The sequence below is a fragment of the Thalia democratica genome, chromosome 4 (genome assembly GCF_965202585.1).
Source record: "Thalia democratica chromosome 4, ktThaDemo2.hap1.1, whole genome shotgun sequence".
Classification (NCBI taxonomy): Eukaryota; Metazoa; Chordata; class Thaliacea; order Salpida; family Salpidae; genus Thalia; species Thalia democratica.
In genome coordinates this window covers 50,976,959-51,049,047 of record NC_139168.1, presented here as the reverse complement: position 1 = coordinate 51,049,047, position 72,089 = coordinate 50,976,959, and the positions used below count along the sequence as shown (strand labels likewise).

Here is a 72,089-nt window from a genome sequence, read left to right as displayed (position 1 = left end):
TTTTTGATATTTCTGAAAATAGTTTATTGGTAAAGCATTAAGCTGAATCGTACAAAATCTGTCACAAAGAATTTTTAAATTATTAACTTATATCTTTTTCGAAAAAAGTTCACTTTTGGTCATAAAACTTGAGTTTTTATTTTGTTATTTACTAATACTTTTCTAAAAACTGCAAGTAACAAGTTTTATGTATTTATCCCAAAAAATGTAGTGGGAAATAGATTTTTAATGACACTTTTTTTCAGTTTTTTCCTCTTATAAGGAACCTATCGTACTCTCTGACTCTAACTAGCTAAATCTCAAAAAATAGTTTAAATTTTTAAAAGCAACATATAGCTTAGTTCAGGGCTGCTACCAGGTCAGGACTCGGGAAAAACTAAAAAAATGACAAAATTTAGGAAAAAATGGGGGTTTTACAAAAAAAGTTGGGAAACTTGATAAAAATTTTAAAAATTGTCAGATTTTTTCAGTTCAAATATACAAAGTTCCTTATTTTTTAAAGCTTTTAAATGGTAAAATATTAATTAAAAGTGCTTTTAAATCACACTAAAATTGCAAAATTTTCCAAAAAATTACTTGATTTCCAATGCCTTCATCTGGTAAGAATTGATAAAATATCCTTTATAAAACTGCAAAATATTTCTAGTTTCAATAACATATTAAACAACTACCTTACTTGAACAAGCAGTTTTTGTATGCTTTTTAGTATTTATGATTTTAGCATTTATGTTAAGAAATTCTAAAATATTGTTTCTATTTTCAGACAAGTTGTGTTTAAAAGTATATTAAAAGTACTAGTATTTTGCTGATAGAGCTGTATATTCCAATTACATCAATCATACACAGATGGTTCAAGTAATGTAATGGAAGTTAGATGATTGAATTCAGCAAAAAAAAAACTGTTGTTTTAACCTGTAAAAAAATAAGATTGAAAGCTTTGTATAGTTTCAAGTGTTTGGTTATGTAATTTAGAATCAGTTTTAATTAAGAGTTTGATGAAGAAAAGTCAGGAGAATTTTGGTAAAAAGTTAGGAAAAGTCAGGAAACTTTTTCAGCTTGATCTGTGGCAACCCTGTTAGTTACAACTCTACATTTTAAGATCAAATTGTAAAAAAGTGATTATCCCTTAACTCGCCCCTATGCCTTTAAATAACTTTTTTTTTTCAAATATATTATCAATAATATTAAATATAAATATATTATCAAAAATATTTACACATAAATTAAACTAAAATGAGCTATACAATTGTACATTATTTATTATTCACTATATTCTATCTTTAAAAAAGTTGGCGGTAAGCATTGAAAGCAATTAGTTAAACTTTTTTTTTTGTTTTTCTATGATCTTATTTAAGAATAAATACTATAACTGTGATTTGTAGAAGAAGTTCAATATATTTTTTATTTTTTATATTTGTCCAAGATTTATTTATATTAACGATTTAATTGAGTGAATCATTATTTATAATTTTTTGTATATCAATATTGAAAAATAATATTACAGTTTAAGGCAACTTAATTATACTTGTTCTTAATACACAATACTTCTTTTAAGTAATTGAGTTTATAAAGATTATTTAATTTTTATTATTATTGTAAGTTTATTGTCATACGAAGGACCCAGGCATCAAAACCTAGGCCACTTATACAAAAAGACATACAAAAAAAAGACAAAAATAAACCAAAATTGTACATTAAAAATGAAAAAAAACAGAGTTTAACTAATTAAAGTTTAAAATTAACATAAAAACACAAAAATTATAACACAAAATTTATAATTCCGGTGCTTCCGAAAAGAGAACAACAATATCCTACTCCAACTTCACCCGAACAAATGGTTTCACTCCAAAACTGGTATCACTTTCATTCGAACAACTGGCTTCACATTATTTGAACAACTGGTTCAGCCTTCATTTGAGTAACTGGTTTAACTTTTGTCCATACAACTTGTTTCACTTTTATTCGTATAACTAGAACCGCTTTTATCTGAACAACGTGTTTCACTTTTGTTAGGAGAGCCTATTTCATATTTACTTTCAAATCTTTAATACTCAGATAACTCAGCGTTTGTTGGACTTTCGTAGTAGCTGATAAATGTTGAGAACACTGACTATAAACAAAACTTAAAAACCCAAGGCCCCAAGCGCTTTAACAGGCCAATTAACTATGTATGTAAAAATTTTTTAGAATGTTTATATCTGTAGATTTAAAACTTTTTAAAACTTGAAAAGAAATAGTTGATGCAATTTGATAAACGTAATTGATATAATGGTTCCATTTTAGGTTTTCAGCAATAGAAATTTCCAGATCTTTAAACACTTTAGTTGAAGGTAACCTTATGTTGTTTATTCTAAATTCAGAAGTGATACTAGATGCATTTTTTTGAATGTTTAGAACCTGACATTTACTAGGATTTAAAACTAATTTTCTTTCTTTTAGCCAATGATAAATTTTATCCAAAGATTTTTGTAGAATTGTGTTAGGCTGGCTAAAAATTTTTGTATCGTCTGCAAAGAGATTTATGTTGCTATCATCATCTACTTCTAAAGCTATATCATTGATATAAATTATAAATAAAAGTGGGCCAATAACCCCTCCTTGAGGCACTCCACTGAAAACAGGTAAAGACTCTGAAAAAGTGTTACCAATAACTACTTTTTGAGTTCTGTTTTCAAGAAACTTTTTGAACCAGCTAACTAAACTTTTATGAATTTTGTATTGAGTTAAAGTCTTTATTAGTTTAAAATGGGATACAGAGTCAAAAGCCTTATGAATGTCTATGTAAATAACTTTAGTTAACTTATTGCTTAGAAATGAAACCAACCATGAGTGTAAGCAATTCAACAGTTGATAACTAGGTGATCGATTAGGTAGAAAACCAAACTGTTTATGTGAAATTAGCTTATTTAAAAAAGATGATCAAGTATTTTTAGAGAAATTATATGTTCGAAAATTCTACAAAATCTGCTTGTCAAAGAAATGGGTCTGTAGTTTAAAAGGTTGTACTTACTACCTTTTTTCTGCACTGGTATGACATATGAGACTTTCCACTGGTTTGGTACAGAGGATGTAGCTAGTGAACAATTAAAAATTAGTGAAATTGAAGAATTAGGGAATAAATAGTACGTTTAATAAAATATGAAGGAATGTTTTCAGGCGTTCTGATTATTTTATCTTGTAAATGATTAACAGACTTAATTATTTCATCATTGCTTATGAAGAAGTTTTTCATTTCCAAACACTTTTTACTAACAAGTTTAAAATTTTTGTCATCACAATCTTTAATAAATACCTTTTGAAAGGACTTGTTAAAAAAAGAGGCTTTATCAAGTTCTGATATTATTGGAAAATTATTTTTATTAATTAATACAGGTAAAGAAGGTGTTAACTTGAGCTTTGATTTTGCATAGCTGTAGAATATTTTTGAGTTTGTGTTTTGGCAAAAACGTTTTTCATGTTCTATATTGAACACTTTCACTGCTTTTTCATATTTTTTTGATACAGTTTTGTATTTTTGTATCATCTGCTTATCTAACTTACATTGTTTGTAGAGTTTTAGTTTTTCTCTTAACAGCTTTTTTATATCAGAAGGATATGTTTTCATTTTTCTGTCTTGTTTAATTAAAGGCACAAGTTGTTTGATTGAAAAGTTTATTGTTTTGATAAATTTATCATAAAACATTTGTAGATTTTTTGAGTTGTTAAAAAGAATTTTCCAATTTATTTCTGATAAAAATTTATTAATATTCTCAAAATTTGCTCTACGAAAATCTGAATAGAGTGATTTAGGATATGGTTTTTTACTTTTGTGAACACTTATCCCAAACAAAATAACATTGTGATCATTTATATTTGTTAAAGGTGAATCAACCAAATGAAACTTAACTCTATCTAATGCCATATAATTACAAAGCAGTAAATCGAGGATATTACCGTTCTTATGGGTAGGTGAGTCAATAAGTTGTGTAAGGAGATTATCTGAACAATATTTAATAAAACATTTGTGACAGTCATTGTAGGTTGTGCTTGGGATATTCCAGTCTATATTTGGCAAATTAAAGTCACCTAAAATGTAAAAAGGAGACTGTTTTGGAATAAGGTTTCTGATTAAGTCGATCATGTTTGAAACAACAGCTAGAGATTTAGAGGAACTTGGAGGGATGTAGTCACATAAAAATCTCAATTTGAGTCCTTTAAGAATCAAATCAAAACATAAAAATTCAAAACCATCAGATGAAACAAAATTAGTTTTTACTTCAATTAATTTTAAAAAGTTTTTAAATATAACAGCAACGCCTCCTCCCCTGCCTATTCTGTCATTACGGATTATATTATACCCTAGAGGACAAAAATTTGAATCAATAACATTTGAATTTAACCATGTTTCAGTTAAAAAAAATAAATCTAAATTTTGTGTACACATATAACATTCAATGAAGCTTATTTTGTTTAAAATAGATTTTATATTCGTATATGAAACATTTAAAAATAAATCTCTACTAGAGGTTAAACTATTAGAAAAAACAGTGCCTGAGGCCTTAGTATTTATTAAAGATTAAACTAGATGATTTTAGGTGCATGTCAGTGTTGAAGCTTGACTTATTAGGCCCAGAGATCCTGGGCGTTAAACCGAAAGGGCAGCTGAGTACTTTCAACTATTTTGTTTTGTTTTATAACGTATCTTATGTTCAAATTTTTACTTTCAGCTTCTGCTTGTTTATGTTTTAGTTTAAATCTCAATTTTCTAAAATGTTCCATCTCTGATTCTTCTGTTCTATCAATATTAATGTAGATACTAAATTGTTTTCCCAGATGCTGTATTTTAAGGTTTCTTAGACTCAATAGTCGTTTTCTGCTAGATTGTGTCACTAGTTTCAAAATTATTAGTCTCGTTTTATTGCAGTTGTATTTACCAATACGGTATAATGTATTTAATTCAGTTTCAGCTATCTTGTTGGAACCTAGAGAACTTTGTATTTTATTGAGGTCATTTTTTGCATTTTCTACCGTATAAACTGATGTATTGCTAATTTTTTCGGGAATATTTAATACTATGACATTTAAAGCTTTTTTTTCTATCAATTTCCTTTCAGTTTCAGCATTTATTTGATGTGTTACTAGTGACAATTTACTGTCAATGTTACTGATAAAGTCTGGTTGTTTTTGAAAGGAGTTTGTTGATGCTTCTGCATACATTGAAAGTTTCATTTCAAAATTATCAAACTTTTTGCAGAACTCTGTTTTAAGTTTCATAAAACTTTCATTTAGTGAACTGATTTGGTGATCAAGAGACTTTTCTGTAGTTTGTTTCTTGTAAACCTCCTCATGAGTTTTTTGTGTATTCTGGATACTGATTTCAAGTTCCTTGATTTTAGTTTCATACTGACTTTTCAAGTTATGGATTTCTTTTTCCATTGATTGAAATTTTGCATCATTTTTTCTTCCTAGTTGTAGCAAACTTTCCTTTGTTGCTTTACTAACTTTGCAGTTTTCAATGATACTTTTTATTTCCAATTCAGACATATTAATTTACTTAAATATCTTTCTTATTGAATATATTATGGATAACAAAAACTAGAGTTATTTTAGCTCTTTATTTTTTAGAACTAGTACTAGTTTTAGAACTTTTACTTAACAATTTACTTTAAACTAAAATAAAATATTTTTTACCAGGTTTAAAGCGTTTTTAAACATAGTTATAAAGTAACTGAAAAATAATTTCAGGTTTTAAAAAGTGAACCGGACGTTGCCAAAGTTGAGAGTATTTTCAATAGCGGGCAGATTGAGGAAGTTGCAGAACAGGCCAAGAGGGAATACAAACTTGCTCGTAATATGAGACAGTGGAAACCTTGGGAGGGAAAAGTAACTCAATCACCAGAAGGACAATGGACATGGCCCTAAACTATATAAAGATATGATTACTTAAGAAATAAATAACTATTTTTTCTAGTCATTCAGTAGCACTTCTTAAACAATAAAAAAATCTTGTTAATTATTAATTTTTACTTATGAAGGCTATAAACATTTAGTTTATCATTTAAGGTTTGTAAAGACCAGAATTATCTATTAGTGCTTTAAACACAAAAAAAAAGTTTTATATTATTTAGAAAATTTTTACTTTTAATTTTACATTGAGAAATAGTTAAAAAACAATAAATTTTGTTTTATTAACAATGAAGAAATTTCAATTTGTAACTGTCTCAAGCTATAACTAATAGTAATAAAATTATGAATATATGTATTTTAAAAGATTGTTAACTTTATTTTAGTTTTTAACAAAGTTTAATTGGCTATAATTGTGTTATTAAATAAATAAAAAAATAAATAAATAGCTTACTTAGATATGAATAACAGTTTTGGTTCTCATAAAAAAGTAATCTAAAAGGTATAAAAAAAATAAGTCCAGTAACCTGTCACTTATGTACGCAATTTGAACACTGCGCCAAAGTGCGTTCCTGAAAAATTTTGCTTTTTAGTTTTCTACATAAAGCCTAATACAGAATTGTCATAATGCTAATAGTTGTTATGCCAATTGAGCACTGAAACGTATAAACTTTTTTCTATTTTAAGTTGTTAATTACACGTTCAAGTAAATAAAGCAATGCATTTTCATATGTATAGCCTAATACATGTTCATTTTAATTAATACCGCTTTTTTACACACTTAATACATTTATCTTTCAATCACGGGGTATGTAAATGTCAATTGCAAAGTTCTTTATTTCTATTGATATCGCTTTTTTACGCACTTTACATTTTACAATAATGTTTCAATCATGGGTTATGTACATCTAAATTGCACTGTTCATTATTTTCGTTTATATAGATTTTAATATATTTTATGTTTTTGTCACGCGCAGGGTTGCCACAAGGTCAGGAAATCAGGAAAACTCGGGAAAAAATAAAAAAATGATAAAAGTCAGGAAAAAATATATTAGGGGGGTGTTTTTGATAAAAAAGTCTGTAAAAGCCAAGAAATTTTACAAAATGTAAATAAAAAGTCAGATTATGTCAGTTTAAGTTTACAAAATTCCTTATTTTCCAAAGCTTTTAAGCTTATAAGTAGTTCATTATAATAGAAATCCTTTAAAGTCAGACTAAAATTGCAAAGTTTTCCTAGAAGTTTACAAAGTTATTTAATTTACAATGCCTCATCTGGTAGAAATTAATAAAATATCCTTTAAAAAACTGCAAAATTTTTCTAGAGTACTGAACAACTACCCTACTTAAACAAGCATTTTTTTAAGCGTTTTAGTATTGATGATCTGTAGTAAGGACAGTTCTATAGTGAAACCGTGATATATACACAAAAGTTTATCTGGCATAATTTTAGAATCAAAGTGTTTTTTGTTTAGGTGAATAATTGAGGCAACAAAATTTGAGGTAAAATAAACAAGTGCAAAAAGAAAAGGAATGAAGCCCACAAATTCTGGCTATATTTAGAGAAAAGATTCTCTTCAATAAGTGTACGGGCAGCAGATGAGAACGATTTAGATAAAATAAGGCAAATGGTTTTAACTGCCATGAAAATGAAGCGTGATGCAGACCAGATGAAGGAAACCATATCTTCATTAGATGAATAAATTGAAGTGCTAATAAAGAAACGGGAAAAATAAGTTTTAGTACATATAATAAAAGAAACAGCGTTATTAAGTTCTTTAATATTCTAAGGTTTTAATTGTAAAAGTTCGTTATTAATTTAAGGTTTTAATTGTTACAGTTCCTTATATGGCGTTTCGTTTATTTAGATACAGTTATGTTAGGAAATGCTATAAATTTTTGTCATTTTCAGACAAGCTGTGTTTATAAGTTAATAATACAAGTATTTTGCTGGTAGAGCTGTTTATTGCAAACACATCAATCATACACAGATGATTTAAGTGATGTAATGGAAGTTTGATGATTAAATTCAGCAAAAAAACTGTAGTTTTAACCTGAATTAAAATTAAATTAAAAGCTTTATATATTTTTAAGTGTTAAGTTATACATTTTAGAATAAGTTTAAATTAAGAGTTTGATTTAGAAAAGTCAGGAAAAGTAAAAAGTCAGGAAATTTTTCTCAGCTTGATCTGTGTCAACCATGCATGCGGTATGCAAATTTAAATTGCACTAATCGTTATTTTCGGTAAATAGATATACTGTAAAATGTTTGTTTTAAATATTTGGTTCAAGTACAATTTGTAAGTTCTTAACTTTTTTCTGATATGTTTAATTTTAATTTTCTTAAATTTAATAATGTGTAATTATTTTTAAATATAAGACTGTTGCATTAGTAATTTTAGGTTTTTTTTTAAAGTTCCAAGTAATACAAAAAGCATTTTGAACTTGGCGTTTATCGGCTAAAAAGTACTCTGAGCGGTGGGTAACAGTATAAAACAAAAAAAAAGATACGGTTAGAATATGTGTAAACTGGAAATGATTGAATACTTATAAATAATATTATCTTTTATAACTTAGTTATTAAGGTTCAAACGCCTTCAGGAATTTGCTGCTTAAGTAGGCATTTAATGAGTACACCTTTTTTAGTCCAAAAACGCTGCATCCAAAATACACTTTTTTATTTGAAATTAAAAAAACAAAATTTTAAAGTATTCAATTTTAAAATAAATTAAAGCTAAAAGAACCAGAAAAAGTAATTAACTTACTAATTGTATGTCAAATACTTAAAACAAACATATTAAAGTTTATTGTTTAGCGAAAATAATGAACAGTGTAATTAACATGCCCAATGATTGAAACATAAATGTAAAAAGCGTTTAAAAATCTAAGTTAAATTTAGTTAAACGAATTAGCCTGAATTTTCCTGGTTAGCCTAAGAGACCTGAGATTGCGTTAACCATGATAGATATATATAAACAAAATACAAGGTTTCCAAAAAAAACTGGAATTTGTAGAAAAATCTGAATAAAAACTAGAATTTTGCTAGGTTTTAGTTTTCTAACAATTCTTAATTTTATCATTTTTAGACGTGAAAAAGTGTATAGGTTTTTAATTAACAGTTGATAAGTTATTAGTTAAACTGTTTCTTTAATTAAATTAAGTAAGCAGTATCCGGGGTCAGAACAAAATCCAATTCACTACTATTTCAGACAATTGTACTTTTAAATATCAAATCAAAAAGGCTATAATATAGCTCATAAATAATCTGTCAAGTGAAATACAAACCGAACTACCATACCATTTACAAAGCTTTCATCTATTTATTAGACATTTTCAATAAAATAAACGGCTGTTTAAAAAACAAACAAATTTTAAATATAAACACAAATTATTTAGAAAATTTAAGGCGAAAACTACTTAATATACAAGATTTGGATAAATTCAGCTTTACTCATAAACACAAACAAAAACAAATTTTCTATATTAAAAAACAAAAAGTATTTCACTTAATCCTTGTAATAATAACACTAAGCTTATAAAAATTAAAAAAAGTACAAATTTATATACAATTAAGTTTATATAAAAGTGAATAACTACAAAAAATGCATCATCTTAGAAAAAGTACTTTCTATTTTACCCCTATTAATCACTGTATTGTGTTTAGCTATGTTAAAATTTGATTTGAGTCTATTTATCCAAAAATGTTCTCTATAATCTAATTTCTTAAAACTAGGTTGTTCAAAAAAGCAACTTCGTGTGCGTCATTAAAAATAAGTCTCTTCAAGTTGTTATTATGCCTAAAATGATAGTGTCTAAACAATGCATATTCATCTGATATATATTCAGGATTAAAGTTTGATTTTGATCTGTTCCACTTGAATCTGTGTGCTGTCCTTCTTTTACTGTAGCTATTTTAAATTTGGCCTACATAACTGCTATCACATCTTGTGCATACTGCTACATAAATACCATAACTCTTACAGTTCAGATTTGGTTTCAGTTGTACTGTTTTACCCTGAATGGTTAAAAGTTATTTATCTAACACCAATTTTTTATGATGGCCATGGTTTCCGCAAAGTGCGCCTTTTTTTCACTTTTTGCTGAAAATAGTCTTTGTTTGTTTTTGTTTAGAGATTTGACTATAGTTATTTAGAAGTTTTCTTAGATTTGCTGGTTTTCTAAATGAAATTTTACCTATAGGGAAGAGTTTTGATTCCTCTTTAGTGAATTTTAAGATCTTCTTAAACTGAGAAGACCAATAGTTCTTTTCTTTTTTTTGTAGGTTCTCATTTTTATTTTGCCCACAAATTTTCATAAATTGGTCTTCTATTAATTTTAGGTTGAAATTAGATGTAACACATTTGGTTTGGAGTTTTTTCAAACTCTCAAAATAGTCTTCCTTTCATTTATTCTTTTCATTCTTTTCTCTTCCCCTGTAATAATTCCTTAATTTAACTATTTGCCATTTAAAAAGTAGAATTGATTGCTATAGCTTTTGTAAAATTTCTAGTGTAGAAAAAACTCTTTTCGTTTGCCGTAGTAAATATGTGTTTAACATCTAAAAGAGGTGATGCATTTATTTCACTCTCATTTGACGTTATTGTTGATGTTAAATTTAGATCGTGTTCTTTAAAAGTATTTTTGAGGTTTTCAATTATTTCTATTAGTACTGTATTATTCTCTGATATTATTATTATATCATATGTAAAACGTCTTACCATAAGTGCTTTATATAATTTAGTAGCTTTCATCATTATGTAGTGCAACGAGATATTTGCTATAACAATAGAATTGTTATCACCGGTTATTATTCCTTTCTTTTGTTTAAAATACTTTTCTTGGGACTATAAAATTATTGCGCAAAGCTATTTCTGATAGAATAACTAAATACTTAACCATTGGCGTCTCAAAATCCGAGCACAGTTCCAAAGCCTCAACAAGAGCTTTGGTCTTTAGATCTATTGACAAAGATGGATATAAGTTTACAACACCAACCGTGCTCAAAATGCAATTTTTATCATCAACTAATTTTTTCCAAGAATCTAAATCTTCCAAATAACTATTAAAATCCTAACAATACTCATTTATTCCATTTCTACAATATCGTACACTAATTGGTTCTAATATTAGATTCGGTACAGCTGTCAACCTACTTAGGTATGTATTTCCAGCTGCTTTACATGCCTAAGTAGGTTATTATGATTTTAAAGTAAAACAAAAGTAAATAAATTCGCCTAATGTTTTAACTCCATTGTCTAATTATATCTGTTTAATTTATAAATTAATATGTGGGATTTATTTTAGCTAAAATGGAAACTAATTGACTATAAAGTAGTGTTAGATTAGTCAACAACCATTCAACGTTTGCGCTAGTGGCTAGTCTTACAGCATAGCTTATTGACTGTGTCTGAAAATAAGGTTTGTGAAGATCTTTGTGTCTGAATATTTCATTTATTAAGGTTTAACTTAAAAACGACTTTCTTCGTTCAACTTTAAAAATATTCTAGCTACGTACATGACAAGAACATCTAACTTAAATATAGTTACAACAGCTTACTTTAAGAATCCTTTAAAGCAGAATTATAAAAAGTTGTCAAACAGTTTATTAAATACAACAATATTTCTAAAATAAGAGGAAGTTTAAGTCATTTTTGACTTTAAAGTTACAGTACACAAAAGTTATTTGTTCTTTGTTTTTAAAGTGTATTGTTAACAGAATTAAATAGCTAAAATATACAGCTATAATTAATTATGTGTTTAGAGTTTGGGTTAATTGGGTCTGTGCCTTAGAAAAAGCGGGATATTTTGGCTTTCTTTTAGTCTTCGCAGCATATCTCAGAACATACAAATTATTTTTTACTTTTTTTTTTATATATTCTTCATTAAATTAATCTTAACAATCAGTGTTATTGCTTTTATATGAACTTGATTTTTTTGGGATATTGGCCATTTTTATTTTTTTTAGCTTTAGTTTACATAGTCAAGAATTTTTTTCTTAAGAAAATTTTATTTCCCTTACCAATTGTTTATTTTTTGTTTAATATTTATGAAAAGTAAAGTTGATAATTTTTTATTTGCTACTCAAAATAAGAAAAACTTTTAGATTCTTTTTTGGTTCTTAGTTTGTGTAGCATATTTAAAAAAATGAATAAAATTAGCATTTTTTTAGTGTTTCAAAATAAAAAATCGTGAGTGAATATATATTTTAAAAAGTTTATTATGGTAGAAGATTTTAACTAAAGACCAAAATTAAAAAACCAATAAGGCTAATTTCCCAAAAAGTTTTAAGTTTATATAAAAAGCAAAGACACCGACTACTAAAGTTAATTCATTGAAAAATATTTTTTCTATAACTATTTAAAAAAATTATGTATTTTCGGAGATATGCTACGCAGACTAAAAATAAGCCAATATGTCTCACTTTTACTATGGGCTCTAGCACCGACCCAATAAACCAGAACTCAAAAAAAGTATCATTTATTTTAGCTGTATCATTTAGCTAGTAAATTTTATACAAAATATACTTTAAAAATGAAGACCAAAAACCTGTAGTGTGTTAAAGTTTTCTAGTGAAGAAAAGTGCCTCAAATTTCCCCTTTTTAAGCACAATTGTCGTTTAGTAAGTCTTATATTCAAAAAAAAAAGGTTGATCTACGCAGATTGATATAAAAAATAAACTTATTTATAGGAAAAAAAAAACTATAATAAATTTAAGCAAAATTGATATCAAAAGCATAATTTAAGTAAAACTATATAAACACTGAGTTTTGTTTAAGACAAAATAAATTTAAATATAGGAACAACTTTGTAAAGCTTGTTTTAAAAATAAATATCTGAAAATCAACAAATTTTACCGATTGAGTTAGATATGATCGGACTAGAAATAATCGGGTTTAAAATGATCGGGGTAGATATGATCGGGTTAGAAATGATTTGGCTAGAAATGATCGCGTTAGAAATGATCGGGTTAGAAGTATTCGGGTTAGAAGTGATCGGGTTAGAAATGAACGGGTTAAAAATAATGGGGTTTGAAGGGATCGGGTTTAAGTTTTAGTTTTTTCCAAAATTTTTCTTTAAAAATTTGTACAGTGCTTCTTCGCTTATCAGTTTGTCCGTTTCCTCGCTAATCAGGCCGGTTTTAGTCAAGAAGTAGATTAATATAATTAAACTCAAATCAATGTTAAACTATAGAATGATGTCTAATTTGGTTACTAAGACTAAGCAAGCAATTTTTAGTAATTACACACTTCTTGATGATGTAATTCATTGTTTTTGCGCTCAGTCTGGGTTGACAAAAAATCTGAAGTCTTGAAAAAACCTAGTTTTGACAATTTAGAAAAAAGCCTGGAGTTTGAAAAGTTTTGAAAAAAACTTGGAACTTTAAAATGATTTCCATATATTAAGTAACAAAATTTCTATTAGATACGAAGGATCTATCAAAAAGACAAAAACGTTCATGTATGTTTTTTTTTTCATTGAAAAATACATTTAAAGAAGCTTTACAGTATTTTTTTAATGTTGTTATTCTATTTAAGACAGTTATAAAAATTAAACTTAATTCTTTACTTAAAATGGTCCAAAAAACTAATTATTTAAAATTCTATAAGAAATTCAGAATACTCGAATTTTTTTTACAAAAAACCTTTGGCAACCCTGGCTCAGTATATAAAAAAGTTGTTGAATTGTCTATTTGCAAGCTTTTCTGATTTTGCTAAGAAATTACATAATTTTGACACAGTTAAAACCTCCATTTCTAACTTTTTAAGAAAGAGTTCCCTTCCAATATTAGTTAAACAGTCCACAATATAATTTTCTTCAGTTAAATAATTTTATACTTCAATAAATTTTGTTTCGTTTATTTTCTGTCTTTTTTAGTTGTCTTTTTCATCAAAAAGATAATAAAGTTGCATAATATAAAAGAGGTATTTTATTTGAAAAAACAACGTTTTTTTTATTCGACCAATGACCAATCCGGCCATAGTTAAAAAAAAGCTTTCCCAAGACGACCGGATTAATAAAGAAGTACTGTACACAAAAAACAAAAAAAAAGCTTATCCTAGCTAATTTAAAGCTTCAAAAAAGTTAAAAAATCTGATTTTAATAGAAGTTATAACAGACGAATAAAAGGATTTTGGTAGAGGTCAAATTTTTTTGTCTTCAAAAATTTATAAAAAATCATTAAAATATCTTGTAAAAGTATAGTTTTTTATGAAAATATTGTTTTTTTTTCTATAAGCTAGCAAAGGTTTTTAAATTTTTGTTTTATAAGTTTTAATAAAAGTTTTTTCGAAAAATTTCAAAAATTTCTTAACTTTTTATAAACTATGTCTAGTTCAGTACGATTGTAATCTACCCTACATTGTCTAACCCTACACAAACAAAGTATTAAATAACTTACCAAGTATTATCATGATTAAAATAAAAATCAAAAACTTTAGGAAATAAATGCCTCGAATAATTTTTATTATGAATGATTTGAAACTACCAATTATTAATTTAAAATAATAAGAAGAGATTTGTATTTTTTTTAAAGAAAACTTTAAGTTTTAAATCTATTGAAATCTATTATCGATGCTCTTTTAACAGTAGTATTTAAGAATGCTGACTAAAGCTATTTATTTAGAAGCTCAATAACTGTTCCTCTTTAGAGATAAAAAATACTTTTTATGTAAAATGATAATGACTTACTATTTAAAATAATACAAAGTATTTTAATTTCTAACTAAAACTTTTGTAAACTCATGTTAAGTCAAAAAATAGTCTATCTTTGAGAACAAGAATTTGTTAGTTCTTTAAAATAAAATAAAAATACATTATTCTTTAAATGCTAAAATCAAAGAAACAGTTGTATAGAAGTTATATTTATTTTTAAAAGTGTAACAGTGTCTTATTTTATTTTAAGAAAATTGATGATGAATTATCAAAAAATAAAAGTTTAAAATACTAACCTGAATCTATTGAGCTTCTAGAATAAACAAACTATTATTTTTTTAATAAGTTAATGACTTAGGTAACCTAATTAAGCTGTTAAAAGTATCACTTCTAAACCAATCATTTCTAACTTGATCATTTTAAACCTTATCAGTAGTTTTTTTTTTTACTTTTAGATTGTTAAATTTGGATTTGTTTTATGAACAAACTAGTGTTAACAAATTTGTTCTTACATTAGAACTTAGTTTAATTTGTCTCGAACAAAACTTAATGACTATACAGTTTTACTTAAAATTTAAATATTAGTTCTATTTTAATTTATAATAGTTAAAAAAAAAATACAACTATTTTTCTTATTTTAAATTTTTTCTTTGTTTCCATCTGCTTAGATGGATCTTTTTTTTCTGATTAAATAATCCTTACTAAACTGTTCGACAATTTTTTTAAATTCTGCTTTGTGGGATTTTTAAACTAAGCTGTTATAACTATATTTTAGTTAGATGTTTTTGTCATTTACGTAGCTAGAATATTTTTAACGCAAGTAAAAGTTAAACCCCTACATAAGTAATATTCAGATACAAAAATCTTTATCTTACAGTCTATAAGCTGTACTGTAAGTCTAGCGCAAACTTTCTAAGGTTGTTGACTAACTAATTTTATAGGAGGTTAGTTTCCAGTTTCAGCTTAAAAACTTGTACAGATTGTTCTGAATTCAAAACCTGAATTCTTTTAGCCTTATTGTTTTTAAATGTAAAAGAATGTGAATAAAAAATCATGATCTTCAGCTGCTAAAATTTCACTACAACGCAAAAACAATAAGACAGGTATGGAAAACTTGAGCATGAGCAACTCGAGCAGGGAGAACTCGAGCAGGAGCAACTTGAGCAGGGAGCAAATCAAGCAGGAGCAACTCGAGCAAGAGCAACTCGAGCAGGGACAAATTGAACAGTTACTTCGAACTTTTGAGAAAACTGATATTTCGTTATATTGATAAAGTGGTTTAGTTGTAGTGTAAAGCGGTCTTATATTTGTAAAAAATAAAAGTTTTAAGTTTGAGCATATTTTTAAATTCTCCGCAGCTCCTAACAAAAATACTACGCGATGCCACTTGTTTGTTACAACAAAAAAAGAATTTGACTATAGTGTTGCTTTATTTACTTAATACTCTTTTTAGTGTTTATATGTTTGTGTTTAAATAGCTCTAACAATTAGTATTTTGATTAGTTTTGTGTAATTAACTTAGTATGTAATAAATATTAATTCGTACTATTGTTTATTGAACAAAAAAAAGTGCTCAAATATTTGGTCCTAGGACCTGGTGTACAAAAAACACTTTCGGTCATCTAGTCATAAACCAGGATACAGTTTAATGTTATGTTCAGGACAATAGTTGTAGTGATTACTACTGTTACTATATAAGTTAAGTTTATCTTTTATTTATTGAAAAGTATTCACTGATGAAAATAGTGTAAAATATATATGTATTAGGTTTCTTTTTTGTATATACTGTTAAAAAATTTGTATAAAAATGACTGAAATTTTTTTAAAAGATTTACAAGACGAAATTTAATTACCCTCGGCCTTTTTGTATTAATACATAAATATGTTTAAGTCTCAGTAATTTATTTTTCATCTAATTCAAGGTATAAGTTTAGGTATGAACAAAAGCTAAATGTTTAGCCGCGGTTATTTTTTTAATGTATTTAAAATAAAGAACTACAAATACATTGAGTTTTGTTTAAGAAAAAATAAAATAAATTTCAGTATAAAAACAATTTTGTTAAAATTAGTTTGTTGATAACAAAAATAGTAATTTAGAAAATCTTTAAAAAAACAAAACTACTGATTAAATTAGAAAATATTTGGCTAAATTTTATTGGGTTAGAAATGGTTGGGTTAAAAATGATCGTGGGTTAAAAATGATTGACTCCCGTTAAAAATTTGCATCATATTTTGTTTGTTTTTGACCAGTTAATGCAACATTTTATTTAAAATCCGAAGTTTTATTCAATTGTTAGTTTTGAATGTACATAATGGTTTATTTCCTAATTATAGTTGAAATTTAATAATCTATTTAGATTTTTTGCTGTATTTTATTTACTTCTGTAAGTTAAAATATAAGATCACTGTAATAAAATTTTAGCAGTACCGTACCTTTACCGTGGTAAAACAAAACGAGCGATTACTCGAATAAATTTTGGTTTGTCTAACCAAGTTAAGGTATATTTTTTAAAGTCAGCCTACTACAGTAATAATCCTGCATAACAAAAAAAATAATAATAAGATTTAAGTATATGCCTATTAATTAAGCTGATCTTTCTGTTGTACGCACTTCTTAGGTACATACTTTTGAGCCCAAAACTTTATAAATGCAACTTTCCATTCTATTTGTTACGGTACTTCTATTCTAAGGTAAGCTCTTTTGTAGGCTGTGCTAAAGACTTAAGAGGAACATTACTTTAGTATAACAACCTATGTCATTTAAAATCACTACTAATTATAAAATAATAATATCATAAAAGTTGTTATGAAATAACTCCGGCAATCTAGTTTTTTTTTGAAGACAAGTCACTATAAATTTTAAATTATCAAGTAACTTTTTACTTAAACTTTTTTCTTTAACATATTCAAAAAACTTTTTGATTTTTATTTTTTGTAAGTTTGGTTAAAGACTTAAAAAAGTTATATTACTTTTGCTTTTACTTTTCAAATGCGAAATTTTAATTAGGATGTTGTAGTTCACTAAGATAAACATTCCCAGTTTCTGAACTGCAAAAATAAATGCTGTATTGTTTTATTAAGCAAAAAATTGTGAAAAAAGTTTTAAATTTTAGGAAAACCCTATGCTGAAAACAAATAAAAGCTACTATGTTTTCTTGTTTTTTTACTCTACTTGTAAACATCAGATTATTTAAGATTAGTTAATGTAGATTTTTTTTGCTTCAGAAAGTGCAAACCAATTAAAAGGAAAATGTGAACACTCACGACAATGGTAAATGGAATGTTATAATACTGTTTAGTCATTTAACTACATACTGTTTTGGGCTATTTTAATTTTTATAGTAATGTAAAAATGTTAAGATTATGTTTAGATTTATACATGTTTATCATTAACAAGAAAATTAAAATAGTTCTAAAAAGACTTTTTTCTCAAACAACTACTACTAATATATTCTACCATGGGCTAGTTTTTGGTTATTCAGGATGGCATCTTGCTTTTAATAGAGGCAACCTTTTAATAGATTTGACTTTTAGCTTTATTTTTCCTAACCCAACACACAAGGTAAATAATAAAACTTTAAAGTCTTAGAATATTTTAGATTAGTCTAGAATTTAAAGTTTACATCATAACCTTTAAACAACTTAGAATTTGCTATTTTTCTTTAAAAAAAAGATGAAGTGTTGAACAAAAATAATTGAACATCATTTAATTTTGAACATTTTTGCTTGGAGTCCTGAAAGTTTTGACTTATTTTTTATATATGTCTAACAGTGTCAATAAGATGTGTTTAGTGTTGTTATTCGAAATAAAAAATATGTACAATGACCATAATCTTGATTAATTTGATTTTGACTTATGGATCTTATAAGTCAAACAAATATAAGTCTAATGTATAACTGTGTAATGTATAAACAAATATAACTTAAATGCTTATAAAAAGGTAAATTGTATTTATTAATATACTGTTATAAAACAATGCTTTGTCCAGTAGTGCTATCAGCAGTTATAAATCAATTCAGTAAAACTCATTTAAATTATATAAAAAAATTATAAACCAAACAAAAAATTTAGCTTATCAAATAAAACAAAACAGGGCTAAGTACACTTATATGTAATATTTGAATTTTATAAATTAAATTACAGAAGTACTATCATATTAACAGCTACAATAAGGTAAATGATAATAAAAATACAACAAATAGTTAAACTTTGACTTTAAAAACATTAGCTATCTTCTAAATAAAAAATTTTTGTTTGTTAGTGTAATTATTTAAGCTGTTCAAGTATTTCACCAAATTTGGGTATACTTTTCCTAAAACTAAAAATTATTCATTAATTCTTTTTACTTGATATACCCCTTTAACTATTTTTTAACTAGTCTTATATAAATATAAACTATTAATTTTTTTTCATGAAACTAAAGAAAACATATTTTAAATATAAGATATATCAGTTCAAATGAATTAAAATTTGTTAGTTTTTGAAATAATAGTTTTATCTCACATGTTTTGATATTCAACTGATTTTTTTACAAGTTTTCAATTTTAGATTTGTCTATGTTTTCTTGGTTTACTTTTTTTAATCTAGCTAAACAAGAGAAAAAGGTCTGAATATTTTATATACACAATAAAAATGGACAATGAAACTTGTTTAAAAGTAGTAACTGAGCTAAAAAGATTGATTGAAAATCCATCTTATAGAGAATATATTATGAGAAATGATGTAAATTCACTCCTTATCTTTATAGATCCTAACGAATATTCTGAAGATGTTGTAAGTTTTTGAATTTTTGCTAACATAGAAATGATAATATTAATTATTTGTTTTACTCATTTGATTTTCATAGGTTATTAAAGTAAAATAAAATAAGTAAAATAAAAAATAGCTGTTGAAATAGTTATAAATGATCACATAAGTTATAATTTATTGTTTACAGTAAATTTAAATAGATAATAGTAGTTAAGATAAAAATAATATTTTAACAGTTTTTTTTTCAGGTTAGAGAAGCTGTTAAGTGTATTTACCTTTTATCAAAGCAAGCTGCTAAAAATATATATACCAGAATAAAAATGAAAGATACAGTTGGTCTTTTAGAATCGCTCGACAAAGTGCAGCAAACGTATGTAATTTATAGATGCTCATACATGTTATTGTACAAACCATTAAAAGTTAGATATATGCAACACTTATTTAGTTATTACTTAGAAGTATTTAAAACATTAATGTCTTCTCAATATTTCTCTAAGTTTTAGGTAGTTAAAAATAAACTCATTATAAAACTCAAAAAGTCTGAAAGGTTTTGTATTTAAAGAAAGTTACTGTTTTTAATTTTTTTCTAAGGAGTAAAATTAAACGTAAACAGGGATTGTATATATTGAAATTTATCTAAATATTGTTAATAATATTTCTATTATCAGTTTTATTTTTTATTTATTTAATCATTACTCACATTTAATATATAAACTTGTACAAAACTACTTTTTACTGATTTAATCATTGATTACTGGTTATTACTAGTAAATACTAATTATATTAATTTCATATTTTTTATTTATTTATTCTAGCTAACCTGATTCACATTGATTGATTAAATATTTTTTATGCAGTAGAACTGTTTATGTGGTACTTTGGTATTTAGAAATTAAACTTTAAACTATTTGGACCTTAGTTATAACAATTTATTACTACTTTTAGAGAAGAATATTCCCCAGACATTAAAGCAAATGCTATAAAGGCAAAAAAGTTACTAACTGATGTTAACAACACTTCAGTAAACTCTGGAGGTAATGTTTTTAACAAATTGTATTAAAAAAAACTAAAGTATTATATATTAGACTAATAATTAAAACCGTTTATAGTTAGTGTTTTGCTTTTTCTTTTTTAATAAATAAATTTATTCATACAAGTTTTGTTAAAAAATACATAAAAAATATTTTAAGCTTAATTTTAAAGCCTTTTGCTATTTAATACTAATTAGAATGATATTGTTTTCTATCTAAATAGTCATGGTGATGTGTCTAAAAAAGTATTTTGTATGTGAGTTTATAATGTATTTAAAGCAGTAGTAGACCCCTTTAAATCCTGATTATTTATGAAATAAAAGTATGTGTTACAATATCAGTAATTATTTATGCTTAAGTTTATAGGATAATTGTCATTTTTAAATTTTCATGAAGTCTTGATTTGTTATTAAATGCTGTGATTGTGTTTTTGTTTATGGAAATTTTTAATGATATCTAGAAATAGTTTCTTTTTTTTTAAGTTGTCCATCTTAGTTTCTCCCTACTTTTCTAAGTCAACATTTAACTATTTTGTGTCTTGTTGCAGTTTATCAGGATAGTATACTTTGATCGCCCAAGATTTAGCTTACTAGCAATAATACCAGTACTAGGTATCTTTGGTTATCCTTATTCATTTGTCTGACATGTCCAGGGATAATTTTGAGAAGACATCATGAACATAGTTTGTAGACCACATTTAGACAGCTTTCTCAGTAAATGCATATGGAAGACTTTATTTTCTTCTATTGAGCAGTGTATATTAATCAGGACTAATTGTACTAAGATAACGAGCACTGTACATCATAATAGTATTAAGTCTTACAAATAAGCTGGAGATTTTTCTGTAAATCTGTTTATTGCAAGAAATAGTGGTAATTGTCTCACCAGTTTGTCTGTTAATTGTGAATCCTAAGTATATAAATTTGTCAACCACTTCTAATTACTATTTGTTGATATTGATCTTAGTCGATGTAGTTGCAATTACTAGAACTTTACTGAGGCTGATAGTGAGTCCAAAATCTACTCATGTATTACTATATCGAACCATCAAAATTTGAAGCTGTGATTAATTGTGTTATAATACTGCAGCATCATCTGATCATCTTCAAATATTATGTCTCCTTTTGTTGTAGTTATTTATTTAGTTTATTCCTTGCTTTTATACAAAAGAGGTCGAAAGTTTTTCCTTTAATACCAAAAAATTATTTAGGAAGCAGCAAAAATAAAACTTTAAAAAGTGTTGGAACTAGTGATTCCAAGTAAAAAAAAACATTTATAAAGTCTTTTGAACAAAATCAACTAAAGCATTAAATGACTTAAGTTAAATTTACATTTAATAAGTTTTACTTATTTTTTGGATGGTTAATAATCCATTTCTTACTCTTTATATTTTTTCTATAGTATACTATAAAAATGTTTTTTATTTGAATAAACCTGAACATTTTCATTTTTTAAATGTGCAATATTTTTAAATTTATAACCTACCTTAAAACTTATGTTTAAAAACATTTTATTTTTTATTTATTTTGAACTTTTAAAAAGATAACTAACTTTAAAGCTATCTGTTGGTTTTTTAAAACAGTATTTTTTTTAATGTGTGGTTGCATCTCGCATTACTTAAATCAATCAACTAAGAAAATAAATTTTAATTCAACATTTAAGAGATTAATTAATGAATTAAACATAATATAATTTAGATTCGCTTAATTTTTTCATTGCTTAATTCATCATATATAAGTTTAGAAATAGGTATAAATTACATATAATTTTTTACTCTAAAAATAACTGAGTATTTTTTTATAAAAGAAAAAAAATACTTATTTTATAACTTTTTTAGATGGAACACTAAAAAAGAGACCTCAACAGTCTAACAAAAAAAATAAAATAAAATTTTTGTCATGTAATGCAAAAGCAAAAGAAGTTGTTCTTGAGATAGAAGGGTTAAACGATAAGGTTGTTTAAAACACTTTTTTATAAAATTTAGCCTTTTTTACTTAATTAATCAAGCTAGCAGTTAGTTTTTACCGCTTTTTTGATTTCGAAATAACTTTTGAGGTATAACAATCAAATTTAGAGAGTTCTATAGGTTCTTTGTGGAAGGCACAATTTAATTTAGTTTTTAGAGAGTTTGTTTTGAAACAGTTTAGATTAATCTTTTATAAATTTTGAACAACTTGTTAAAACAGACTTTTAAACATTTGTTTCTTTTAAAAATAAAAATTAAGCAAAAAAAAACACTTTTTTTACGTTAAAAATATTTTTTTGTATGTTTTTTCAAAAATTAGCTTTCAATACTTTGTTTGTAATATCAAAAAGAAAATATTCTAAAAATTTGAAGTAAAATGCTCTAAAAATGAAGGAAAATATAAAGTTTGTTATTAAGAAAAAACTTTGTAAAGAAAGTCTGCCTTGAAAATATTTTATTGTTTATGGTTGTATTGGATTTTTTCACAATGGTGTTATATCTCAAAAGTTAATTTAGTCTTTTGTTCTTTAAAAAGTATCTTATAGTATATACTCTAAGCTTTCAAATAAAAGCTAATGCTAGTTTTCGTTAAAGAAAAAGGACCTTCCCATGCCCTTAAAAATAAATTACTATAAACTAGTAATTATTGAACTGATTAAAAATTTACTAATGTTAAAAGGGTAAAAACAAACAAAAATACTTGTTATATACTTCAATGGAACTATTAAAGAACACATGAATAAAAAATACAGTTAATGATTAATATTTTAAACATACTTATTTATAAAACGCTTTGTAATCAAGTTTTAAATCCAATATAAAAGTTATGTTCTGTATACTGAAAAGTTTCTCTGTACTTAAAATTTTTATTATTTTAACAAATTTTATTGCGATTAAACATCTACACAAGTTCAATAGTTAATAACCTATATTTTTCATTATATTAGAACTTGTTTCTAAAAATGTACAGTATTACTAACTATTACTGTTTGTATTATTTGAAACATTACTTATTGAACATTGACTTTTAAAGTACAAATTTTAAAATTTATAAAACTCATTACTAGTAAGTTTATTTTTTTATAAATTTAAGTATTATCAATCTAAATAAAAAAAGTTAAAATAGAAGTTACAGACTTACTGTAATAGTTGTTAAAACATTAGTTAAAAAAAGTTGCACAAAATTTCAAATTCCAACAATTTAAGTTGAAAAAAAAATCATAAGGCTCTAGCTCAAAAAGTAATACATACTTTATTTAAATAGAAAATGTGTATTAAGGTCTAGTTAGTACATAAAACACTTTTTTTTTGCAAATAGAACATTTATTTAAACTTTTTTAAAAGTTACTTAGAATTACTAAATTTCAAAACTTTGTTTAGCCATTTCTCCTAGAGTATTAAAAAGTTTCCAAAGAAAAAAACAGTGTTTGTAGGTTATTTAGACCTACATACGCATCTTTTTTTTCAAAAGCATATTCTTTTTTGAGTTGGGGCCCTTTAAATTTTTTTTCAAGAGTTTGAATTGTCAGAATTTAAATTGTTGGAATTGGAATAGTTATAAAATTTTTAGTAAAATAGTCTTTTTTAGCTTGCATCTTCTCTAAGGAAATTATATATCATAAGTTACTTTGAATATGGTTATGTGGTAAAAAGGTCTAAAAGCTAAAAGAAGACTAAAAAATAAGGCCAACATATTAGAAATAAGGTGAAACCTCTATGGCCTTCATTAAATTATTTTATCTAAATTTATATTTTTTAATACATGTAAGGGTTATAAACATATTATTTTCTACTTTGACTCTTATAACTTTATAATAATACTTAAATTTGTATACTACTTTAAACTATTGAGAACTTATACAACAGATTAAAACTCTAACAAACAGATTTCAAGACAGACTATTATTGACAAACTTATAAAAATTAAAGGAGTGATATCATTAACTTTTAACATGAAGAAGAAAAGATGTTTTGTTAGAGCAAAAAATGAACTTTCTATTGATGTTAGTAAACTAATAGTTTTAGCTTTTAAGTAAAAATTAAAAGTAGAAAATAATATTGTAAAATAAACTGAACACCGCCCAAAAGCGTGAGTTTAAGAGACAGATACAATTTTCTACAAAATTTTATTCTTTAATACATTAACCAAGAATCATCACAGACTATAATAGTTTTTTATCTGTATTTAATAAGACTTTATTAAATGATCATTACTTTTGCCCATATTCTTTTGTATAACTTTATTATTTTTTATGTTTATTTTTAGTTGAAGATTTGTTTTTTTTTCCACATATTTTTAAGTAACATATTCTTCAAGTGCTAAGGTTTGAAAAAAGTTTGTTGAGCACAAAATTTAAAGCGCCATCTCATACGGATGGTTACTCTAATTGTAGTCAAGTTTATGTCAAAGTTAAAAAATTATTATTATTTAAGAAATCTCTTAATATTCTTATTTTTGTTAATTTTGATACAAAATTACTTATATTTAAAAAAGTTCCTATAACATGTCATTGATTTTGCTTGAATTTTAAACTACCATAAAGTTTACTTTTTACTTATTTTGTTAGTTATTAAACTTTTAAGCACAGTAAAGTTAAGTCCTAGTCGACAGCTAAATTAGTAGTGATTGCTTCTATGTAAGGCTGCTATCTCACCTCAAAGTTTTACAAATTTTAAATATTATTATGTTATATTCTTTATTTAAAATGCTGTTTAAAAGCAAATAAAAATGGTTTTTTTTAAACAAAACAGCTAAAACGTAACTATTACTAACATTAATTTTCATAAAGCTAAATATTCTTTTAATAATAAAACATCACATCGTAAACTATTTATTTTATATCGAAACTCTTGCTAAAAAAGAAAAAATGAAAGTTTTTTGCTAGTGCTTTTTCGTTTCTTAGCAAAAAATTCACGGAATTGAACAAGTTGTGACAAACATTTTGGAGTAGCTTCTGATTAAACACAATAGTAGCCTTAATAATCATCCATTTAATGTATTGTTTCACTGTGAAAGAATAGACATTTTGATGATTGTTGAACATAAATTTTGTCTATAACCTCCTCATCATCCTGTTTTATTTGTCTCCAGGAATCAGTAAAATAGCTCGTTCATTCGCTCATACCGAGGACCATCGCAACTTATCCAGTTTTGGATACTATCGTCTGTAAGTATCTGAAGTAGACTAGATATATCTTTCTAATTAGCACATTATTTTCATTATTAAATTTTAAGTTTCAAAGTGAATGCATTATTTGTAGCTTAAATAATTTAATCTAGTTTTCGACTGAAACTAGTCAAATTATTGTGGGACTAGATTAGCAAGGAAGCGCTATAATATGTTTTAAAATTTTGCTAAGTAACACATGCGAATTTAAAAAAAGTAAGTTTTTATAGGTATATTATATTCTACAAGCACCTAAATAAAATCTGTTATAAGGCAAGAATGATTTTTATATGGGATTTAAGTATAAAATGATTGTAATTTTGAAGTTATATATGATAAGAATAAAATACGTAATAAATAACCTTTTTATTAAATGCTACTTTAAGTTTTAATTTTTTGTTGATAAAACTTTTAAATAGAAAATATTTAAATTGATTTAGAGATTTAATAAATTCTTACAAAAGTTATTACATAATACATACCTACCCTAGTTATTAAAAATGTATTAAGTATATTTCTTCAAGTTATTAATTTTGTTGTTTAAAACATAACTTCTTAATTTCTAGGTATTTATTAATTAGAAATAATGAATTAGTTCAGCAATGTTTTTATCACTAATTTCGTAATAACCCAATAGTTTAAATTAAACTATTTAGTTAAAAAAATTCATAATTTCAATAAACAAGTTTTTAGTCGTTAGTATATTTCTGTAGAATATATAAATAAGACTCATATACAAAGTTGCCAAAAAACCTGTAATGTTGGAAAAACTTGGAATTTCACAATTTAAACTAAAAAAACCTCAAAAAACCCGGAATTTCAAAAATTTTGAAAAAAATATGTAAAAGCCTAGAATTTTGAACAATTGTTACTGTAAAATAATGAAATTTTTATTTGACACACAAAGTTTATCTTGTAGAAAAAAAAATGTTATAACTATTTTTTTTGATTAATAAGTATTTTGATTAATAATAATTTTTAAAAACTTTAAAGTGTTTTTTCTAATGCTTTTGTACTATTTAAGACAGTTTTTTACCTCAAACTTAATTTTATACTAAAATGAAAATAAATCAAAATTCTTGTTTTTAAAAACGTGGAAGAAATTCAAAAAGCCTGAAGAAAATTTCTCAAAAAACTTTGGCAACCCTGTATATACTATTAATGATTTTACCAAAGTTTAAGTATGCATGCCTAACTTTAAACATGTATGAGTTTTTCCAGTAGAATCTTAAATTTAAAAAAATCATACTTCAACAGCATTTTTAAATTTTGAACGTTAAGCATGATATAAAAAGACAGAAAGAAATAGTTTTGATAACAACAGAACTGATAAAGCTTAAGATAAGCAATTAAGAATTTGAGTGTTAGCTTGTTACTATAAATAGCCACTTTTCAATTTTATCATGCATGCTTCTAGTGACTTGACTTATTTTCATGCTTTCTTAGTTTTAGTGTTATTTTTATTAAATATGCAAATATATTTTATGTATAATAGTTTCTATTTGTTAACTTAACAATACAAACTGTGTATATGTATGTTAATTTAGTATGCTGCAGCTATTGTTTCAGTCAAGAATCAAAAACTTTTTTTCCAGTTTAAAATAACGTTCATGGTTTTAACTTGTTTTAAAGTTGAAACTGGTGATGAATTGCTACAAATTTTACTACAACTTTAAAAATTTAATTCAATTAATTATAAAAAAAAAAATGTTTAAATATTAAAACAACTATTTTTTAAACTTAACAATACCAAACAATTGTTTTTATTTATAGAATTATAACGATAATTACAAATTAAACAACCTTCTATAGTTGATTTTAAAAAGTACTTTTTAGTTTTCAACTTTGCAGGTATTTAAAATTACAAGAACATCAGTATAAGCTCAACAAAAACAAGTATTTTTTACTGTTTGATTTAATATTATTATTATAATTTCTAAGTTATAACAAATATGATAAGACTGTTATGGTAGTAGCAGTAAGTATGCAAAAGTGTTAATTTTTTTTAATCATAATATTTTGTTTTACTTGACCCTTGCTAAAGTGTTTGCATTTTTTTGTGCTTGCTAAAAGATCAATAGTAAATTATTACGTAGAAAATAATATGTCAATTTTCTTTTTAGTAATTATGTGGGTATTTACTAGTTGTTTATGGATCCAAAGATTTACAATTTATAGTATTACATATAATAACAAAATAAAAGTAATAACAAAAATAACAAAAAAAGTAATATTAATGATAATAATAAGCATATAATTAAATTGTAAAAAATAAGTTTTTTATTCTATTATAATAAAAACAATACTTAGACTTAGTTAGACTTTAACTATAGTAGATTGAACACAAAATGTAGACAATTAAAAAAAAAAAAGAAACTATATGTCCGTATTTATAGCAACTACCGTTTTAAAATGTAGAGTATGACTTGAAACTAGAAGTTACCTGAAGATAAAACGTGCCTTGTCGGCTGTTTTTTTATTAAGTCAATTTTTTTATGAAGTTTTAAAACTTTTTTATGTATATAAAAAAACAAACTTTGTCGTTTCAAAGAAAGTAATAAAAAATTTATTTTAAATTACAAATGCTAAGAAACTTTGAGATAACAATTTATTTTGCAAAAATTTTAAGTAGACAAACTTCATTTCAATAATATAAAAAGTACTGTCGTTACAAACTAAAACATTACTAATTTTTATATTTAATTCGAAATGTTTGTAAACCAATTTTTTTTTGATAGGATTTAGGAAAAGCAGTATCATCTACGGAAACAATGACAGCGCGCCAAGTAATTAAAAACAATAAAGGAGAAGAATATACAACTGCAATATATTCTCCATGTCAAGGTTAGTATTATTATTATTATTATTAAACTGTCAATTTCAAGCCTTAAAGTTAAAAAAGGTTGAATATAATACTTTATGGACTCATAGAGATTTTATTATGATTTCCGGCCACTCATGTTTTTAGAATGAAATTGATTTTTAAAAATATGAAATTCACTGATTATGAATTTATCGTTAAATAAAAATGTAATTTCAAGTTTTTACTTATAAAAAGTTCAAGTCATCGTTATAATAAAAATAAAATAAGATATAAAAAAGTTTTATAAAGAATTTTATAATAAGTCAGTAGTCGTTTAAGAATAACTCGCCGGATTTTGTTAGCATAGTATCTCGCGGAAAGACATATTTTGGTAGCTAAAATAAAGTATATGTTTGACAAGCATGTAACATAAAATATTTACTAAATTTTGATATGAAAGCTTGCAAATGCTTACTTAAAATTAAAAAACGGTTTATTTTTAAACTCTTTTAATTATAATTCTACCTATTTAAGAATTTTTTGCAGGTTTTATTATATTTTTAGAAGAGTCAAAGGAAGTATGCCTGATATTAACGTTCATAGTTTACACACTAGAAATTAATAAATTTTGCGATTGAAAATGATGAAATAAATACAGTTATAGTAATAATAACTTTTTAAAACAATTGACTTAACATTACTGAGTAGTTACGAAAGTAAGTATTAAATGTATATAGTCTTAAAAATCAGCTTGTTTTCATTGATATGATTAAACATTTGTATGTTTAATATTTTTAGTTTTATAAAAGACAGAAGTGCATACAATATCTATTTTTTTAGTTATTTACTTTGATCGGACTAAAATTCGAATACTAGACAGTTTATATACTGTAAAGTGCTATAAACATAGTTTCTTGATAATATTAAAGATTATAACGATTAATCAAACCCGGTATAATAAGCTAAATAACTCCACGTAGCTTATTGAATACACAAAAGTTTATCTTTATATATAGTTAATTGGAAAAGTTAGGTTATTTTAAACACAAAATTTATGTCTAGAAGTATTATAACAAAGCTAGATTTTAAAAATCTACAGCAATCATTTCAATTAAAAAGCTATGAAAATGCAAAAAAATAAAAATCACCTAGAAGTACATGCTAAGACCATCCTGGTCAATCGGAAATGCTTATCCTATTAATGACACCGTTTACTTAACCTTCAAACCTTACATTTGGTTCTTGGGTAAGTGGCACACCATGTCATTTTGGAACCACCGAAACAGGAATGTGCTCTTATTTACTTTTTAATTGATTGACCAGTAGTGGCACCATTGAAATTGTTACCAACATCGTCCAGAGAATCATAAAATTCATGACTACGTAGGGTTCCATAACTACTATGGAACACCTGTCAATCTTTGTACTTGTTCTAATATACTTGTTTGAACATTGGATTCTGCTGTAACAAACATTTTAACATCAGATAGGTTAATGATAATATCTGCTGCTTATGTAATTTTGACCACTGTCAAAGTAAAAGGGTAATGTACTTTTTGCGCGCTTTTAAAATTTAATAGTCACTTATCAATCAAGATAGTTACAAAATTTGAAACTAAAATTAGTATTTAGTTAGTATTTGGCGCAGTGATTGTAACACCTCTTGGGAAGTGGATTATCTAAATAAAGTTTAAACTTTAAGAGACAGTCATAAAAAACTACTTAATTGTTATGACTACTGTTTTTATTTACAAACTATAAATTGCAAATAGATTTGGAAACTGCGGAATACTTAGATGAAGAAATCACTGAAAATTCAGAAACTCCTAACAAAAGCACATTAAGTAGTCATGGAATTCCAGTTAAGCAGGCTTACGGCTGGTTTTCAAATATTGTTTCCAGCGTTAATAAAAATTTATACTGGTAAAATTATTAGCTAGCTAACTAAAATTGAACATTTTTTTCAAAAGAATATTTAACCTTAGAAGTCGAACTACTTAAAAAAGCCGTTTTTAATGGGCTTGTCTTAATTTATTAAGGATTGTTTCTTTACTTTTATCTGCATGCGTAAAATGTTTGGAGCATTACACTACCAAACTGAAAATAATAAAGTTAGTTTGTTTTTGAATTAAATATTTTTTATTTATGATTGAGCTTCTTATTAGAAGTTGAGTGAGTATTTTGTGTAAAGCACTTTTTTATTAAATTTTTTTTATTTCGGTAATTTAATTGTTTTCGGAATAATAGTCAAAGTATGAGACTTTTTATGATAGTAAAATAGAAAGTAAGTTGAACTTTAGACCTTTTATAGCTTGCATAGTATAATTTGTTATAGCACCTTTCATTTAGTGTTTAAAAGTATTCAGGTTTATAACTTTAATTTTTTCTCGTACATTTTTTAATAAGACGCTAAGTTAGAAAAAATTTATAATATTAATAAATAGTTTATACTAACGACAAAGTCGGTATTTGAAAAAAAATATTTTAGTGTTAGTAAACGTATTTTATAATACATTGTACTGTTACACACTGTATACGATTTTTATTATATAAACTTAACGCTCGCTTTTTTTTTGTTGCTATTATAAATAGAGACTTAAGTATAGAATAGTTTTAGTTTCGTAAAGAGTTTTTAATAGTTTTTTTTTGTATAATAATGGTGGTTTTTTATTTGTATGTGATGCAAATAAATAATATCTGTTATCATTGAAGTAGTAATTAAAATTAGAAACTTCCTCCTTTTTTTTATATTCTACGTACTACCTAAAAGTGTATCAAAAAAACAAATTTATAAGTAAAATTTGTACCATTTAAATGTTTTAATATTTTTCAAACTGTTTTGATATATTAATAATATTTTGAACTGTATAAACTACACATTCTATTTTAAGGTTAATAAAATACTAGTACTCGTTTTTACTTTTGTAATTAAAAATTCACTATAAATCTATATTACGAAAATTTTAACATAAACACAGTACTACAAAAAACATAAGCTTGCATAAAATTACAATCATGTAGCTACATTAGTTTTTTGATGTAGCTACAATAACATTTTATAAGAATTAACTAATCTTGTAATTTAAAAAAAAATGTTTTTAAGGAGATTTTATGTTACTGAAGAACTAAATTAAAATTAGATAGAAAATAAATAAGTGTAAAACGTCTGCATAGCAACTATGTATATATAGTAAAATGTTTTACTGTATTAATAAGTAAGTTTTTTAAAATAAAGCATTAAAGTAAAATTTTAAGATCAAGAATACTTTTAAAGTTACTCAAAATATTTTAAAATAGTAGTTACCTGTTTGTTTGGAAATACTTTAAGTGAATGTAAAACTGTCAATTTTGTTTCATTACGTTTAGAATACACAAATAATGTCTACAAACTTAATTAGAGTTACACAATAAAATACTTAATTTGAAATTTTAAAGGTTTCATTATACATAGTTTGTGATAAATAAAATAAAGTTTAAAATATTTTAGAGAAATTTTATTTCAAAAACGTAAACAAATGCTGTTTATTTTTTCAGTATAAAAAATATTTATTTATAAAAACAAGCTACAGCGATTCAATCAACTCCCATTCAAGTAAAATCTTAAAAATAGTAATAAAATTTCAAAACATACCAGTTAAATGTTTGTTTGTTACGAATTAAAGATATTAAAGATTACGTAGGTGCATCAGTTTACTCAGCACTATCTGGCTGAAAATTAATTTTACTTCAAGAATCATTAAGTTTTAGTGAACTTTGGTTTATTAAAAAAACTACAGTTTGAAAAAAGTCATTGCTCTGTTTTATAAAATTGTGCTAATGAATTTTTGTATACTTTTTGAATAGATTATTGCGGTTACACAAGAATTCGAAACTTTGACAGCAAAGTTATTATGGTTTTTAATTGCATAAAATAAATTCTGACTTTTAAAATCTCAAATCCGACAATGTAAGCTAAGATAATTCGAAGTATGACATTTTAAACTTCAATAACATGTTAAACAGTAAAAGATTCTTCTGCTTTCTAGAACTTAATTATTTATAACTTTTTCTTCTAGCTAATGAAATTAAACTAATGACTCTTTTGTTTATTTTATAAAAGGACAACAAACACTATTAAACATTTTATTTTTGGAAACTTAAAGACGAATAGTTACACTAATTTAGTTTAAAAAAAGTTTGATCTTGGTATTGTTTTTTACTAATAATTTTAAACATAAATCACACATTTAAAAAAATTCTGTCGATTAATTTCATTCAGCAGATCGTTGGAATAAGCTTGCTAAAAGTTGATAAGAATGTGGTGTAAATTTAGTTGTATATAATGATTTTTAATATCGAGCTAAAAATAGTTACGTTAAAAGAGTTAAGTGTAAAAATATTTTCACATAAAGTCTAAAAGTGCTCTGCCCAAAACGACGCGAGGTCAAAGAATCTAAAGCAATACCTAATAGTTGCGATTTTCAACTTCGCGGCAAAATGGATGATTCGTGCCTGCAGTAAGACATACTGAATTTCCATATACACTTTAACAACTTTGTACCTTTTAGCCTAAAATTTTAAAGTTATTGCAAAAACTATAGTAGTTTTTGTTTCTTTTAAAAGATAGACGTTTTTTATTTTGTATAAATTGATAAATGAAACAGATAAACATTAAAAAAACTATAACTCGTTTAAAACTTTGTATGAAACAGTTATAATTATGTAAACTTAATTCATAATAGTGTTTTTAATTCGAAAAAAAGATTTAGTTTTCATGTTAATATCAGTGCACGTTTATAACTATTTATTTTCTTATAAAACCTTCTTAATGATATGTTATTAATTTTTTTAAATTGCAGATTTTTTAATAATTTAATACTATATTACTTAAAGTCTTAAAAAAAGTTATACAGTAATCTTTCTTTATTGTACCAAAATATGTTTTTGTGTGTTAACGGATCAAAACACTTCAACTGGGTTCTATAAAAAAATAATTACTGTAATGTAAGAATAGAAGCATAGAATAAAGTAGGTGTATACATGTTTTCATTAAAATAATTTCTACAGATTTTTATAGTTTAATAGTTAGTAATTCTAAAAGGTAAAATACTTAATGTTAAATCCGACTGTCATAAAACTATATAATATTTGTAATTATTAAGTCTAAATTAAGTGAAGTAAACTAAAATACACAACTAATCATAATATAAACAAACCACTTATTTTTATGGAAAGAATAACTGATTCAAATTTATTTAACCGTTGCCAATGATTTAACAAAACACATCCAATAATTATATCACAATATGTATGAAGATTAAGACAGCTATTTATTTTATATTGTAAAGTTATTTAATTTAGTCTTTATGTTTGGGAAATCAGTAAAGCGCTTTAATATGAAAAGTAGTATGTAATTTATTTTTAATAAAAATGAAACAACAACCATTAATTAGTGAATCAATAAAATTTAACAACGGTAAAGACAATAAAAGTCACAGGAACTTGATATAACGGGTGTTTTATATATTAAATGTTTCTAATGATTAAATCTAAAATTATAACAAATTCAAAGTTAGATGCAATTAGGAAGCAGATTTAGTTTAAATGTAAAAATTTAAGAAAACAAAGCACAAAAAAACAAACTTGTTATTAAGCTCACAAAGCACTGACCGATAATTAAGTTACAGGGAGATACATAAAATCACAATGACTTAAATTACATATATTTTGTATATAACAATTATTAAAACAATTAATTTTTTTTTAAGTAGCAGTCGGGTGTTTAAATTATAGATCATATACAGATGTTTTAAAAATTTAATAATTAAACTGTGTTATATATGAAAGTTAAAATGTAATACATAAAACAACAAGGTGGTCATATGCTAAGTATAAACCTGCAGTAAAGAAAAAACCTCTAGCTCTATTGGGCGTAGTAGGTAAAAAAGCATGGTTTATCTGTGTTTTGAATACAGGCTTCCAATAAAACTTGGAACTTAATACATAAAGATGTGAAGAATTATAGTCGGAGGGTAAATGTAACACACAGAAACGTATGTTTGTACAATAAAGGAAGAATACTGTATAACTTGTTTTTATTAATATTCCAGTGAACTTGTTTCACTAGGATATTTTGTTAGCAAACAATTAAATCTATATTTTGAACAGTAATACTTAAAGTCTTGATACGGACAGTCTTATGGCTCTGATTTGAAAATAAAGTTTAACTTTGAACCAATGATGAAAGGTCTAGAAACTAAAAATTTACATTAAAAAGCTATTAATAAACTTTAAAATTAGAATTTGATGTCTAAACAATTTTTAGTCTTTCATTATCAATCTTACTGTTTAGAAACTAATTATTTTTTAAATCATGCGTTTGTTAACATTTTATAATTAATTTAGCTTTTGTAAAGAAAAAAACATTACATTATTTAGAAAAAGTTTTATTGAAAAAAAATAGTTTGTTCAAGTTTAATTTATGTTATGTTCAAATTAATTAAAAATTTTCATGTAAATTTACGATATATAGTAAACCAAAACATAATCAAAAACTTTTTGTATTTGTAAAACTAAGCTTGCATAAAACAATTACGGTGATAAAAATATACTTTTGATAAATAAAACCTAATCCAATTTTTGTTTAAGAATAATTAGTTACGCTTTAAATAATATACTGGATATGTTATTTAAAAAAAAACCCATAAAAAATATTTAACCTTACATGTATGACTTCTAAACCTTTTGATTTTGTAGCATTAACATTATAACAAACTTTTTATGTTGTTTATTAACTATATAAATTTTAATAAAAAATTCAAAGAGATAATAAATTATAAAACAAAAAAAAACAATACAGTACAATAACAAATAAAATAACTATAAAAAACAATACTTATAATACTAAAGTGTATACTGCAATATATATCAGCAATCTTTATGTTTTATTTTACAAACATCATATAAATTTTGATTGGTTTACCTTAACTTTATTTCATAAGACTTTCTGAATAAAATAAAAAGCTACGGCTCCTTCCAATAAGAGATCTCAAAAAACTAATCTTAAATAAGCCTAAGACCTTTTTGTTTTTTAATCTTCATCATCAACTCCAGAATATCTAGTGTATTTTTAAAATTATGGTCTTTTTGCCCCTTTACTAGTCACGGCCCCCCTTTGCAGCTTATAGCTTATGGTCCCAAGGCTTTTGCAGCTTATGGTCTACTTTGGGAAACCCTCATTTAGATACAAATAAACAACAATAATTAATGATAAATTACAACAATACAAATTAAGCTATATCACAAAATATAATGAAAAACAGTAAAAAAAAAATTAATTAAAGTAAAAATCAATTAACAAGAGAAATTAAATTTACGCATATTTTCAGTAAGTACGAAACTAATTTACAGTCCAATTATAGATTAAATAAAGTTAAGTAGATTATTCTAGGAATCGAAAACTTTATAATAGATGATTAGAGTACTATTGTTTTATAAATTAAGTTAAAATGTATGATTATAACTTGGTCTCTAGAACATGCTGATACATAATTCTGAATAAAGTATTTATTTACTATCTCACACACGTTCAAACAATTTACATAAAATGTAAATTTATAAAAATAATCAAACATAATAAGTATAACTCATTAAACGAACTACTAAAAGAATATAAATATGTTATAAAATGTTAATTATAATTGAAAACGGCAATTACGAATTTGTTTTATTAGTTTGGTCAAAAACACACAAAAACTAAATTTCTAAACAAAAAATAATGTTCTATAGTGAGCTATAAAAATGGTGAATATTTAAAATACTTTATAAATAAAACAACAATTGCATGATTACTTAAAGGAACATTATACGGAATGTTAAAGTGAAAAAAATATAAAATAAATTAATAGAATGTTTAAGTAAAAAATTGTTAGATGATTTCTAGCAGCAATATGCAAAAAAAAAACATATTTGAATAATAAAAAATTTGAAAAGTGCAATAATAAATTAGAAAGTTCTTGTAAAAACAAACAATTACATTAAAACAGGAACAATCCTAAAATGGTTTTTATTCCGTTAAGTTGTTTCATATATAATTGAGAATATACTTATTTGTACTTTTTAACTAGTAACTAATAAAATACATAGCTAAAATATAATGTATTAGTTTTCCTTTATTTTTGGTCTCCAGCCTAGAACAAACTGTTTAATTTTATGGACATGAAAAGATGAAAGTTTAAAAAAATCTGAAAACATTTCGTTTGTAATAGTAAGTAAAAGGGCTCCATCAACTTTTTCTTGGTTAAATACCGAAATTGTTTCATCATCAAGACCGATTAGCCTGAGATTCAAGTGAAAATGTTTAATATTTCAATACATCTAAACTAAAAGTTTTAACTGTTAATAATTTTTTTAACTACGAACACTTAAGGAATAAAACTTAATAAAAACTAAGTTTTAATATAATAAAAAATAAGAAAATTAAGTACATCAATCATTTAAAAACAAATTTTTGTCTAACCTAAAACAAGAAGATAGTTGCGACACAGACAAACTTTTGATATAAACTTCACTAGAATGACTAACAGTTTCTTCAGCTTTTATTTTCTAAAGATAAATTGAAAAACTTACTGTAGTACTTAAAGAAAAAACTGCTTCTTTTATATACTTATTTTAAAACTTTTAATTATTTAAAAAACTAACTCTTTTTTACTACTAATACAAATCATTAACAACGTCAAAAACACTAGTTAATTATCACAAAAATTATAATTTACGTTAATTGATCAGTTTTGCATACACTTTAAATAAGAGCTTTAAACACATGATTTTAAAAAACGTTTTATTAAACAATTTGGTATAAATAACTTTGGTTAATATTAAAAAAATTACATACATTAACAACCTTTATTAATTGCAAACTTTAAGTTTACTCCTTTATTTTATTTTTTTTGCAACTAACTTCCATGTGAGTTTGGTTTACTACTATTTTGTTTATTAGTTTTTAATCTATGGACTGTATAAAATTCTTAATAAGATAATATAAGGATTAAATTCTTACTTAAGTTTAGTATTATAAAGTTTTGTTTTCATATAACTTATTTTAGCAATAACATTTCATACTTCAAAATAAAAATTAATGCAATAATAGTGACAAATTTTAGTTTTAAACATAAGTTTATTAAACCATAAGTTTTTTAATACTTTGTTTTTTTTCATTTTGTTTTACTTACAATTTATTTTTTTTTTTATATACCTTCCATTTACTTGTTCTTAAACTTTTATCAGATTTATGTTAATAACTGATGATCTATGATATATGTTAATATAAGCGTTTAACATTGTTGTGTTTATAATAAACTGTGAAAATAAAGTATAACTAATCTCCTTAAAGCTTTTTTAGTTGAGAACTTTCAATTGTTTAATTCTAAGCAAATTACAATATCATACATTAAGAACTAAAGTGTTAAAGTTAAGAGCAAACAAGTAAATCATTATGTCATAATTATTCGAGTACTTGTTGAATATTAATAAATAATCAATCGATGATTAGTTAGTGTAAATAACTGGGAATATTAAAGTATATCAAATAAAAAATTAAAATTAGCAAACAAATATTAAGTATTTATATAAATAAAAATACATTTTTTACATATTAGAATAGTGTTAAACAAAACAAAAATAATTAGTATAAGCTAGATTTATTTAGATATCTTTGAATTTAAGGTCTTATCAAAAAGAAATTCTAGATAAACTATAATGATAAAAATTGCATACCTAAATTCAAACTGTGAATCTGCTGTCGTCATAACGTTCAAACAGCGGTTATTAAGCTTGTTTTAATAATTTACCCCTTTTTGGAAGGTCATTACAGAATTTACCCTTTTAGGAAAGTAATTAACAAATTTACCCCCAATGTACAAAATAAAATTTAATTTTAAGGAAAAAAATAGGTTTTTTAAACTTTAAGTATATTAAATATAAAAAATTTCAAAATTTAAAGAATTTATTAAAGAAAAAACAGTTAAATACTAACTTATAAACTAAAATGACAATCAATAAATATTAATTTAAATGACTTGTAATAAAGTAAATGTACCCCAGGTTTAGAATCGCTGGTTTAGAACATCCAGAATTATTTAATAAAGTTTAACTGGTGGCAAATTAACTTTTGTTGCAAAGCTTAGATCCGATGACTATTCAACTGCTATTGATATGTGTTTGCCTTTTTTAAAATTGAACTTTTGGGATGTTCTACTTATATCACAGTAGCATTTAAGTACGTAAACAATATTGCTTTTGCATGATCAAGGTAGCATCTTCGTAAGTTCTATTCAAGTTATTTTAGTAAAGTGAAAATTGCTTAGGGTTATTGCCACAAAGTACTCTTTAATGTCTGTATCTAGAAACTTTACATAATTTTCTAGAAAATAAATTCTCAGATAGACTGAACTTTTTTTGGTTCTCATTGAACAAACTTATACAATTTTCTAATGGTGCTTTTAATTGCCTTTGTGACAATATCAGAAGTTTATCCTAGCGAGTTATAAATATTCTTTAGATTTTAATTTTCATCTTTTAGTATAATTTTCCAACATATTTTAAATGCTGTAAAACCATTCAGAAATTAGCCCTATTTTCTGCGACTTAAAAATAAGGCAAAGGGATCTATTGGGCAACAAAAATAGTTTTCTTTGATATATAATAATACTACGTTGTAAAGAGACATCGAAATAATGGCAAAGATCCTAAGGTTTTATTTTCTATTGTAAACTTTTAATCGGGAAGTAAACTTCAGATTCTATCAAACAGCTAATTTATTTTATAGCCAGATTGATACAACCATGGTTGCCACAGATCAAGCTGAGAAAAATTTCCTGACTTTTTACCAAAATTTTCCTGACTTTTCTAAATCAAACTCTCAATTTAAACTTATTCTAAAATACATTTAACACTTGAAAGTATATAAAGCTTTTAATCTAATTTTAATACAGGTTAAAACAACATTTTTTTGCTGAATTCAATCATCAAACTTCCATTACTAAACTTGAACCTTCTGTGTATAATTGATGTTTTTGCAATAAACAGCTCTATCAGCAAAATACTTATAATATTACCTTAAAACACAGCTTGTCCATTGTTATTCCAGCAAGATGTTTTCGAAATGTGGTCTAAAGCCAAAATTTATCATGTATGATAATTTTTTTTGGGTCATCTGCAATGACTGTGCTGTTGCACTGTCAGGAAACATTTTTTTGTTCAGCTCCGCTAGTTTGTTACACGAACTGGCTGAGTACTTGTACTTGACAGTATGTAATGCCCATAAAATTTCAGCAGTTGTGGTTTGTGACTTACTAACCAAACCTATTGATGGGCTTACAACACTGCTCTCACAAATTGCTACTCTGCCGCTGCTCTCACCAATTAACACACTGGAGCTTGATCCAGCATCATAGAAAAATTATTGGATTCGGTGAACTCCTGGCCTTTTATTTATATGTCCAGCTCCATTCATATGTACAGTGAGTGCTTTTCTTCCCATATTTGACAGTGACAGAGTACATGAACACCACTTGCATTTAAACTTTTGTGTATACACATGGTTGCCACAGATCAAGCTGAGAAAAATTTCCTGACTTTTTCTGACTTTTTACTAAAATTTTCCTGACTTTTCTAAATCAAACTCTTAATTTAAATTTATTCTAAAATACATAATATAATACTTGAAACTATATAAAGCTTTCAATCTAGTTTTAATGCAGGTTAAAATAACATTTTTTTTGCTGAATTCAGTAATCAAACTTCCATTACATCCTTGAACCATCTGTGTATGATTGATGTACTTACATTAAACAGCTCTATCAGCAAAATATTTGTATTATTGCCTTACAGACACAGCTTGTCTGAAAAAAGACACAATTTTTTAGCATTACCTAACATAATTGTAACTAAATAAACGAAACGACATATAAGGAAGTTTTACAATAAAAACCATAAACTAATAACGAACTTTCACAACTAAAATCTTAAAACAATAACAAATGTTTACAATTAAAACCTTAAAATAATAAAGAACTTAATCAAACACTGTTTTTTTTTATTATAGGTACTAAAATTTGTTTTCTCTGTTTGTATATTAGCACTTCAACCTATTCATGTAATGAAGATATGGTTTCCTTTATCTGGTCCCCTCTCTCTTATAACTTATTTCAAAATTTTAAACAACTTAAAAAAAAAATATATAGAGATAAAGTATACACATCAACTTGTTACATAAAATACTAAGATAACTACTTAATTATAAAAATCTCAACTATATACTTGAACAAAAAACACTTTGATTCGAAATTTAGTCTAGACAAATTTTTGTGTATATATCACAGTTTCACTATGGAAGTGTCCTTGCAACAGATCATAAATACTAAAAAACTTAAAAAAAATGCTTGCTCAAGTAGGGTAGTTGTTCAATATGTTAATAGAAAAGTTTCGCAGTTTTATAAAGGATATTTTATTAATTTATACCAGATGAAGGCATTGGAAATTAAAAAAAATTATAAACTTTAGTTTTGCAACTTTAGTATGACTTTAAGGAATTTTTAATTAAATTTTTACCATTTGAGGCTTTGGAATTTATGATATTTTGTAAATTTAAACTGACAAAATCTGACTGTTTTTTAAACTTTGTCAAATTTTCTGACTTTTCCTGACTTTTGTCATTTTTTTTAGTTTTTCCTGACTTTTCCTGATTTCCTGACCTTGTGGCAACCCTTTATATATCACAGTTTTACTATGAAAGTGTCCTTGCTACAGATCATCAATACTAAAAAGCTTACAAAATCTGCTTGTTCAAGTAGGGTACTTGTTCAATATGTTAATAGAAAAATTTTGCAGTTTTATAAAGGATATTTTACTAATTTATACCAGATGAAGGTATTGGAAGTTAAATAAATTTGTAAAATTCTAGGAAAATTTTGAAATTTTTTTCTGTCTTTAAAGGATTTTCAATTAATTTTACCATTTGAAGGCTTTGGAAATTTGTAAATTAAAACTGACAAATCTGACTTTTTTTTTTAATTTTATCAAATTTCCTGACTTTCTTTCAAAACCCCCCATTTTTTCCTGACTTTTCCTGACGTTTGTCATTTTAAAAAATTTTTCCTGACTTTTCCTGACCATGTGTCAACCCTGTACAACACAAAGTATCATAAACACATCTAAAACAGTTCCTTAGTTTTTTAATGTTCATTAAAATTTTGATTCAAAATGGCCGACATATATATTTGTAAGAATAAGACCAGTGTCATATTTAATAAAAAGATTTAATTGTTTAAATTGATGAAATACTTTTTATCACTTATTATCAAAACTGCTTCTTAGTGTTTTCTTATTGTATAATTATTTGTAGTATACTACTTAGTAGTTATTTTGTATTTCGTTTACAGTTAGTTTAGAATTTTCACACATCTAAATGTTTTGATTTAAAATTAATCATACCTTTGATTAATAGGTACCTTAGTTATGGTAAATTTATATAACTATTCTGCCATATTGAGATTGCTCCAGTTTTGTCTTATTATGTTCTTAAGTAGTTAAAATAGACACAAGTTTTAAGGCAAGACTAATTCTTAAAACTAATAAAAAAGAAATTATCCCATCTGAAATTGTCTATAAAGCAAAAGGTAAAGTTTTTAAATATAATTCTTTCTTTATTTAACAATCTGTTTTTTACTTTAACTCTAAAACTTACGTACTTCTTGATGTAAAGTATCTTTTATGTTTGACACAAAACTTAAATTTTCTGAACTTTTTAAGGTTTCATCTTTTAACAATTTTGCATACTGATCATTGTTTTTGTATTGTCTATCGTCATTTAGCTTTTCTGAACTTTTTATACTTGTACTTTCTAATAAACTTCTATTATTAAAATCTATAATGAAATAAAAAGTTGTTATTAAATTGATTATTAATTATCAACTTTTCCGAAAATTTTTACAGTACTGTGTATAGCTCACAACTTATTATTGTTACTACTTGGAAAAAATAAAAATTTAAAGCGGAAAAAACTTTTTATTTTTGGTTTTAAACTTGAGATTTTTTTCTTTTTAAATGTTACTTTTACACCAAAAACAATATATAAAACAACATCTAAAATACAAAAATTATAAATATGTTTAAAAAGTAAAATATATTTTACGTTTTTTAGTTTTAAATTAACTCCATAGAAGTTTAATATGATTTATTTTACATTAACTTTTTATTTTTACAAAATTTATATTATTAAAACTTTATTAAAACATTTAGCTACTTTTTTTTTCTTAGATTAATTTCTTAACTTTATAAAAATACAATAATAAAGAAAACTAAGTAAAGACTGATAAAAGAACAAACAGTAATAACATTTCTTTAATATTTTTTGACTTCACATAATTTCAAAGCTTAACAATAAAAAGTTATTACTTGAATTAAAGATTTTACTACTCATATAGCAACAGATAAAATAACATTTTAAAAAATTAGAAGTGAGAAAACTTTTTATAAACTTAAAGTAGCTATTTCTCATATGACTTTATATTGATACAATACAACTACCTACATTATAATTAAAACTTTCAAAACAAACAATGTTTCTAAAAACTCTAAATTTACTAAACTATTTATTCTAGTTTACAGCACTTTTATTTATAGTCTAATTTTTACGGCTGGTAAGATAGTATATATAAATATTGTTTAAACCAGGTAAACAGTGCTTTGTGTTTATTTTATGTATGTGTATACTTATTTTCGTTAAGTAGCTATGAAAATAGTTAGGCTTTCATCGATAAAATGTAGGTGCCAGTATATACTTCAAACAAAATGCTACGATTCTTGTGAAATCATTTTTTGAATGACTTTTGAAAGTAGGTCATATCATCAGTCATGTTATTAAACAAAACATAAATCAAAATGCAATAATAACAAATTATATAGTATCCTTCTTTTATTACACTGTACAATTTGTTATTATTATATATTCCAGTGAACTTGTTTCACTAGGACCTTTTGTTAACAAACACTTAAATTTATATTTTGAATAGTTAAATCAAAACGTACATATTTTAAACTAAATATTTTTAAGCATTGTTGTGTCATTGAATGAATAAGTTAAAAAATAGACATTTTAGAAATTAATAAACATTCAAGAATATTTAAAACATTCTTTAGATAAATATTGACAACTACAAAATAATTTTTTGTACTTAAATTTATGTTTTGATTTGTTTTGAATTCTCATGTTTACTATACTAACATAGAATACATCCATACTCTAAACCAAATTTATTTTTGTCGGTGCTAAAATTTCTGCGCTAATGTTAAAGTCTACTTTTTTTTTAAATCTAAAATACATTTTGGTAGAGTGGTAAAGTTCTTAATAAAGAAAAAAAACATTTATGTCTCGTGTACAACGTTTTATACTAAAAAAACAATGATGCAATAATGTATTGTTTAATGTATTCCGCTGTTAGCACTGTCGCTTTATAGATGACATTTGCTAGTTTTCGTACACAATTTCCAAAATATATTTAATTAGATTGATAATATTTCTAAAGTTTATCTATAAATACTACTTATTCTGGTGATTAACTTTTTTTAATAACATTTTGCACTAATAGTAACAATGAAGGCATAATAACATTAATTAAAAAGAAAATTATTTAGAACATAGTGATAGATAAATATATAAAAGGTATACTGTACACAATTTTTAAATAGCTAAGGAAATTCTACCCTATAATTAAATAATTTTTAAAAGCTATAGACAGTTGATCCAAGAAATTTCTGTGCACTAAATAATATGTATATTCAGAAAAAAAAAAGTTTAAAAACTAAGGATTTGTTATTTTTCTTTGGAAAAAACTTACTTAAAGTTATTGAACTTAAGCAAAGAAATTAATATACACGTGTTTTATAAATACTTGGATTAAAAACAAGACTTTTTGTGTGCACCATTGTGCAATTGTCAACCAACAGTCTTTTAAATCTATAATATAAAAAACAGATAAGTATAATAAAAATAGTACAAATTCATAAACAAAACACATACCAAACGTAGAAATGTCCTCTAAAATGGGATCATTTTCTTCAGATTTATTTTGATTGACATTAGTCGAAAAACTGTTTTGTAGTGTAACTTTTAACGTTTGTTTTTCAAATTTATCTTTCAACTTCGAATTTTCAAAAGAAGCATTATCGTCTGGGATTTTTGATGCATCAATATTATAAAGTTTAGTGTTTGAATCGGTAGGAGAAGGTAGTTGGTATTGTGGTAACGTCTCTGAAAACTTTTCTGGAAAGTGTCTTAAAAAAGCGTTAACAATCAAAATTTAATTAGTTTTATAATTTCAAAACAAAAAAGTGTTTAAACTACTTTAGTGGTGTAAATATTTTTTTTTTTAAATTTATGAAAGCTTATGATTACAAGTACTTTTAAATTTATTACAATTTACCGAAATTCAAGTTATATTTGAGTTAAAATAAACTAACTTTTTCATCATTACCATTCAAAATACAAAAGCTTATTACTAAATATTTTTATAATTCTAATATATTTTAAAACATTACTTAATTTTTAATACAATTTTATTGCAAAGTTAACATAAAGGTATGACCATACCACTCCGATCATTAGACCACAAGCTTTCGGTAGACTGAGACCCAAGTTTCTTTTTTATTAAAAGTTGTCAGTAAGTCCCAACCGAAAAAACCTGTGGTCGTCACTATAATAACAGTTTAATATGTTTATTCCACCAACAGTTTATATTCTGATGCTCAAAGTGGTATGATCAAACATTATGTTAATTTGAGCTTGTATCACGGCACATGTAAGTCCAGGCTTTGACCTGATAGAATTTCGCCGATGTCTTATTTTTTTTTATAACAAATTATCAAAATTTTGTAAGGCTAGCAATGAAAAGGTTCAAATGCAAAGTTTTGTAGTTTATAGTTTGACACCTTAAAATTTAGAAATTATTCTTTTTTTCAAGCATAAGAACTAATGAATTCCGATACTTTACCAATATTTCCGAAAAAATATTTCGTATGACGGGTTTGAAGCCTGTTATAAGTTTAATCTAGGAAACAATATCAATAGCGTTATTATATATTAACTAGCTCAAAATTTAGTCCAAAGTAAATGTTATAAAATTATATATAGTAAATATTAATACTGGTACTAAACTTTATTTAAATAACTTTAAGAAATCTCTATAACAACAACTAAAAGTAATTACAGACACTAACTAGATTTTTATTATTTCAGAATATGTACTTTAATTTAAATCGTAGCGTTTAAACTTTAGAAAAATTTTATTGCAGTAACCTTTTAAACATAAGATTAAATTCAAATAAAAGCCAGGCGATAAAGTTATTTTGTTTTGTTAACCGAAATAAGTACAAACAACATAAAAAAGGGACACAGTTTATATTGAGACAGTTGTCGCTAAATTTTAAGAAGCGAATCTCAATGAGTAGCCAAGGTCACAAAAGTATTTAACTAAACTATTTAAACAAATAGTTTTACGGAAGCAATAGAATCGAAACTATTATAAACAGATTTGTAAGATGTATCTTTTAATAAACTCAATTTATTGTCGCTTAAGTAAACAAAACTCTTCAGTAATGTAATTTGAAATATTTTTAAGCATACTAAACAAGTCTTTAAATAACAACAACTTATGCATTCTAGCAACTAAAGTTATCTTAACAATACAAAATAAACCAACCAACTCACATCATATCAACAAACTATAAATATACTCTACTTAGTACATTATAAGTCTTTAAAAACAAAATCAAATAAAAAATAAATAGTTAATATTTTATAAATTAACTAAAATACAGATACTAAAACAAGTTTACTACTGGTAAACATATAAGGCTACTTTAATAAAAACCTACTAGGAAATAATTTTAACTTGTAACACAAAAACAATATCAGTAATAGTACATTATTTATGCGATCAATTTCCGTCCTAATAGTTTCTTTTTCTTTGGTTCTCATACTTGTAAATATTAAATTTAATTATTGCAATAAAAAACATACTACCTTAAGACAATATTCAGTACAATTTTTATGTTTACTATATCCTTAAAGTAAATTTGTTTTTACCTTATTTAACAAAATAAAAAACATATTTTCAGTAATATTTAAAAAATAAAGCTTTTACTTACTTCGAACGTATTTTTCAACTAGCCATTGAAAACCTAAGTTACCAATTACTTTTTAAAGCTTGTTTAAGAAACTAACCTTGAACTTAAAACAGATAATACAATTAAGTGTTTTTCACCGTGTATTTAAAAATTAAAATACTTACTATATAAATACTAAAAAGTAGAAGATTCTATTAGCTTAACTACTGTTAAAAAGCTTGTACAATTTAATGGAAATAACTTGGATTGAAATTAATTGGGTAGGTAATAGTATGGGAAGTTATCTAAGTGAAATAGAAGATGTTGAATATTTAGATAAAAAATATCGGGAATTAGCTTGTTTATAAACTATTCAAATTTGAAATCATTTTAAAAGTAAATTTATTGAATTGACGTTGAACTGGGTAGGAATTAAAAGTAGATCATATAGTTGCAAAAGTAGTTTTGAAATAAGTTTATAGTACGTAATGTAAAAATAATGTACAAAAGCAGTAGTAATACAAGTAATAAGCCATGTAACTACCCCTTTAAAAGAATGGTCGTTAAATAACAACTACAACCTTTATAAGCTAAATTATAGAACCATAGAAAAATAAAGTAAAAAGCTATATCGATTCTACAGGCTCTATTTGGAATTAAAAAAACAAAAATATTATTTACTAAGTAAAAAACAGAAAAATTTCTATTAAACTAGCATACTACTATAAAGATATTAAAAGATAAACAATTTGATTCAACAAAAAAACACAAAATTTGTTCTAAAAACAACTAAATATTAACACCGTCATAATTGTAAGCTTCATAACAACAAAGAAAAATTGGAAACAGACAAAAACAGTGAATCAATTCCCTTATAAAATAAAAGTAAAAGCTAAAGCACTTTCAAATACTTTTATGAATTCTTTTTTTTAAGTACCTTCAATATTTTGTGGTAATTCATAAGTAGTACTATATTAATAAGTAAAAAAGAGGTTATGACTTTCAACAATAATAATAATAAATCTACTAATCTGTTATTCCTACAGTAGCATAAATTAAAGTACACTGAATATAAGTTTAAATATTAAACATTAATATATAACAACAACTACTACACCATAGTACTCGATTAGTAATTTCAATTTTATAATTTAAATACAATTTAGTTTCTGACGATTTGCGCAATCAACATTATGAAACAAGCATAAAGCTATTTTAAAGATTATGTATAGTTTATTAAGTCTCTGTCTATTAGTAACATATTGGACTCTAAGACCCATACGTAGATATTTAACTACAATATATTTATTTAATTTTATTAACATAAATTCAGACCACCCCCGACATATTAAAAAAAGTTATTCAATTATGACTCAGAAACGCTTAAGCTCATTGTCATCCAGTGCAGAAATATTTAACGAAATAAAAGTTCTGTGTGAAAATGTATTGAAATGTTTTAAATATGAACTAACATATGTAAAAACTAGTGATGTACCGGACTCACTATCCGGGTCCGGGTCCGGCCGGATATTGCCATTTTTGTCTGATATCCGGATCCGGCCGGACTCTAATTTGAAAAAAAAGTCCGGATCCGGTTCCGGCCGGATTCTAATTTGAAAAAAAAAGTCCGGATCCGGTTCCGGCCGGATTCTAATTTGAAAAAAAAAGTCCGGGTCCGGGTCCGGCCGGATCCTAACAGAGATCCGGCCGGACCCGGATCTAGTTAGTAGAAAAGAGCATACTGAAAAGTATTCTTTAAAAAACAAACCCTGTGTAAATTAATAAGAGTCATTTTCGTCAGTTAAAATTAAACACCTACCGTGATTGGCTCATTTTGTACACGTGACTAATTTACATTTGTTTACATTTAAACTATGAAATAAACATTTCAGAAATGCAACTCTTTACATTTGTTGTAAAATTGAAAACTTTAGAATGAATACTTGCATTATTTATTGTTTAAAGTTGAGCTCAGAGAATATTTAGAGTTAATACGGTTGAATGTACGAGCCAATGAGAATCATATGACGAAATGTTTCAAACTAAATACTGATGCATCAAAACATCAGAACATGACAGGCAGTTTATATGTAAGCAGTTAGTTAGTTTGGTGTGCAGCTTGAAGCAACAAAATATCTTGAACTTTTTTGTGAATGCTTATTGTAAGTAGTGTTTTGTTTTAAAAGTGAATATTTCAACTGGTGTTTAATTGTTTAAATATTTAAGCCAGGTTTATAGTTTAATAGTTTATTAAAAATTTTACAGTTTCTTGTTTACTAAAAGTTTTATTTAATTTTTAGTTTATTGTTATAAGTCTTTTGATATAGATTTAAATAGCTTCCAGTTTTTAAAGTGTTACCAAAGTAATTAATAATTTTGTATATGCTAGTATTTCTTGTTGTGTTTTATATAAAAGATTCATCACTCAAAACTGTCGTGTCTGATTATAGAAATTAGTCTCAGTAAGAATTCAATGTTTGTTAGATATTAATTAAATAAGTTAGGATTTAATTATGGTAGTACTAATAATTTAAGTCTACCACAATCAGTCCACAACTTTACTACCAAATTGTCAACCTTTGCTAGCTGTTCTACTGATTGTTAGATTAAAGTAATTTTTTCAATTTTTAAAAACCTCATTCTGACTCAGGCTTGTTTATACTCACTCTAGCTAGTTTTATTGACTTAAACAGTGGCAACCCTGCTAGATTGAAAATTTTTGGGAATTTTAGAAAATCTTCGACTGCCTCAGGCTAGTTTAGTTTTTTATAAAAACTCAGGCTAGTTTTCTTTTAAATTTTTAATGAGTTTGAGCTGATCCAGTTTTCAATATTTGGTAATTTTCTAGTGTATTTTGTTCAAGAACTTGATTTCAGATTTTTAATTGTAAATAACACCTAAATTTGTAAACCTTGTGGCTAGCTGTTCTACTTATTATTAGATTAAAGTTCTTTTTTTTTCAGTTTTTGAAAACCTCATTCTGATTCAGGCTAGTTTATACTAGTGATGTACCGGACTCACTATCCGGGTCCGGGTCCGGCCGGATATTGCCATTTTTGTCTGATATCCGGATCCGGCCGGATTCTAATTTGAAAAAAAAGTCCGGATCCGGTTCCGGCCGGATTCTAATTTGAAAAAAAAGTCCGGATCCGGTTCCGGCCGGATTCTAATTTGAAAAAAAAGTCCGGGTCCGGTTCCGGCCGGATTCTAATTTGAAAAAAAAGTCCGGATCCGGGTCCGGCCGGACCCGAAATTGTGGGTCCGGTACATCACTAGTAAAAACAAACAGTGATATTAATAATAACTATAAAAATGACATTATTAAAGATTATAACAATAAAATTATAGTAATGATAACAATATTAATAATAGTAATAAAAATTTTAGAATAATAACAACAACAACAACAACAATAGCAATAAGAGTAATAATAATAGTAATAGTAATAATAATAATAATAATAGTAATAGTAATAGTAATAATAATAATAATAATAATAATAATAATAATAATAATAATAATAATAATAATAATAATAATAATAATAATAATAATAATAATAATAATAATAATAATAATAATAATAATAATAATAATAATAATAACAGTAATATTAATGATAATAAAAATAATACCAACAATAATAATAAAATTAACAATCACAGTATTACTAGTAATAATAACATTAAAACGCAAAAAAAGTCATAAATCTCGTAGTAGCTGTGTGTTGTGGTATGACCCACCATACTGTCCTAGCATCAACATAAACTTAGGTAAAGAATTTTAAGATTAGTAAACAAACATTTCCTAGATAACCAATGTTACCGTAAATATTCAATAGAAAAACTTTAAAAATTTCTTATAGTTGTATGAACAACGTCAAGTCAATAATACAATCACATAATAACTTTATTTTATCTAAATATAAAGATATTAAATACAAATTAATACAAACAATAATAAACATACCACTATTAGTATGAATGATAATAACAACTATTCAGATTATATACATGAAATTAACATTAGTTTAGACAGAAACGATAACAGTATTTTAAATAGTTGTAACATTACAAAGCTTAACGTAAATAATAAGAATAACACTAATCGAATCAATAAAAATAATAATAATAATAGACCTATAACTAGAAGTATCAGCAAAAGCCTAACTAAAAGTATAAACACAATTGTACCTAATGATTCATCTTCTAATGATGATAATAATAATCATAATAATAACGGTGGTAACCGGTGTAATATCAATAAGAGTAGTATTAATAACAATAAAGTGATTAAACCTGGTTTTAAACCAAAGAACAATGTAAGTAAAAATTGTAACTGTCGTAAGTCGAATAAAGTAAACTGTCCGTTACAAGGTAACTGCTTAATTAAAAATGTCGTGTATAAGGTGCGTGTTAAATGTAATCTTAGTGATGATAATAATAAAAATAAAAATTATTACAATAAGGATAACTTTTACATCGGTTCGACAGAAGGTCATTTTAAAGATAGGTACACTGGGCAATGGGTATAAATATATTTTTAAACATGTAAACAAAAAGAAGAGCACAAGATTGTCACATTTCGTTTGGCAGTATTTTGACATGTATGGTACCAAACCAAAAATGGAATGGAGCAGTCCTTTACCACACCAACAATAACATCAGTAGCGCGAGCATGATCTGCCAAATATGCAACCTTGAACGAATGGCAATTGTTGCAGAAAATGGAAAAAAAAATTACTAAATTAAAGACGTGATATTTCAAACAACTATGTACACAACCGACGGTCCTTCTTCAAATAACACCTTGGCGCTTTCTCAACTTTCTTTTTCGTTTACCATTTACATAAGCACACACAAACTCACTTAATATATATTAATATAGCTATATACCCTAAGTTAATTATTCAATTTTAATCGAAAGGTCACAATGTGTTTTTTGTGTAATTCTTTAAAAATTTTGCTATGTACTTTATTTCGTTCTGAAGATATATGTTAAACATTGAAACTGAGTAAACGATACGAAAATTAATTGTTTCTTTATCAAACACTAACTCCTTTATAACAAAGTACTATTAAACTGATCATTATCAAAAAAAAACAATGAACTTTGACCCAATAAAGTTCAACTACTCTATGAATAATATACCGCTGTGCAACAGTATATGTCCAAGATGTACAACCAAGTATACAACTTCGAAGAAAGACTGAGATGCCGCGCTAGTTTCTTTAAGATCCAGAAAACCGAAGAAAAGAAGCACCAAGAGGAAGACAAAATCCATCAAAGAATTATTTTTCCTACAAGAAACACACCACCACCGGACGCAAGGTTAGCTGATTTCGAAAACGCTTTGTACAAGTTAATAAGTAACATTACATTTTAAAAATACATGAAAAAAGATATCAAAAATATAACATCCTCCGAGAAATTATTTATTTTTTCTGACAAATCAACTAACATTTAAAAATAGACAAAAACACTTACAATAAACTTTTGAAAGAAAATATCACATCAGACTACAAAAAATCAGACCCAGGAATAATTGAAAAACTAAATGGAGAAACCTATCAATTTATCAACAAATACAATGTAAAAGGTAAGATTAAAAAAATAGAACAAAAACTTGCATTCATTAGAATCAAAAACCACAAAAAAGATTTTCCAAACAAACTAAACTGTAGAGTTTTGAACCCCTCCAAATCCCCTCTCAACAAATTCACAAAAGCTAAACTAGACACAACAAATAAAAGAACAATAATAGGCTCAAAACTAAATCAATGGAAAAACACTGACAAGGTTATAAACTGGTTCAATAAACTAAAAATAATCCCTAAAACCCGATTCATAAAATTTGATATCACAAAATTTTACCCATCCATAACAAAAACAACTTTAACTAACTCATTAAAATTTGCTGAAAAATTCACACCAATCACAGACAACGATCAAAAATTAAGACTACATTCCTGCAAGTCTACAATCTTTCACGAAAACAAAACATGGAAAAAATAAACACCTCTGACCTCTTTAACGTTAGCATTGGATCCTACAATGGACCCGAAGTGTGCGACATGGTAGAACTCTTCATACTAAACGAAATTAAAAAACAAATATATTTAATGAAGAAGAATTCGGTATCTATAGAGACGATGGCCTTGCGGTCATCCAATCTAAATCGCCGAGAACCACAGAAAAAACAACAAAAGAATTACACAAAAATTTTAACATATGGGGTTTTAAAATAACATTAAATGCAGGCCTAATCCAAACAGACTTTTTAGATATCGAATTAATCTTACCCAACAGAACATACATCCCGTTTAGAAATCCAAATTCGCATATCCTTTATGTGAGCAACCAATCAAACCACCCTAATCAAATATTAAAACAATTACCTATAACTATTAACGAAAGACTAAACAATTTATCAAGTAACGAAGAATCATTTAACGGTATAAAACATAATTATCAATCAGCACTAAAAGCCGCCAACTACAAATTAAACCTAAAATACCAAAATGCAAAAAAAAAAAAAAAAAAAAAGCAAAAAAAAAGAAAAGTTATTTATTTCAACCCACCTTTTCCCCTAACTGTTAAATATTTCTTAAACCTGGTAAATAAACACTTTGACACAAACCACTCATACCACAAAAAATTAACAGGAACACACTCAAAATTTCTTATAGCTGTATGGAAAATTTCAAAACAAAAATTCTTAAACACAATAACACAATAACAAAATATTAAACAACCTAAACTCCAAACAACAAGAAAAAACCTGCAACTGCAGGAAAGAAAAATGCCCTTAAAACAATAACTGCCGATCAAAAAATATAATCTACCGAGCTACTATAAAAACAGACAATATAACAAAATTTTACGTGGGTTTCACTAGTACAACATTTATAACAAATATAGCAACCATAAAGCAAGCTTTACTAACAAATTAAAGACACAATACCGAATTATCGAACTTTATATGGGAGTTAAAAGACGCAAACAAAGACTATAATATTAAATGGAAAATACTCTGCAGAACTAAAACAAAACCGAACAACAACAAAACACGCCATTTATATTGCTTGGAAAAGTACGAAATCGAAAAAAAAATCATTAAATAAAAGAAAGGCAGCAATCGTGCCTCCACAATCAAAACATGTATTTTAAAAGAACAAAAACCATTAATCGATAACAAAAAATAACAATAAAATAAAACCAAAAACAAGAACAAACAAAACAAAAAATAAGTTGAGATGTACATAAGTTGTTTTTAAGATAAGCTAACTAATTTTATTCGAAACGCCACAATGTGTTTTTTGTGTGATTATTTAAAAATTTTGCTATGTACTTTATTTCGTTCCGAAGATATGTGTTAAACATTTAAACTGAGTAGACGATACGAAAATTAGTTGTTTTTTTTATATTATAAATACCCTAAGTTAATATATAGTTTTTTTATTTTTCATTTTTATATAATTATTTCACACAAGTCACTTCCTATTCTCCGATATTATATTTTCATTTTATACATACCACTTTCTATTCTCCAACTATACATTCTTCATATTTTTTATGTGTTTAGTTCCAAGTTTAATTGTAAACCTATATTCAAATCACAGATAAACCGTGGTTTTTTACCTACTACGCCCAATAGATCGGTTAGAGTTTTTTTTACTGCAGGTTTATACTTAGCAAATTAAAACACCTCGTTGTTTTATATTTTACATTTAAAGTTTCGTATTAAACACAAACCCGTAATTTATTAAATAGTTTATCTATTATATATTTAAAACATCTGTATGAGATCTTTAATTTAGATACCCGATTGCTCTTTTCAAAAACAAAAATTAATTATTTTACTTATTATATAATATATATGTAGTTTAAGTCATGGTAGTTTTATGTACTGAGTAAATTAATTATTGGTCAGGACATTGAAAGCTAATAACAAGTTTGATTTTTATGCTTTGTTTTTTTTAACTTTTTTAAATTTAAATCCAATTTACTTTTTAATTGTATATAACTTTAATTTTGTTATAATTTAGATTTTATCATTATACACATTCAATAAAAATATATATTATAACAAGTTTCTGTAGCTTTTATTACATTTACTATTGTTTAATTAATTAATTCAATAAATAATGTTTGTTGTTTTACTTTTTTTTGTTTGTAGATTACATATTATTTTTTTTTAATTAAAGCGCTTTACTACTTTTTCCAAACATAAATAATAAATTATCTAACTTTGTAGTACAAGTTATCTAACTTGCCCTAATATTTATATATAACAGCTTAATATTGTGACTTAACTATTATATGTTTTTTTGAATGATCGGTAACCAGTAAATATTTGAATTAGTACTTCCTTGATTTCATTTAAGTAGTTTATATTATGATTTGTTATTTTTTTGTATTTTTACTTTTATTTATTTAATTTAGACTTCACAATCACAAATATTGTATAGTTTTATAACAGTCGGATTTAACATCACGTAACTTATCTATTATTAACCATTAACCTATAAAAATTTATAGCAACTATTTTTATTTTTAAAGGACACATATATACACCTATTTTAGCTTTTATTCTTTCCTTACAGTATCTATTTTTTACACAGCTCCGTTGAAGTGTGTCAATCTGTTAACACACATAAACATGTGTTAGTGTATTAAAGAAAGGATACTGTATAATTTGTTATTATTATATATTTCAGTGAACTTTTTTCGCTTGAATCTTTTGTTAACAAACGCTTAAATTTATATTTTTGAATAGTTATATATATTATATTATACTAGTAACTAAAAAAAAAAGTGTAAAACTGTTTAAACAGTTGAAACTTTTCTTAAATTAATTATTGTTAAAAAGACATACTGCATTCAACTACTATGAGTAAAGAAAAAAACCTTTCAGCGTCACAAAAAGTTCGTGATCTTGTAAGTGATTGGGATGAATTAGAACAATCACTTGGAAGCGGTGGCAGTGGTTTTTGAGTCTGGTTTCTTTTGATCTTATTTTTACTTTGTTTTATGACGTTGCTTCTTGGGGGTAGCTCAGGTGCCGAATCACTTGCTACTTGGTCTGCGGGTAAATCTAATTTACCTCTTGAAAATTTAGTGCATAAGTCAGAAACTTTGTTGGGAAATGTTGATGTACCTTAAAAAAGTATAACATTAGACAGTTTTAAAATTGTTTTAGTTTTTCAAAAACCATAACTTTCAAGTAAAACATTTTAAGCATTGCCGCTTTTTTTGTCATAAAGACTTAGAAAAAAAGATTTATCCTTAGGCAAACAGTATCTAAAGTTGATTACGGCTAGATATTTTTAAGTAAAAGCATTTTATTTTTGTGCAGTTTGAGATTCTTTTTTTGAAACAATCTTGACTTTGAGAATCGTTTTTGACTTAACACAATCAAGAACGATTAAAACGTTTGCAAAAACGTGGTATTAAATTCGTATGGTAAAGTCCTAGATTTTGTATTTGGCAACTTCTGTACCCCATATATTGAGGTAAAATAACAATTACATGAATATTAATTTTCCGTTTGTTTTATACACAAAAACAACTTAATCTCAATAGAAAACCAGTTGTTAAACGTGAAGTGAATGTTTTCTCGAATTTAGACACTGGCTTAAAAACAAGTAATGAAGATAGATTTCTCTTTGTTTTAAAATCTAAAACAAACTAGCTTCGAGTGTTGAACAATTACCGATATAACTTTGTTTATTCTAATTATCAAGACAACCCTTTCATTGATATTGAATATTTACTGAAGTCCAACTAACGCGGTCAAAGCTCGTTTAAAATGACCGTTTGTACTGACTTCAATACGATTTATCGAGAAACGAAAGCTGTTTAAATACATCTAGATAATAAATGCCCATCCATGCAACTTACAAGTTATGTACAAAGCGTGAGTTTCTTTTTTTATCACTACATTTTCTAAATTGTAAAACAAAAATTAAGTGATGATTATCTTTAGTTATTTACAGGTTCAATTTAGATACGCTAAAACTATACTATAGCATTCCATACTTTATTCTGAATTAAGATTTTTTATAGATTAAGTTTAAAAAATAACAATAGATATAACTCTTAGTAAAAACTATGAGTACTAGTAACAAGAAAACTAATTCTTTATCAGACAGTAGTCTCTCAAATATGGTTACCAAGCACGCTACGCGTGCTCAATCGGCCGAAAATACTTCCTGTACTAGAAAACACACTCCAAAAATTAAAAAAGCTAAACATCTGACCAACAAAAGTTGTTATCAGACGAAACAAATAATCTAGCAGAGGATTATAACTTGTTTGGTATTGAATACTTGGAAAATTAAAGACAAAAGAAGGAAAAACATCACAGGGTTCGTGCGCGAAATTTTATTTATTTAGCCTGACTGGGACCATTTTAGCCTGACATTTTTTTAAAGTAGGGAAAATTCCCTTAAGAAGTCATTTTAGATATTTGGGGTCTTAATTAGTACTATTGTAGTCTCCGACTTTAACTAGCTTTATCTCAAAAATATTTTGAGCTTTAAAAATCTGCAAAAAGCAACTCATAGCTTAGTTACAACTCAATAAAATAAGACTAAATTGTGAAAAAGGTGATTGACCCCTTCCCCCTATGCCCTTAACATAACAAATTCAGTTATAAGTTTTAAAAGAAGTGTTATGTCTAATCTATTACTAGTGTAAAAATATAATATACATTACTAAACACATTTGTTCAATTTAATTAAGCACTAAGTAAAAACATTATAACCAGAAGATTTATAATAAAACGACGTGCATTGTTGTATTTTTTTAAAACTTAAAATGAAACGCTTACATGAGTGTTAAAATTCAAACAAACAGCTAAGTTGTTGAACTAAACTGTAATGTTTAAACTGCATATTTTTTATGAATTTTTATAATTATGACGTATATAATCTACTCAAAACAAAATAATGAAGATTCTTAAATTTTTTTTAGAGACTCAATAAAAGGTTTTAAGCATTTATTTTTACAAATACTGACTGATTTTGTCTTAAATAACTAAATCATTATTTAGAATTAAATTTACATCCCAATTTGATCTTATGAAGATTTCTCAAAATTTTTCTATCAAAAATTTGATGCATTTAAACTGAGATTCTCAAATTTTTATATAAAAAAACTGATTTAGTCTGACGTTTTTCAACTTTTTTCAAAAAACTGATTTAGCCTGACTTAGCCTAATTTAGCCTGACGCGCACGAACCCTGTCATCATCTTTTATAATTATAAAAACACAACTTGATGTATATCTGAAAAAATTAAGAACCTAATTTTTATTTTACACTGAAAAGATAAACAACTCAGCTTGCTTGGTCAATAGAATATTTTAAATATAATTATTAGAAGTAAAATTTTGCCATATCTACCAATACGCAAACTAAAAAATTCAATTTTATAGTTTTAAAGCAGGCATCGGGATTTTTGTATCCAGTATGTAAGGTACTTTATTTAATTGTATAAGTTACAGAATTTTAAATATATTCAAAAATATACATTAACATAGTAATAACTAAGTTCAATAGCAAACACTAACAAAAACTTAGAGCGAAAACTTTATAAATAAACTAACTTCGAATATATTTCTCAAACATAGTTTGTTTTTAAAATGAATTCTATGCAATCAGTAGTTAAGTAAGTCCTAAACAATGTATAAACTTGATAGTTTAAACAATAAAGGTGGTTCCTTAAATTGCACAACAAAACTTTAGTTTAATTATATCAATAAATTTATTATAATAAAAGTTAGGTGTTTCTAAAAAAGAATTGTTTTTTATTACAATAATCTAAAACTACAAATTGGTAAAAAACTACGCTGGACTTTCTGATTAGTTGCAAAAAATGCTAAAAAACTGTTTGTAAAGATTAAATGTATGGTAATATTCAGTAGTTTTGCTAAAATAAATTAAATTAATTTTGTTAAAAAATTAAATATTTCATATAAATGTAAAAAATTAATATAAAATCATACTATTTAGTTTGCTGTCTTCACGTCTAAAACCTAATAATGATGAAACTGCTTTTGGTTTGGTCTCACGCATATCTCTATGTTCGTAATATTGCACTGATCTTTAAAATAAAAAGTCATTTTTAAATACTCCTAACAAAGAAATATATTTATTATAAAAGAGTCCTTTGACCTAAACTTTTTTGAGTTGGTTTTTTTATCGTGTATAGATATAGTATAGTATCAATATAACACAAACTATAAACTTATAAGTCCATATATATTTTTTGAAATAAAATTACTAAAAAAAAATCTTAGTGTATAAAAATAAAAATAGAACATTTGAAAATAATTAAATTTTTGACGCTTAAACTAATTGAAGCAATTAATCAAAAGCTTTATTCTAATGAGGTAACATTATGTTCTATCGAACATAAACACAAACAGAAGTACTTTTCGACAACCTTCATCAGAACTCATATCGTGGTTTAAACTGATGTAATGACATTAAATAATAAAAACTAAGTCTTTAAAAAATTAATAAAATGTAAAGCAATTATAATAATTAACATCTAAAAAAACGTTTAGTCAGTAATACATAATTATAATAAAACTATACTAATTAATTAAATAAAGCATAAAACTTATTAAAGAGTTTATCAAACAAGATTAGGGTATCTTTCAAGAAAAATGAAGTTGATAAACTATAGAAAATAAATAGTGATTCAGCAATTGGTCAATATTTGACTAATAATTCGAAATGCTTTGTAAATTATAATTGGGTAACTTCAAAAAATACCAAGACCTCGTAATGTTTTCATTTAAAATCTCTAAAGGCAATTTTGACCTTAAGCCTAAAACTAGAACTGTGCAAGCAAAAGAAACTTGTCTATTTGACCATATTGACTTCGATGAACTTAAACTGACCAAACTTATACTTTATTTAGTTAATTAGTATATTAGAACAAAATTATCTAATGAAACATCTTTATTAAACATCTGATGTGAACAACTATATAAAAAATAGTATTTTATATAAACTATAGCTATATTTATACAAATAGTATCTTTTAAAGCTTTATTAGTTTTGAATAAAATCAAAAAAATGTCTATCTCACTGCAGGTATGCATCGATGTTTGTACAACTACTCTTATCCTTGCATTTTTTCAGTAGTTTACAAGTTAACTCGTCATATAGACATTCATTGTTTTTCTCTTCTTTCTAAAAAAACTAACGCTAAATTAATTGAGGACAAAAAAGTTTAAGATAGTAAAAGTTGAAACTAAACTATTAACTAAAATTATTTAACTATTTTTTAAAGTCGTGTTGTAAACTTTTTAGTGCTGAAAACTGTAGAACTACTTTTTTTTTGTTTATATTTATAATATCGACATATCTATACTGCGTATCTTTTTAATTACATATTTTTAAACTTAAATAAAAAAATTATACAGTTTTAAAGTAGCATTTATAAGTAACTAAACTTACAATAAATTCACACAAAAAAGAAGGCAAATGAAATTCTAATTGACTCTCAGGTTGAAACTCAATAAACTTGTTGTCACTGCCCAATGCTAATATAAAACAATGTTTTTCTGCCTGTAAAATTTTAACTTATCAGTTTTTTTATAATAACCCTAAACGTAAGAATACCTAACTTAAATACGCAAGTAGCATTAAATGGTAAAACAAAATTATTAACAATCTATTAATAAACATGTCTTTAGTTTTAATTACTGAATCTCTATTTTTTGTATTTATTTTAATTTATTCATACGTCATAATTTAAAGTTATTTTTAAGCTATTCACTCAACAAAAATTTTTTCAAATTTCATTTAAAATTTATCACTTGACAAAGAAATCTTGTATGATTTTGAAAAGCTTTGTGTAATAAAATATAAAAAACAAAATGAACCTATTGATATTAAGTTGCAAATGGTATATAAATACATAGAAAAGTATGCTCAGAAAACTTACTTTTGTTTTTTGTTTTTTATTGTATTGTTATCGTTACTAATTATTATTACTAAACACAACTCTTTTCTAGAATTAACTTTTTAACATTTGTAAAACTCTCCAAATAAAAAAAAATACAGTCTTGCAAAATTCATCCAGTAAAAACTTATAAAACTAATCAAAATCATGTAATATAAATAAATTAATTGAGATTTTACAGTTGTATTATAGCATAGCTTTTTATGTTCATAAAATTGTATAGGCAATAAATAATAAACTTAACTAAAGTTTTAATCATACTTATCAATCGAATAAATGAAGTAGTTCAGGATATTGCGTCAGTGTACTAGTTTTAACAACTGATAGCAAAAATATTTTTTTGTTAATTTTTATTATGTTCATTTTTTTTCTAATTAACAGACAAATTTAAAACATATATTACAAAACTTTTTGTTTTCATAAATAAAATTACTAAAAAACTGAAAGATATAAAACTTTATTGGTAAACATTTTTATATTTTTTGAATGTATTTTAAATACTCATAACTAATTAATAACTACTTTATACCATTCTAAATACCAAACTAAACACTATTTATCCATTCATTTAAACTAATTTAAATTTTCAATTTCGATCATACATATACTAGCTTATTACTATTTTTTTACATCTAAGTAAAAAAATTAAATCCAAAAATTATATTGTACCAATAATTGTTATTTGTAATACAGTAACCAGTAATTTACTTCCTAAAAATTTTGTTTAAACAGTATTTTACTATAAAATCTCTTTTAAAAGTCTTATTATTTTATTGAACATTATAAACGGTTTTAATCTCTAAAATAAATCTAAAAATGAAATAAGTTAAAAAATAGTTAGAGTAAAAAATATGAAGAACAAAAATAAGTTTTAGATTATGTATTAAACTTTTATTTTCACAAAATGAAAAACTTTTTTTTAACTTCTAGTTGAACTAGTACAAAAAATTGTCATTAAAAAAAATATCAACTGAAATAGTATCACCAACAAAACAAGATAAAGACTTACCCCAGTTAATTTAAAAGAAGTGTTGACAACAATACGGTGTTGGTCAAAATTTGAGGAGTTTGGTTTGTTTTTAACTATAACTGTACAAGGAAAATCAACTTTGTTTATAAGCTGTCCTGCTGTAAGATCCATACTATTCCACCTACTGTTGTCAGTAGGAGACTTAGTTGTAAAGTTTGCTTTTACAGAGAATGGAAGTCTGTTAAAATATGTTTAATATGTTCTGATATTCAATTTAAATGGTACATTGTCAATAGTTTTTCAGACAAAAATGTTTTAAAACACTATTAAATATAAAAGGTAGCATAACTAAACAATTAAAGCATGCTGTAGTAATACATATATTACTAAAATAATATAGTTAATTTATATTTTTTTACTACCTTTATAATATAACCTTTATTCCTAAAAATCCACCATTATGTACACATCTTTAAATTTATTTTAATTTTATTTTATTAACATTATGCAAAAGACTATTTTACCTAGATAGAGTTAAAAGCATAAATGGCAGATATAACAAAGTTTTTAAAAACTGAAATATCACAATAAGTTAAAAAATTGTAAAAAAATATAAGACACATCAACATATATCTCATTCAAATAGAATAAATTATTGTTCAATGAATTTTTTAAACCTTCTGAAAATAATTTAAAATATATACTATTATAGGAAGGTTTTTTTAAGTATTTATATACTGTTTGCAACTATGAATATATGAATTTAGGTTACCCATTTTCTTTTACTTTTTATTTCACAGTTTTTTTTTAAACGGCACCCACTACGTTTCGTTTTCAAGTAATAAATTAAGTTTTAAATATTAAGTTATTGGACCGTTTAAAAATAAGTTTAAATTATTATGACATATGTAATTAGGACAATGTAAGATTTAAATATATACGAGGTTAGCAAACAAAACTTAAGTAAAGATATGTTAATTTGTAAATTGTTAACAATTTAACTTTTTCATTAAATGTTTGTTTGAGGAAGAAAGGCCTAAGTTAAACACTCAAATAGAAAAGCAAAACTTTTAAAAGTTTACTAATTAACAACTTTTACTTAAGTTTTGTTCGCTAATTCTTTTAATTTTTAGTAGTTAAGTCCTATATTTGAACTTCATTATAATTTAAACATATTTTCAAACTGTCTACTTACTAAATACTTTTTTAATTCATTTATCACTTGAAATATAAAACTAGTGCAATTTCGAAAAGGTTTGTAAAAAAAAATTAAACACAAATTAGTTTAAAATTTTAGTTGAAATGGTTTATAAATACTTAAACTGTTATTTTATAGATACCCAAAACAAATTAAACCCGTATAGTTTTAAACAACTAAGTCTTTAGTGAAACACTTTTTTAAAGATTTATTTTAAGCAGCCATATAATTAATAATAATTATTAATAAATTTTAATTTTCTTAAGTTAAAAGTGTCTAGTTATTATGCATAAAATCTAAAAGTATACATTAATATCAATAATTAGCAAATACTTTAAAAGTAAAATTTATTTCTTAATTATTAATTGCGTAACAGTGTTGTTTTAAATTAATGTTTATTTTCAAACAGTTAAAGAATAAAAAAGTAGTTTAAGTTGTTTGTGTACGTTTAGTTTTTAAGAAATTCATTTGAAATATTTAACTTAATATTTTTTAGAAGAAAATTTTGAATTATTCACTTGATTGTCAGTTGAAGCCTAGTGTTGTACATAATCAATTGTTTTTTGTTTAAGTTCATGACATCAGTTTTTGTTTTACTTCTCACAAATTTTTTTGAAGTCGTTTTCTGTATAAACAAATAATACAAGACAAAAACTAAAATAACTACAAAAAAAAAAGCAATGTAATTTTTTATTAACAAAATATAAAATGTCAAAGTCTTTATAACTGTGAAATAAATTATATTTCGTTTAATACATCAAGTATCACCTGAGTTTTCTGTTGGTTTTTAAACTATTTACATAAACAAAACTACCTTAATCAAATCTTTTATCTTCATTTAAGTAAATAAAACTTAAAGCTAACAAGGTTTCTTAATAACAAACAATTTCAATTATAGTGTAAATAAATAAGAAAATATGCTTGTCCTGATCAGTAACTTTACTGCATAGATAGGCAAACTATGTCCCATTGGCCAAAACTAGGTGATCAAATTAAATACTTTGCTTGCTTCTCATTTCTAAGTTTTGAAAACTATTCTATGTTTTATACAATTGATTTTAGATAGACAGGTTTTTAAACTATTAAACAAATATGAAATATTTTGAATTTTTTTCAAAAATTAATCTAGGAAAAATAATTAAAACCTTAAGCTTTTTTTTTTTGACTTTTTCAATATACTAAACTTTTGAGGAAAGCTATCGAAATTATTAAAACTAGTTTTAAGTGTAAAATACTGTAATTAATTGAATAGTAAGTAAGAAATGTTGAAAGTTTTTTTTTTACTTTATTTTAGTTTTTAATTATAAAATTAAGTAGTTTTAAATTTGTGTGCAGAGTAATATCCGTATAGTTTTCATTTTGTGAAACCAAAGACATTAAAAGTTAAACATTAGCATAAATGTTAACTGACTAAGTTAAAAATATTTTTTACTTAGTTATTTTATTTATTTTAAATAAATTTACCATTATGTGAGGCTTATAGAATAAGTACATACTTTTTGTTTTTCTTTGTTTTCAAAAGAAGGGCCAATTATCCTGAACTCGTCACCTGGATTGAAAAACATGTTGTTCTGATTACAATTATTATATACAAGCTGATCAGTGAGGTATACTACAGTTGGCATATTTGATGCAGCTATTTCCTCTACAGACTCAAATGTCTATAAAATATAGTAAAAAATATTAAAGTATTTAAAATTTAACACAGACTGTAATAAACTACTAATCAACATACAAATAACTTGAAGATTTGTTTAAAAATTAATTTTTTTTTGTTTAGTTTTAATGACCTAAACAAATTAGTTATAATATCATTTGAATAATTAATAAAACTCAATTATGATAAACAAAAACTTAAAAATATTAAATTTAAATATTTTAGAAATTCTTAAAAAAAATTTAATAAAAAATAAAAATGTAAGAATAACAATTTAGTTTAAATAAAGCAATATTATTTCAAGGAATATAAAGATTATTCTATTGTTAAACCGTTTTAAATAATAAGGTTCTTTTTATTTAACAAAAAAATTTACAAATTTATTAGTATTCGTTATATTGCCTAAAGTACTTTCAAATTCTTCTTCAGTAGGCAATTAGAACTGATTAATTCAAAATTTTCTTGCATATAAAAGTTAAAAAAAAAGATATCATGACGTAACTATAAATCAAGTTTTAAGGTAAACTTTGTTTTAAAATACCTGTCTTTGAAAAGTTTTTCAAATAGTAAATCTTATTAGTATCTCTAGTTTAAACTCGCAAAAACTAAATGAAATAATAAAAAAATAAATAGATATATGAAATAAAATAAAATCAAAGACAAATGACTAAACGAAATTAGATGGTTAAAACTTTTATGTGTTTGATTTAATGTTTTATAATACTTTAAAATGTAAAATTGAAATAAAAATAGTAATAAAAATAGTAATCGAGCTTATTGTTGGTTGATGTTAAAAAATCAAAAATAAATAGAGTAAATAATCATTATAAATAAGTCGATAAAAGTAGTAGTGCGTATTACCTTAACTTGTTAATTTGAAAATAGAATTTAAAAGTACTTTAGGCAATATAACGAATACTAATAAATTTGTAGATTTTTTTGCTAACTAAAAAAAACTTTTTTATTTAAAACGATTTTGATAAAGACAAAAAAATCACGAAGAACAACACACAACCAAGGGAAGATTTGAGAAACTTAAAACTAAAATATTCTTACTGCTATTGTTAAACTAAATATAAATTAATACAAAACCTTTTTGTTATTTAATTACTACTGTAAACCTTTGAAAATATTATAACTCTAAATTTTATTAATATTACTAAACAATTTTATTAAAAACTAACTCTAATAGTATCTCGCGATCGCTCGAATTCATCTGTTACTCTAAATTTAATTAAAGAATTTGTTGGTATTTCAATAACTTTTCCAATAACATAGTTGCCTTTTTCTATAGTTTGAGCAATTATTCTGTAAATAAAAGACTACAATTAAAACAAGTTTGAGTATACGCATAGTTTTAAACAATGTTTTTTTAATAAACATAAAAACCGAACATAATAATAAAACATCTGAATTGAACTAATTATATTCAGTACAATTTAAAATGACTATTCAATAAAATAATTACCTTTTTGTATAGTTTGAGAATTTTTTCTATAAATAAAAAGACTGAAATTAGAATAAACTTAAGTATTTGCATAGTTTTAACTAATGTTTTATTTAACAAATATAAAAGTCAAACATATTAATAAAACATATGCACCAAAGTAATTATAACAGTATAATGTAAATAAATCTGTTAAAATACTTTCAGTTCACAATATTTTTTAGTTCACCAATATACTTACCCAATGTTGGCAGACAGTAGGAAAAATATTAACAAAAAAAAAAAGAAATTATAAATCAATACTTTCAGCATGTTTAATATAAAGAGCATTTATACAAGGGTTCTTAAACTACTTTTCATAATCACTTCTTTTTCAGAAAATTTAAAATAACATCATCTCCTATCAGTATGAATCCCAGACTATCTAATATAAATTTTTATTTTCTTTTGAATGTATCTAAAAGTTTTTTGTTTGTTCTTTTTTTCTATTTCCCTTGCTTGCTCATATCAGAAATCCCGATTTATACATAACCATAGAACTAATTTGAAATTTAAAATTTTTAATATTTTCAATTAAAGCTTGTCTCAATTCTTTTTACTGCTTATACTCAATGCAATACTAAATAGATCAAAACTTAAAAAAAAATAATCATAAAATTGTACCTGAATTGAACTAGACATATACTGAAAAAAGTTTAAGCAAGAAATTACTATTAAAAATCAGCGTTTCAATTTAAATTTTCAAAATTAACTACTAAAATATACATGTCAAATTCAATTTTACTGCTTGCATAAACAATAAAACAATATTATTAATAAACTTAAAATTAATATTCAAAAAAAGTTTGCAGCTTGAGTGAGTGACAATCAGATTTTGATTGAAAAATATTTAGACTGAAATAAAGTAGTTTTAATATAACTTATACTTATAATTTTTTATAGCTTTGTTAATCAAAAGTAATTCTCATTAAACATTCTTAAAATTAAATTTCGTTCTGTTAGTTATGCTAAAACACAAAACTTTAACAAGAGTTTTTTTGATTCATCAATTATTTGATCTTACAATTGCATATATTTTTTTAGATAAAATTAAAATTAAACTGAAATAGTTTGAGTTGTTACAAACTAAGTTACCATTAAAAAGTGTTTTTAAATATATAACTTTGGACACCTAGATCTCAAGTATTTGTTAAATTTATAATTTAAGTATAAAAACCAAGACTATTTGTTTTTTTTATAGTATATGTCCTCTTAAAAATATTTAAACAAGTTCACATCTTTTTACCAAAAATAATTTCATTTATTATGTTTTGTTATTATAACGTACAGAAATTTATAAAACAAATATAAATATATTTTCTATATAGTTAAGGTATAAACTATGATTTTTTGGGTTACATGAAATTCAAATTTACTACTATTACGCTACGCCCCTGCTATACTCTATACTGAACTCTATACTATATAAGTTTTTAAAATAATTTAAAAAGAGAAATTTAAACATTTCATTTACTAAACAACAAAATGTAACAAACATACTATTTTAGAAAATTATTACAGTTATTTTAAAACATTTATCTATTATTTGAAAGCAGAAAAAAAAATAACTATAAATTTAGTGAGATAAATATTTTTAACATATTTGTATATAATGCTTGTTTATATAAAACTATAAAAATTATAGCTTTATTAAGAAGCAAATGTTTTTATAAAAAGCCTATTTATATAAAAATGGTAATTCCAAGTTACCAATAAAAAAGGTTGAAATTTCTTTTCCAAATATTCAGTTGACTTCATAAAAAGTTGCTACACATAACAAAAATATCAGTTAAGATTAAAACAGACTTGCAAACTAAACAAAACTTGATTAATGTAAAATATTTTATAAAGTAATAAATAAAATATTTCAAAAAGCTCACTTTGTTAAAAAGCGTTTTCCTATTAAATAAATATAAGGATTTTCTTGTGAATACTTTTTTGTTAAAGCAGATTTTGCCATTTTTGTTATCTGTAACAGTTTTATGTAATAAAAGAGATGTACTAAAATTTTTATAATAAAATTAACATTTTTTAATATAGAATCCTAAATATAAATTAATCTACCATTTTTGAACACAAAGTATGTAAAAATTTTCTAGAATTGTTTAAAAATGTTTTTAAAATATTTTCTAAAAAAATTTATATAGTTTAAAAGGTGTATATTGTCTTATTGTAATTTTGTTTATAATAAGTTAATAGTGATAATTATATAGCATTTAAAAAATTGATGAATAGCTCCTTTTTAGTACCAATATGTGCAACAAAAAACTTAAGAGTTATGTAAAAATACCATAGGAAAGTCATAGTTGTCTTCAATATGTTTCAAAGTAAATGATTGTGTAGACCATCTAATCAACTTAATTTTTGTTATTGTTTCTATGTCCATTTGCATTAACTATTTACTTTATTTATTTTAGGCTAAAATTTAAAATATACTTAAATAAACCTTACTGTTATCATTTTTTTGTTCGGTTAAGCTTCAAGTAATCTAGAATATTATATTATACTTTAAGTATGTGGTTTAAAAATTAATGAAATTATTTCTAAACTTTTTATAAATTAATTTTATAAGAATAGTATTTTTTTATATTGAACAAATTTGTCAATAAACTATCTGGTAAAAACAATCTTGTCTTAAATAACATTACTTACACAATTAATTAAAATTTTACTGAACAACGCAAGCATTAACAATAATTCATAGGACATTCTGCAACTTAGTTTTGTTATAATTGTATTTCATCAGGCAAAAATGGTCACAGTAAATGTTTGTATCAGCCAAACTAACTTTGCTTTAATGGCTTATACTGAAGCTTCAGTTTATGAGGTTCAGTAAGAACAGGGTTGCCAAATTTTTTTTTGCAAATTTTTTCCAGGTATTCAAAAGATCCTCTAGGTTTTTAAAATTACAAATTTTGGGTCTATTTTTAGTTTAAAATTAAGTAAAAGGTAAGAAACTGTGTTAAATAGATCAAAAACATTGAAAAGATTCGTTAAAGCTACTTTAGAAGTGTTTTTTAATAAAAAAAATTGTGAATAACAATTTTTTTTTTATATGATAGATTTTTTGTGTCAAATCAAAATTTTACTACTGAACATGTTAAAACTGTTAAAAATTTCAGGTTTTTCTAGGTTTTTTGCAAAATTTCTCAAAATCCAGGCCTAAATTGTCAAATTGCAGGTTATAGCAGGTTTATTGGAAACCTGGTAAGAAAAACATGATGCAGCTAAATCATCATAATTCAACTTCTTCTTTGACATTGTCCATTAAAAAGCTTAAAGGGAAAAAATTGAGTAGTACCTAGGTCAATATTGACAATAGTAGGTTTAAAAAGATATTTTTTGTTTACTATATAGTATTTAATCCTATTTTTTTCAATATAAGTTAAATTGCTCAAAAAAGTTTTTTTAAAGTTAATAGTGTGTAAAACAACAACTGAGTTGCCTTACTCCACACTGGTCCATTGACAATAGTTGTGAGTATTCATATTTATCTTTCTTTCTACATATTATTTTTCTTAATACAGTGCTTATTCATTTATCCGGACTTCACTTATTCAGACGCTCACTTATCTGGACAGTTTTGGTTAGAAAAAAATGAAAAAAATTTCAATATTAAACACTAACGTTTTTGTATGATACATATATTTAAGCTTTAATGCTGTTAGAAAATTTTAAGTGAGTTTATAAGTTCTTCAATTTTGTTCATTATTATGACGTAATGATACTACTAAAGATTAAATTCTATCTTTGTTCAAAACTAGTTTAGTAATCAAAATCCTGTGCATGTAAAGTAAGTCAGTTTAGAAAGTTTTAAAGCATTGTTATTTAAAACATAACTTTTAGTTTTTTATTTAAGCTTTTTATTTTTTTTTATAGGTAATTAAATTATGAATTTTTAAAAAATGAGTGTTTATAATCAAGTATAGTTCAGTATAGGCAGGTCTTCTTTGTACAACATTTTTAAAAAATTAAGAACAAATTTAAAAGTTTATGCATAAAAGAAAGAGCTTGGATTAATTAAAGCCACAAAAACAAATAAAAAAGCAGAGGGAGGCTGGTTTGAAAAGTTAAACAGCGCCCTTTATATCTGGTTTCGTCAGGAACGAGAGAATGGTAGTCTAATAACTGGTCAACTACTCTTAGAAAATGCTTCTGAATTACACCTTTTAATTTACGGTGAACATTCTAGGTCATTTTTAGCAGCATTGTTCAAATTCGTATCTTTATATAAAAAATAGATTTTTTTTATATCCGGAATTTTGGTGATCCGGACATGTTTACAGAAAAATCTTGCCCAAATGTCCAATAAGTGAATAAGCACTGTAATATGATATTAATTTTATTATTCATTCACCTACCAAAATAGCATCAAAATACTCTCAACTTAGGTGGTTAACCTAAGCTAAGACTTTTTTCTTAAAAACAAATATTTTCATTCAAACAAAACAGAAAACTCTAAAACAGGGTTTCCCAAAGTGGGCGATATCGCCCCCCTTAGGGCGATAACTAGTTAGGGGGCGAAAGGGGGGCGATTTTAAAATTTTAAATGATCATTTTTTTTTACTCTTCATCTTGCTATTTCACTAAGGATGTGATCAATTTTCCCCAAATTTTTTTTAAATCCCCTAAATTATGCTGACTAAGCAAATATGCAATATAGCGTTTTTCAATGAGGTAAAATCATTCAGCCGTAAAAATTGATGCTAAAAATATTAAATAATAAATTAATTTTAAGAAGTTTAAGAAGTATTAAATTTTCTAAAATTTGCTAAAAATATATACCATGAGATAACTAATTACCATAAAATACTTTTCACAGAATAAAAAATTGCTAATTAACTTTTGTATGAAAAGTTTCATAGAAAATATAGAAGAAGAATTTTTCATTGGTGATTTCCTCTAAATTGAAAAAAAATACTAAAATACTGTCTTCTTCTTGGTTTTTTAATAAATTGACCTAATATTTTAAAGAAGTAGTTCATGGATTAGTAGAAAAGATCTTTTTTAACAGTTTGAAAAAAATTAATAAGCTTATGACCAAACTATTTATAACTAGCCAATTTATTATACTTTTTAAGGCCATAGGGAGTATGATTTTTTTTTACAAAATATAACATTGAGTCTTTGAAAGTTTAAAATATATACTATAAGATAATATTCAAAAAAAAATTATTATAATTAAATTTTATAATTTTCTTTTATCTACAAAAATTATATAAAAAATAAAATTTTTAGGATCCTGTCAAATCTCAATTTACAAAAAAAAATCTGGATCCGGTTCCGGCTGGATCTTAATTTGAAAAAAGATTATCCGGTTTGGGCGAGTATTAAATTAAAAAAAGATCAGATCTTAGATCACTAGGTAACTCAGGCTGCTGATAGTTTTTATAACTTTGTTTTATATCTAAAACAATGTTTAAACAACCAGTATTCTGTTTTATCCCAGATCTGCTTATTTAGAAAGATAAAAATAAAGATGAAGGTAATAGCTAATATTATATGTGTAAAATAGTTTTTTTTGTTAATATTTCAATTTAAAAGTCATCAAAATTCTTTTTTTTAAGTTCTTTTGAGTTCACATTATACAATCAAAAAATGTGGATCTGCCTAACTGGAAGTTAACTTCTTGTAATTCTTATTTATTACTGAGACCAGCACATAAAAAAGTAGACCTATTTACCTTTTGTTCTATTGTAAAGTCAAAATTCTTAAACATATTTTTTGAAAAACTTCAAATTTATTTATTATTTTTTCGTTTTCTTTTTTAAATCATATAACATTTTAAATTACTTCATAAAATTATTGATAAATTTTAAAATTAAATAAATTTCTGATAGAAACTTCACCTTATAACGTAGACTTCAACTTAAATTTTATGTGTGTATAATGTTAGATATATGTGTGTATAAAATTTCTTTTATTTTTTTGATATTGAAAGATAAATATTGAAAAATATATTTGATATTTTGATATATATTAGAAAAATGCTTAATGTTGTAAATTTTAATAGTCTCATTTTTCATAGAGTTTTACTTACTTTACTTACAATTGTAGAATAATTAGACTATAGCTCATTTTAGTGTTCATATTTATACTTGTTTTCGTTTCAGATTTTACATTGTTAATAAATTATTAAACTAAATTGACAAGAAGTTATTGTTCATGTATAATCTTATCAACAATTTGAGAAAAGTAAAATGGTTGTAGTAAAGTGCCCAATCCGTGGATGCGATTTCCAGACGCCAGATCTATCCAGTGATGTAGTGCAGTGCTTCTGAAATGGGGTTCCGCGGAACCCTAAGGTTCCGCGACGCCTCTCAGGGGTTCCGCGAAGCCTTTCGAAACTTAAAAGGCAAAGCGTGCAGTAAAATTTCTTTTACCATTCAGCACCACTTATCTTTGC

At 24.8% G+C, this 72,089-nt stretch overlaps 3 protein-coding genes across 5 annotated transcripts in view; 2 read left to right on the top strand and 1 right to left on the bottom strand.

The window, feature by feature from the left end:
• LOC145833989 (NADH dehydrogenase [ubiquinone] 1 alpha subcomplex subunit 5-like) overlaps window positions 1–6,241 on the top strand; it is a 7,185-nt gene extending 944 nt beyond the window's left edge. Inside the window, exon 2 of the mRNA XM_082941286.1 lies at window positions 5,725–6,241. Coding sequence (XP_082797412.1) covers window positions 5,725–5,901 — 177 coding nt within the window. The 3' untranslated portion in view covers window positions 5,902–6,241. The remainder of the gene's footprint in view (window positions 1–5,724) is intronic.
• A 12,845-nt stretch (window positions 6,242–19,086) lies between these two features.
• Window positions 19,087–31,051, top strand: LOC145834578 (armadillo repeat-containing protein 1-like). The gene is made up of 7 exons (XM_082942038.1): window positions 19,087–19,306; window positions 19,531–19,652; window positions 20,228–20,316; window positions 22,151–22,266; window positions 24,166–24,282; window positions 28,185–28,290; window positions 30,022–31,051. The coding sequence occupies exons 1-7, from the start codon at window positions 19,166–19,168 to the stop codon at window positions 30,174–30,176; spliced, it is 846 nt and encodes a 281-aa protein (XP_082798164.1). The 5' UTR covers window positions 19,087–19,165; the 3' UTR covers window positions 30,177–31,051.
• A 5,093-nt stretch (window positions 31,052–36,144) lies between these two features.
• On the bottom strand, window positions 36,145–68,097 carry LOC145834627 (GRB2-associated and regulator of MAPK protein-like). Of its 3 annotated transcripts, none has more exons than XM_082942103.1 (14): window positions 67,974–68,097; window positions 67,564–67,652; window positions 65,382–65,505; window positions 64,037–64,201; window positions 63,059–63,165; window positions 61,382–61,580; window positions 59,865–59,975; window positions 59,494–59,597; window positions 58,400–58,497; window positions 55,301–55,550; window positions 44,307–44,560; window positions 41,977–42,152; window positions 36,747–36,832; window positions 36,145–36,566 (listed from the first exon to the last, which is right to left on the bottom strand). In XM_082942103.1, the coding sequence occupies exons 1-14, from the start codon at window positions 68,073–68,075 to the stop codon at window positions 36,389–36,391; spliced, it is 2,043 nt and encodes a 680-aa protein (XP_082798229.1). In that variant the 5' UTR covers window positions 68,076–68,097; the 3' UTR covers window positions 36,145–36,388. The 3 variants fall into 3 exon arrangements, with proteins under 3 accessions (XP_082798229.1, XP_082798230.1, XP_082798231.1); XM_082942104.1 differs by having other exon boundaries at window positions 41,977–42,128; XM_082942105.1 differs by lacking the exons at window positions 36,145–36,566; window positions 36,747–36,832; window positions 41,977–42,152 and having other exon boundaries at window positions 44,366–44,549.
• Between the last annotated feature and the right edge of the window lie 3,992 nt (window positions 68,098–72,089).

What these genes read in the sequence shown, in the direction of transcription:
- LOC145834578 (XM_082942038.1), top strand. Translation starts at nt 19,166, where the DNA reads ATGGACAATGAAACTTGTTTAAAAGTAGTAACTGAGCTAAAAAGATTG. An exon ending in ACGAATATTCTGAAGATGTT is followed by an intron (nt 19,307 to 19,530) that starts GTAAGTTTTTGA and finishes TTTTTTTTTCAG; the next exon opens with GTTAGAGAAGCTGTTAAGTG. An exon ending in CACTTCAGTAAACTCTGGAG is followed by an intron (nt 20,317 to 22,150) that starts GTAATGTTTTTA and finishes TAACTTTTTTAG; the next exon opens with ATGGAACACTAAAAAAGAGA.
- LOC145834627 (XM_082942103.1), bottom strand. Translation starts at nt 68,075, where the DNA reads ATGCAAATGGACATAGAAACAATAACAAAAATTAAGTTGATTAGATGG. An exon ending in GATCGCGAGATACTATTAGA is followed by an intron (nt 64,202 to 65,381) that starts GTTAGTTTTTAA and finishes TATATTTTATAG; the next exon opens with ACATTTGAGTCTGTAGAGGA. An exon ending in ACTTTTTGTGACGCTGAAAG is followed by an intron (nt 44,561 to 55,300) that starts GTTTTTTTCTTT and finishes CGCTTTTTTAAG; the next exon opens with ACACTTTCCAGAAAAGTTTT.